This window comes from Pholis gunnellus (assembly GCF_910591455.1).
Source record: "Pholis gunnellus genome assembly, chromosome: 8".
Lineage (NCBI taxonomy): Eukaryota > Metazoa > Chordata > Actinopteri > Perciformes > Pholidae > Pholis > Pholis gunnellus.
This window is the reverse complement of record NC_136534.1, coordinates 11,682,636-11,754,724: the sequence shown is the minus strand read 5'-3', so window position 1 is coordinate 11,754,724 and position 72,089 is coordinate 11,682,636. Positions and strand designations below refer to the sequence as shown.

At 39.4% G+C, this 72,089-nt stretch overlaps 3 protein-coding genes across 3 annotated transcripts in view; all 3 read left to right on the top strand.

The window, feature by feature from the left end:
* Positions 1–23,040: 23,040 nt before the first annotated feature.
* LOC306700246 (lysophosphatidylcholine acyltransferase 1) lies at positions 23,041–41,036 on the top strand (the record flags this gene model as incomplete). Its single annotated transcript, XM_079165203.1, has 14 exons — positions 23,041–23,163; positions 29,576–29,715; positions 30,678–30,892; positions 33,336–33,448; positions 33,674–33,734; positions 34,293–34,351; positions 36,244–36,278; positions 37,254–37,308; positions 37,654–37,736; positions 38,361–38,486; positions 39,178–39,331; positions 39,841–39,939; positions 40,424–40,565; positions 40,804–41,036. 14 exons carry the CDS (start codon positions 23,041–23,043, stop codon positions 41,034–41,036), a joined length of 1,638 nt encoding a protein of 545 aa, XP_079021329.1.
* Positions 41,037–48,980: 7,944 nt separating this feature from the next.
* slc6a3 (solute carrier family 6 member 3) lies at positions 48,981–63,988 on the top strand (the record flags this gene model as incomplete). Its single annotated transcript, XM_079165419.1, has 15 exons — positions 48,981–49,067; positions 49,515–49,725; positions 50,352–50,483; positions 53,087–53,303; positions 54,779–54,917; positions 55,780–55,914; positions 57,223–57,326; positions 57,990–58,114; positions 58,271–58,383; positions 58,639–58,767; positions 58,983–59,082; positions 60,568–60,668; positions 60,802–60,969; positions 61,131–61,202; positions 63,902–63,988. The coding sequence occupies 15 exons, from the start codon at positions 48,981–48,983 to the stop codon at positions 63,986–63,988; spliced, it is 1,920 nt and encodes a 639-aa protein (XP_079021545.1).
* A 4,893-nt stretch (positions 63,989–68,881) lies between these two features.
* LOC306700405 (uncharacterized protein) overlaps positions 68,882–72,089 on the top strand; it is a gene marked incomplete at both ends in the record, with an annotated part of 20,883 nt that continues 17,675 nt past the window's right edge. The window contains 2 exons of the mRNA XM_079165416.1: positions 68,882–69,168; positions 69,951–70,005. Of these exons, the coding sequence (XP_079021542.1) occupies positions 68,882–69,168; positions 69,951–70,005 (342 nt within the window). The remainder of the gene's footprint in view (positions 69,169–69,950; positions 70,006–72,089) is intronic.

The window sequence follows — 72,089 nt, the reverse complement described above, 5'->3', positions numbered from 1 at the left end:
ACAGACATACTTTAACAGTTTCAAAAACATAAGTAAGTGTTCAGATTTGTGAAATTAAACATTTCTCCAGGTGCGCTAAAGCCTAATCAAGTCAAATATCTGTATATATATATGTGTACATACATATATATATATATATATATATATATATATATATATATATATATATACACACACACATTTGGATGGACAAAAAAACATGCAATCTTGTAAAACAGCGCCACTTTGATGATAACTAAACTCAGCTCTGATGCAAATAGACTTGACAAACGTTTATTATAGAGCTACTGTATTGATAGGATTGTATTGTGCAGGTGTTTCTGTTATGTGTGCTGCTGTGTACTGACATCTTCAGCTTGAATAAAACTGACAATCATCACACTTAGTGTGATAGTTTACGACCTGCACATTGCAATCGAGATACAAATGAAAGGCAGCCTTGTTTGTGGTTGATTAGTTCTTTAGAGTTTGGTGACTTTCCGGATAACTTTGAAGATAAGGTTGGCAGGGGCTCCTGATGAAGTGTGGGCAAAACTGCATACATAATTCCTCTGTCTCTTTACCGCTCACTTATTTGCCCTCTTTCCCTGCACCACAGGTTCTGGCCTTCCTGCAGCTTTGAACATCTCAGCTTGTGGTTCCAGATTAATAAAACAGGAAATTAATGAATTTTGGATGAAATCCTCCCAGTTGGGGGCAGGTTGCGCCTCATTAAGGCCTGTATTATTGATCAGATTGAAAACCTCCAGTACCTCTGGAACCAAACTGTTATAACCAGGCACCCACCTCCCCCTCCCCCATAAAGAATGCTAATTGCATGGAGGTAAAGGATTAATAGCTAATTGAGCATATTTTCAGACAAATCATCATCATGACTTGACACTAAAACGAATGTCTTTAATATGCATGGGCCCTGTCACACACAGTTAGCTTGGTAATATTATGGGCAAGATTTAGAGATCTAGACAAATAAATATACCTCTCGCATTACTGCTGAATAAGGCATGTAAATGTATACTGGAATGAGTCATATATTCAGCAATGTTTCCATTCTTATCTGAGAAGCAATCAGCTGATGTGAAAAGAATGAAAAGAATACAGGAAATCTAAAAGTGTGAAATCTCCAATTGAGTCTCCCCAAAGTTGTTGTTCTAATTTAGTTAATTAAAAAATGAATATGAAAAATATCAACTGGGTTTAAATACAGAATTCCTTCACTTCAATAACAATGCTAGCAGGGCTACAAAGGTCTTCCTCTGTGTGACAACTGCGCTGCATCATGCGGTTCCATTTGTTTTCTCTTTGGTGACCACATTTCTTTTCTCTTCAGCAGCTTGCCATGAAAAATTAAATGGATGCTAAGTGACTAATGCATTTTCTCAGTCATGTGTTGAAACAATAAAAAATTAACAATAGAAATAATTAATTTTGATTGGTGCCTACGGTACTAAAAAACTTGTGTTGTCGCCTTATAAGTAATTCATATCTCATGCAAATTCTCCTCCTGACTTACATGCAAAATAATGTTGCTTCCATGTTATATAAATTCTGAAAGACTTTTAACTTATGTTCCGGCATGTTGTGATTACAATATGCCCCCATGCACCTCAGCCTGCCTGCAAATTTTATTTGCTTTTATTTTGAAGTTCCACCCGCTCATCTAATATGCATTTAACCAGAGGTAAACATGCAGCCCAAGCAAGATTTCATTTTGTAACTATTAATTCTTACCTTTCTCCGTGGCATGGCTCATTGTCACAACTATTGTAAACATCTCTCCTTTTGTTTTGTTGTCTGCTACTTGGCATATCGCTACTAGCGCTGCATGCCTCAGATTTAACTGTCATTTAGGCTAATGCAGCATCCAGTTCTACTTGTTTACATGATGTAAGCCTGACTACTACCACTGTGGCAACATTAGTTTATTTGTTTCCGCAAGTGATTCAACAAATAGATCCGATGTTACCGCGATACCTACTGTACAGTACAAGTTTGAGTAAGCGTCTTTACAAGAGCAACAGAGATCCTAATTACATCGAGTCAAAGTGATTGGTTTGCTATTACAGTTGACTGAAAGTTAATATGGTCACGATTTGAGCTGCAGACCAAGCTTTTAAGGTGTGTTCTTTCACTGCTGGGTATAACACTAGAATTGGATGAAATTGACCATTTTTGCATTCACGACTTGAGTTTAATACACTGGCCACAGAGGAATTCCCCAAGTAAATGAAGCTATAGTATGCTATCGCCACAAGAACGGCATGTTCTGTTCTTGCTGTTTTATGCACTGTATGTTTCATGTCACAGGTTCCAGGTGTTCAGAGCAGTCACATTGTATTCATGTATTAACCGTATTTGTACAGAAACAATGAATTCCACACCACATATAAATGATTGTGAACATATTTAAGTGTGTATAAATAATCGATGATTTGGTTAACCCTCTTTAACTTATCTCTCCTGGACAGGTAAACAAAGGACAATACAAAGAACATTCCGTTACAACATAACAATTACATACATATCCCCTCAGCCCTGCCTCCGCCCAACCAACACTCACAAGTAAAGTTCTTCCTGTAAACACTGTTGAGTACACACACACTCACACGCACACACACACTCCTCTCTGCCCCTTACAAACCCCTTGTTGTCCCCGCATGGCATCTTGCTGAATGAGTGAATCCATCCTGACAACAAATGGGATATAAGACAAAGAATATGTTTCCCTTCACTCCCCGTATTACTAATAGATAGACTGTTGGGTTGCATAGCATAAATACTTTAACCACGTCGCCTCCATTTGTAACTGTGTGGCCCAAACAGATTCAAACAGGAACATATGAAATATAAATTGCCATTTTATAATGGCCCTTTGGGTGTGTGTGTGTGTGTGTGTGTGTGTGTGTTGCATTGTCGTGATGCTCTGCAGGGACTCCCCAGCCTTTGTAGACAAAGTAAATTGAAGAGGAAGAGAGACCAAGCTTTTCTGTGGGGATTTGAGATGCGTTGCATGCAGCTGTAGTAGGTCAATGCAGGGAATTTAAATTGAATCCAGTAACTTTTCTGCCCTAATTACCCCCCCAAATACACAGACACACACACTTAACCCTTTAAAACAAAATGTACATCCTAAAATGTGGTTAATCCATCTTTTTATTTATAAATTATAGAAACAACAAACAGTGAAAGTCAATGAGAATCTACTACAATTGAAGTGAATGTGACTATTGTGCTGTCATTATCTTAATATTTTTTTTATTTATTATTGTTGAGACGATGGTTTTAAGTATTATTGTCTTAAATTGCATGATATTGTAAGATATCCCTGTTATTTTGTGCACACCCTATATTAATTTGTGCATGACATTCAAATCTGTACATCAGAAAGCAATACAAAGGCAAAATAATAAAAACTAAAGTAAAAAAAAAAGAAAAAACACAAGAGGAAACCTAGTTAGCTGAGCAAATGCACAGAGCACGTTGACCAGAAGCAACATGGTTTCTTGGAGCTTGTACTACACTCCTGTTGGACATCATGTCAATCCTGGGATGATCCATCACTCTGAGGAACACACACACACTAGCATCTCCGGCTCCAGATCTGTCATTGCGCCGGCTGTAAAACATCTTGTCCGTCTAACACATACACCAGAGCTAAATTGCTGTACTACATCTTAAATCAAGAGTCCATCATTGTACTTGGTGAAGTACATCTACTCTCTCTTGTTACAAAGCTACGGCTGCAAACTGAGGCAATTATAGCTGCATGGATTTTACACATAAACCCACACACACTCAAAGAAAATGTTATACGACTTGATTATATGGACATAATGCATCTACACACACCGTTACACGGTGACTTAAATACACAAACATATATAGCACAAGTGAATATATTTGTACTGACATTTTGATCATTTTTTTCATGATTATGTATTTAAAGAAACCAACATTGGTGGTCTGAGATGGGACACAAACCCTTGTCTACAGTGTCAAAGTCAAAGACATTGTACATAATTCTGCTCTCTCAATGATGGAGTTGCATGTAAATGTTGGCCTTCAGAATCATCCTGTTGTTTGCTCTGCATATGTTGTGTAAAAGAGTAAGGTGGAATTCCTCTACTGTCTTAATGCTTTCATCACCTTATAACTTGTTGTTTTTTTTCCCATAATTTATTTCCACTGCGTTTTGAAAACAAGATGTCACCGCTGAAACCTTACCCAACACAGCCATGCAATCCAAATCCCAACTTTTCACCAACTCCCAGATGGAACCAGCTTGAGCTCCTTCTTCAGTGAGGAAACTCAGGGTGAGACAACTGAACAGCAGCCCATCTGAAAACTGAAGGTTTCTGAATAACACTGGTGTTGAAAACATTCAGAACATTGGGTTAATACAAGGGACACAAATAATTAAGTGAGGGGAAGTGGTAAAGAGACGAGGAGTCAAAAAGACCTCAGCAAGAAAGAAGGAGAAATCGGGCAGCGAGGAAGAGAAAGAGATGGAGAAAACAAGAGGCAGTAGGAGTAAAGCCTGTCCATCCAGCTCATGATTACCAGTTCAGATAGCACTGGCAACCTTTGATTTAGAGATAATCTCCTTATCCTCTCCTTTGTGATAAGTGGACATTGGATCTATCTGGAGTGACTCACTGCTGCTCTATGTCTGTCTGCCTGATTGCCTTGTCTGACACACACACATCCATCCACTCATGCACGCAAAGTCTGGACACGCATATACATATTGGTGAGGGTCAATATCAGGTTTTCAGCAAAGACACACAGTTTGCACTGTTTCTCTCGTTCCCTGCTCTCTCTCTTTCTCTCTCTCTCTCTCTCACACACACACATACAGCTACACACTCACACACAGACAAACACACAGGTCTGGTTGAGCACCTAGGGGATGGATAGCACCACATTTAAACACTTAACAGACCAACTTGCTGTCTTAATGTATCTCAGACTCTTCCTCTCCACCCTGCAGCTGCTGTGAGAGATAGACAGATACTGCAGCTGTTTCTACTAATGGATCAAAAGACAAATGGCTCTTTAAAAGGGATAGCTACCCCCACATGGGTGGTGTGTCTTGAGGAGATAATTATATGACATATTCTTTGTCTGGTGATCTCTATCATATGCTATTTTTTTTTTACTAGCTCAGCTGAAAATGTATCCTGCAACTGCAGCAGTGCAATGTATCACATTGTGTACTACATGTTTTATGATTTTCTGTGCCCAGTGATTTTGTCATAGTCAGCTGTCACCATGAACAGCTAAGAAAGATGACGCCGATTTCAGATTGGTACAAGTGACATTTTTTATTACCACAAAAGCAGCTTTACTTCCCAGACAGGTTTAGTTAAATCATGAACTTCTTTTCTAATGATTGGAACTGTCATTTCACAGCGGAGCGAGATGAAGTATGAAGGAGCGAGAGGTAGTAAGTCTCTTCCTCCTTTCTCACAGGTGCTCAAAAATGCACACTTTAGTATATAATATTGACTATGGCCTGCTTTTACAGCTGTTGACTGTCCTGTGCCATGCTGGCATCTTAGTCAAATGTATTTGAAAATGCATGATGGTGAATCAGCCCCAAACATCTGATTAACAAATATTAAACACTGGCCTAAACACAGTGACTCATGTAGAGAGAGGGTCTGGGGTATGCAGACATGGCTTTGTATGAGTAAACTGAGAAGTGAGAAGTGTTCAAAGTTTCCATTGTTGTGAGTGTAAGCCTTATTTACTGTGACTGTGACTGTCTCACCAGCTAAGGTGAATTCATACAATATAGAAACACCAGTACTGTTGTTTCATCTATTTAGAGTGGGGAAATGAGGGGGGGGGGGGGGAGAGAGAGCGAGCGAAAGAGAGAGAAAAAGAGAGAGCGAGAGAATTAAACCATTCGTCAAATGTTATTAATGACTCGACCATATGCATGTGCTGGATAATTAACCATTCACAGGTGAATGTAACCGATAGGCGCCTTGCTTTCTCTGCAGCGAATCGAATGAACTTCGATAACATCAATGGCATCCCTCCTTTTTTACTGCACTCATTCATTCTGCTCTTTTTTTTCCATTGTGTTGTCCGCAGGATGCTGGTGTCCCCTTGGTTATCAAACTATCGCCAAAATTTGCCCATCTATCGAGGCAAAGAGAGCAAAGGAGGGCAGAAAGAAGCAGAGAGGGAAGAGCCTAATTACTTTAGCCTGTTCCACTGTCAGGTCATTAATAAAACCTAGTTATCTTCCAGTGACGCCCAGCAAGCAGCCCCCCTCAGCCATATCTTAGTCTTATCTACTATAAAAAATATTTGGGATTTTTTGTCTGTGAAAATAATTCAAGATTTTTGTCTGGGTTGGATATTAAGAAAGAGAAAAAAAACATACCAGCCATGCCAGAGATATTCTTGGAATAATGGAAAAGTCCCTCTAAATGTGTGTGCTAGTGTCTGTATGTTTCCGTGTGCATGTCTACACGCACGTGTGTGTTCCAGTTGGATAAATGTGCAAGAATTACACGAGCTTCGGCTTCATAAACATTGATGGATCTGGGCAACCTGCAAATGCAGATAAGGGCTGTGGAAAAATCACTGGGGCAGGTTTTTACTTCTTGGCCAATGTATATTTAAAAAGAGTATGCTATAGGTTACATTTGCATTACTTATTCCTTTGCCCACATACATCAATGACAAGCAGAGAAAAATGAATAGTCAATAACAGCGTGGCGGGGTTGTCCCACGGAGTCCTGACGTGCATATTTTACACCCACCTCTATCAAATAGAAATAGTTAGGTGATATTGAATTCATTTCCTGTAGTGTAACCTCTTTGGCCTGGTTGCTCGGGAGTCTGGTAGATAGAAAACAGAGCGCAGAGTTTGTAAATCAGGTTGCAAACATGGAGCAACACAGTTTTTTACCTGCTATCATCCGTCTAGCTACAAAACTGGGACTAAGTCCACATTTTTTACATCCTCGGACAGCTGTATACAATCTGGCAAACTGCTCCCTGGAGTAGCAAGGACTGGGTTTGGGCGCGTTAGAAACAGCCTTCAGTATGGTATTAGTATTGTGATAAAACATTGAAATTGAAAGTTTAGTTTAATTATGTTGAGTTCATTGAGGCACATTTTTTGGGTGTGTGTCAACAAAATAAGATTGTTCCAACTCATCTATCTGGCTTGAGTTTCCCATACCCTGTTCTTCAGGTATCACATTTAGACACACAAAATGTGTGTCCGCATATGTTACAGTATGTTCCTATGCTTTCAGATACAACCCATAATACCCATCCATTATCTTTGTCTCCCCCCTCTGATGACAGGTTGTTTCCAGCTGCTTTGAAACAGTAGTGCCCTCAGCTGTGCACAGGTCTCTGATCACACAAGAGATGTATTCAGGAAGGAAATTGAATGGATAACTGGATATGGATTATAAAAGATGCTGCCCACTCAAAATATCCCATCCAAAGCATTCCACTGTAACTCAACTCAGCACGGCAGGGAGGGGGAGTGGAGAGTTCAAATAAAGTGTCAGCAGGAAACATGAGCAGGTGTCTCCTGATGTTCACTGGGGAAGGATAAACTATATTCAGTCTAAGCCAAGTCATTAAACTGTTTATATGTAGTATTTAGAAGCAGCAAATAAACCCTATTTGTTAGCAAAAAATGTAAATGTAATGTAGTCATGAATGGAAGATAATCACATAATCACTGGTGATACTGTATTTTTTTTTTATCTGCTTCCCTGTGTAACCTTTGTATGTTTCCGGAATCAGTATTTTAACTGTTTTGATATGTTTTGACAAATGTGGTGTACTTTGTGTTGTTATACTTACATTTTGGTCACTTTATAATTGCCCTTGATGACTAGAGTAGACTTTAAAGGATTTTATCTTTTAGGTTTACTGAAAGAATGGTACCAGTGGCTCAGCAGCCCATTACATCTTCATTGAAATGTGTTTTCTTTACATTACCTAATACATTTCCTTTGGAACAAAGGAAAGTTGTCATCATTATAACTATTCACTGGCCCTGCTAACAAATGAATAATACATTAAATATAATTCATAACAATGGCAGCCCGTATGGCAGATTGATTCAGCAAAAGAAAGTATTCTGCAAATGTCAATTGGATTATGGAAAGTAAAATACAAGTAACGCTTCATGTTAAGGACCTTAAGTATAAGTTGATAGGTAACAAGTCCTTTATAAGTCCTAATAAGATGCTTATTATTATTATTATTATTATTATTATTATGTATTCACAAGACTATAAAACAAGAAACATGTTAATACATTAATAGAATCCTTTTTTAAAGTTAGTTAGAAGTGTTTTATAATTTAATAATAGCAATACAAACATTTATTGAGTTTGAATAACTTTGTGTTAAACCTCTTCTGGGCTTTTTGTTGCTTTATTAAGATTATTGCATACTTTATCAGCATTTACTTTCAGTTAACAATGCACTTATTAACAGCTCACTATGTTATTGCTGGTACATAATCTAGAGCTAGAATAGACCCTTATTAAGATTTAAAAAATAACTTTATTATGCAATTTGAACGAGGACGCAGTCTTAGTACATCTTATAAGGACTTATAATGGCAGTATCATAAACTAACACTTATTACAAGAAGCGTTACTAAAGTAAGCTGTTAAGGTGAGCAAACATACCTAGGAACTGCATGCATAAGGAACAATCTTGCACCTCATCATTTATATTCAGTGCCAATGAGGGAAACAGCGTGCCCTGTAGCGAAGCGGAGAACAAAATAAAATAAAGAAAAGGTGCGGTGGCTATATTTCATTTTTGAGGATGGAGAATTGATTTGACTTTAGTAGTTTACATACTTTCTCATTGAATTACACATTCTTCATTCATTAATACTAACGTTGTCAGATTCCAGTTCCAGACCAGTACCCTCACATCAATCAGTATCAACAGCACTGTATTGTAAGTATTGGGCTAACAAATGTAAAACCACCATTTTCCCACAAATGCATGTCAATTAACAGTGTATCCAGAGCACTAATGAAATTGAATGTATCCTTAAAGAACCCAGAGACAACACATACTCCAAACTCTGTGTTTGGGCATGACAAAAGAACATGTTTTAGAAATAAAGATTGCATATGCTCTTTGTTTATCTTATGGCCCACTAGATAAAGTCAACATCACAGCTGGCGCACTGAGCTGGATTCAATCACACTGCTTTCACCTAATATCCCCCACCACACACACACACACACACGTAACCCACCCCCTATGATTCAGGGTCAGCCATGCCCATCTCCTCTGCTCTGCATTTAGGACTCATGAATAAGTAATGACATCTCTCATCACCTCAGAGCACTGACAGTCAGGCCAAGAGCTTTCATCTGCTCAAGCCCGTGTTCAATGTTAATGTTTTTCTTCCTTCCTGATCATGTGACAGACAAGCAGCTGACCCGAAACCACCATAAACAGTAGCAACCTGTAAGTGCATGACGGTGAGGAAATGGAAATATCAAGCGACATTACTTGAGTTTGATTTTAAAGTCATTACTCAGGCAGGGTCAGCACTCAAGTTTGCAAACTGTTTCCAGTACTAACATTTACTTCTTAAATATTCTACTATATTTTTTAAGCAATTCTACAGTTATATGTAGTTTGGTAATTTAAATACAGGCTGTTTCTGCCATGAACTAGAATGAAAAGAGAGTCAATAAAGAAAAATGCCTTAAGTGAGGAGAAGAATGAGGTTGCTCTCAGGCCACTGGAAACAAACACAGATACAGTTAATTCAATAAAAACACAAAGGCAACAACACCTTTCTCCTATGTTCATTGACAGTTAAGACCAGCCTGGCAGTCAGTCCCAGAATGATCAATTAGATAAACAGATGTTCAAATCACTATCAACAGGGCTTGGGGAAAACACCACAGCAATGACCATTAATAACCGAAGGAGAAATCACCAGAAATAAAGATTTTGCAGAGTTTGAAAAAAAAAAAAAAGACAGAAATAGGTAAATGGTCTATCAGATGTCTTATAGAACTTTCTTGTAAACGGTGTCAACACATGTCTGCCGTGAGAAAGGTCTATTGGTGAGTGCCATCATCAGCTCATTGCTCATGACTCAGATCACTATAAATCTTAAAATTAGTAAGCAGTCCATGCAGTAGTTTCCTTGGTTTTCTCTATGAATTTTTGTATCAAGTAAACATTTCATCTTATGGCAGAAACAACAAGTGTCTGTTTACATTTAGTGTTACTCACTGAAATACATCGAGTGTGTCCTTGAAGGCCATCAAATGCGTTGAATGCATTTCCTTCTCTTTGCAAAACAGATTTTTCTCAAGTTTGAAACTTATGTTTACTTATTAGTCGTCCTCTTCTTCCCTGCTTTTTGCTAACACATTTCTGCGTGTCTTGGTGCATTATCCCCACCTGTAGATGAGTGGAACTGTGTAAAACTATTAGCTAGAATGTGTATCGTGTCCACTGCATGCATCCTCAATCAAACAAAACAGGGACCTACCTAAAGAAAAAAGTGCTCAATAGCTGCTAATGGGGAGAAACTCGACACGGTACCGTTTGGTTATGGCTCAGGAAAGATTGTGGTTTTGGTTAAACACCAAAAAAAGTCAATGCCTCCTGTGTCTACACCACAATCTTCACCATATCTCCCACCAGACCTGGACCTATTTTGTAGTAGCCTACAATGCACTGTGAGTATTTCCACTACTGGTCTGTTGATTCATCTTAAATGTTACAGCGGTGATGTATTTTCACCAGTAGATTTATTGATGTGTGCAACAACTAATTTTTTATTGTGGTTTGGCTCCAGTACATGTTTTTTGTCCTTTTGAAATATGGTTAAACATGTAGTGATGGATTTGCCTTGAAGATATGTTTTAGGCAGTAGTAACTAATAATATCAATGACACCTCATCCATTCTCTCTCTCTCTCTCTCTCTCTCTCTCTCTCTCTCTCTCTCTCTCTCTCTTTCTCTTTCTCTCTCTCTTTCTCTCTCTCTCTCTCTCACTCTCTCCCCCCTTTCGTTTAAATGTCCTCCTCTTTTGTCATTTTTTAAGAGGTTGGCCGGTGCCCTTCCCTCCCCACCCTCCCCCCTCACTTTTGCATATTCATTTCATGTTAAATTGATGGATTAAGTTATCCCTGGCTCAAAATCAATCGTGGCTTGCTATGCCTTATTCCTTTACACTGGACCGCTACCCAGAGAGAGAGAGAGAGAGAGAGAGAGACTGGGAGAGAGAGAATGCATTGAGACACTGATAAGACTCAGTCCCATTATATGTCATTTTAAACAAAGAAGCAAAGCAGCCTGTGGAGACTCCCTATCAGCTATTAAACAGAGACGTAGCATGCAGCCTGAGATTGATGATTAGCATTTTCTCCTGGTAGAATAAAGATGCCGGCCTGGACCAGCGATAACTGGAGAGAGTAACAGGAAATGCTTCCCCTTTTCTCCCCTCTTTTCCTCCTTTTTCTTTTAGTATTGTCTTGATACCATGAATATCCATATCCATAAATGAATAGTTCTGTCTCTTTTTTCGTCCAGTCTCTTCTTCCAACTTACTCTCATTTTCTCCCTCTCCCATCACTCTCTTGACACCCTTGCTTCTCTCTCTCCCTCTCTCTTTACCAAGGCAAATAAATGCACAGGCAGTGTTGCTGTTCCTTTGTCTTTGCGTCCTTGTGTAATCTGTTAGGAGTGGACAACATGGAATCCCTCATGTCACAGCCGGAGACTTGTAAGTTCTGGCCAGATACAAGGCAGAATGACACAGAATGAAAGCGGGGTAAAAGGGGGGATTTAAGTAACAGTTTGATAGGAGCGTGTAAGGCCATTGTTTTCTTTGCTGCAAGACCAGTGTCAACCATTGTGCTGGGACAGTTTAAACACCATGTAAGGGCTGCGAGACAGCTGGGTTTTAGATATAGAGAAAGGATGTTTCTGCTTGATAATCTGTCCGCTGTTGAATGCCGTTGAATGCCGCCACATTGGAAAATTACATTCACTCTTCAAAACTGCATAAAATCCTCCCATACATTTTTTTTTTATTTTTATCCTTTACAAAACTCTTTTGAGAGGTTTTTCAAGAATAATCTTTTTCTTTCTCGTAATTACAAGTTGTGGAACGTGTCATCTCAAGTCACCAGAGTCAAATGCGCATTGACCTTCACATCTTTGCTTTCCTCTGCAGTCTGCTTTGAGTTTTGTCTCCATTTAATTCTTTCTATGATGGACAAATGCATTTTTTCTCAATTATGCAAGGCAAACATTATTTGGGCTTTAATTAAACCACTATGTCTATTACTTTATGACACTCAATAAGATTTAGTTTGTATGTTTTAATTCTGTTCCTGGAATTAGTTTTTATGTTATTTATTTCATGTTTTTTTATGCTATTATTCCACTGAATTCTGCTCTCTTCAGGAGTCAACTCCGAGAGTCAGAAAATAATATGGTACAAGCAGATACCTATTGAATTCATGTAAAAAGTGAAACTGTTGGAAAATCTCTATTGAGGTGTAAAAGTAAACAGATAAAAGCTGTAGGTTGGTGTAGTTGTGTGGTCTACAGGTTAGGAAAGTTTATCAGGCTTGTGATGTCTCTCCAACATTCCAATCTGATTTCTTCTCGACCCCTAATGTTTTACTAAAAACAACCAAACTTTGCTGATAGTCTCAAAAACCTTCTGACTTGTGCATTTTCATAACCCTCCAGATGGTGACATCTCAGTCAATTTCACTTATTGACCAATATTTGAATTCCTTTTTCAATCCCACTGTTATCCATAATAGATTCATATTGATTTCTAACCTTTTTTAAAGTCCCCCAATATCTGCAGTCACCTCCACATTTGCAATGCATGCTTGTTCACCTATCAAGCACTCCACGTTTCATGTTTTAAACTTCATGGCAAATTTCAAACTACATATATAACTATATGATTGTTTCTTTATTTTTCTGAATGCAGCAGCCTATACAGATCTGTAAAGTAACATTACAAACATGGTCAGTATATGGTACTGCAGTTCTGAGATAGTCCAGATTAATCCTTGGTTCTTTGAAGCTACAAATTGCTGCTTGTGGCCATGTACTGCTCTGTATGTCATTGTTACCCATATGTGACCTTCTGAAATCAAGAGAAATTCTGGAATGAAATTGTTAACACTGCACAAATTCAAACTCAAATTAAGTGTAGCCAATCACACAATACTTTGAGTCAGGATAGCTAATCACGTGATTCTGCAAAACTGTCATAACCAACCAAACTGTATGCCATAAGGGGAAACATTTCACCTGCCATACCAGTATTTATTTTAACCACATTGTTTTAGTTGATATCAGATTTCACATTGTCACAACACACAAAATACATGAAGGGCACATATACTGTAAATATACATAAACACACTTATAAAACCCTGCTTGTTCGCCATGCAGGGACATAGAAAAATTAAATAATGTCCACAAATTTATTGTGTATATTTGTGCAGTACACATGCAGTAGTAACACATATACATACACACGTTTATGCAGATGTAGATGTCAACACACACTGAGAGACACAATGTTTGTCTTGTGGTCCTCCCAGTGGTCTTCCCAAGTGGTCAAAAGAACATCACTAGAGCTCCTCCACTTGCTCATAGCTATGTACTGCAACAAACAAAATCATGTGTGACACATCCCACATTGTAGCAGCTGACAACCCATACATACATGTGTCTATTAAGAAATAACTATTTAAAAATAGGTAAAGAAAAACTATACTACTATACTATGTAGTTTAAAAGAAGATTCTAAGCTACCTTGTACACAAATATATTGCTTTAGAAAATATATATATATGCACCTCAATATAGATACAAAACATGAAGACGTCACTAAACAAAACAACTCCAATGGTCATCTTTGGATGTTGCATTAAATCAAGATAATTTGGCAGAAATTAACATTTCTACAAAAAAACGTTGATGTGTTTTCCAGGCAATATTACCAATTATGTTTTACTGAGTAGCTCTATTGGGTTAATTAATTGTTTAAGGTTCTTCTTCTTGTTCATTCCCATTCTAAACCCACAAACTAAGTGCCTACCCTAGAATCATAATCTCTAACCTCTGGGCTGTCACCACCACCTCAAAGATTCGAACTGCCCTGGAGAAGATGAGGAAATGGTAGAGGGAAAGGAAACAGGAAAAAAGAGCAGGAAATGAAAGTCCCACGGTTTTGATACCTTTGTCATCACCCTAGATGGTCAATTAGACTAAACAGTATCTGCCTTAAAGAACAGGATGTGACAAGAGAGTCAGAGAGAGAGAAAGAGATGGAAAAAAAGGACACATTTGTTGCGGTGTTGACAGATGTGTAGACACGGAATGACATTTCCCCAAAAAACGTGTGGCATCAGCCTTTCAGCAATCTGACTGTGAAGTCATCCTCCCATGCCGCCTTCTTCCATTCCAGCATTCCCTGACTAATTGTTCTTATAAATGGAGGATCATTTTGTTTTTGTCTACAGCTTTTCAATGTGCTTGTCAAGAAAATAATTCCGCCTCTGTTTCTCTCTCTGAATCTCTCTCTTCTTCCCTACCCAGCCTCGTCCACCTTCAAAATGTCTGAGGATTTTTTAAATGCAAAGTTGTTCTTGGAACGGCAGCAAGAACGGGCGCTAACGAACCAAGTCTAAAGTATAGTCGTCTATGTCTCAGTGGAGAGACACCCAGGAGGCCGCCATAGATTCTAGAGGAATAAAACCTGCAACCACAACTCTCTTTCTGGAGCCATTTAGTGGCGGGAGGATAATCCGGGACTGTTTTGATTTTTTTTTAATACTTTGAACAGCAGCAGCAGTAAATGAGAAGTCCGTGTGTGTTTGTTAGCATGTTAGCAGTGCAGCTGTAGCAACAGCAGTTCTGTGCATCTGTTTCTGCTACCACAGTGTTTACAAGGACAACACTTCTACATGTCACAGCTCCGTTATAAAGGGGCTGATTGGGACCTTAAGACTTTGGATTGGTTCTGGTACTCAGGTTTTAGCAATGAAACTATGGGAGACTGTCAGCCTCTAGTTGAGCAAAGTGTTTAGAGACTGACTTGAGTGAGTCTAGCAAGAAAGTGGATTGTGTTACCTTTTAAATGAGCCAGGTTAGCTGTTTCCACCCGTTTCCAGTTGTTGTGCTCAGCTGACTGGCTGCCGACTGTGGCTTCATGATTATCTTACACCCTTGATAGTGGTATCAATCTTCTCATGTAACTCTTAGCAAGAAAGTTCCTATTCCTTTAATTAACTATTTTCTACTTTTCATTTGCTTCATTTACCATGAATTAAAAAAAGACATTCACACATAAAATAAACCTGGGTAAAAACATGAAATCTACCATAAAATATAAAGCCACGATTCCATCTTAAACCCGGGGGCTTCAATTCCTTTACGTTTTAACTGGCAAATGAGAGACAGAAACTACTTTTTGGCAAACATAAACTAAGTATGAAAATAAATTTCAAAAGCGAAGCCTGTCTTATGGTCTTCATTTGAAAGAACCTCACACATAACAGGAGATGTGAACCAGTGAAGTGATGGGTGTGCCTTTTAGTGAGTATCATTTAAGCCAAATCATATACATAATGGATTATTCCTACTAAATTATGAAGCATAACACCTGCCACACTGTGATGTTGGCAGTGTTTTCAGGAACCAGAGTGATGCTTGTTGAAAGACCTGGTTCTTAACCAGTGTATCATGATAGTCTGGTGGAACATCTAGTGAGCATTGTGAACTTGTTCCAATTATATTATTAATAAAATAAATACGAGGAATTAACTTAAACTACATAAATGATCAGCTTGTAGCCTCTGTATTCCCTTCTAAAGCAAGGCTTTGGGTTTTATGTGCATCCCTCATACATACAAACACACACTCACACACAGACACAGGTCACCGATGTCCTAGTGCCTTATCATGGTATTAGCACTCAGGCAGATCAGTGGTTTCTGTCAACTAACACTCGACCCTTGATGATAGCACAACAGGGCTTGGGTATCTGGATTGTGCGTGTGTGTGCATGCCAGGCTTTATCTTTTTCCTCTTCCTGCTCTCTATCATCCAGTCACATTCCAAAGCCATGACCTCCCCTTTCATTTCCAAACGGGCTGACATCTCTATTTGTTGTCTCTCCTCTGTCTTATTCAGCGCGTCAAACTTTGTATCTTTCTCTCATTTACTTTGTTTCAAGAACACCATTGAAAGTGAAACGAATACAACAAAGCAAAATCCCAAATTCTGTGTCATTTGGTCACTCAGTGCCAGAGGCTTTCTCTCAAGGTCAAAGTCCATCTCTTCACTATTCCAGCAAAAATTGTGAAAAAGTGTCATTAACATGTTTAGTATGACAGTCTCACCTCCTGAAAAGCTGACTCTTTTGAGATGGATGGTAATGATGTTCCCCATCAAACACTAACCTTCAGAAGAAGGCACTCAGCACCACTTATGGAATTCTTTACAAAGAAAACACACATACCTGTTCAATCCCTCTTTACACGCCCCCCTGTGTCGCATGTCTTTGTTTTTGCCTGTGTAAAATTACAGTTGTACAGGTGTCCAGCCGGCAAAGCAATGCTGATAGACAGGCATGCGAGAGGACAGCCAAGCACTTGTGTTCGCCACAAAGATCTTTCTTGTCTTACAACTGGCTGTCCTGCCCAGCATGTGGCTTTGGTTACAAAACCCGCTCTTCTTGCGGGAGCCCCCTTCATCTCCCTGAAGAACACAGAGGACGATGGAAGGTGCTTTCCAAGATGAGCGGCAAAGTGGCTTCCTCTTTCAAAGGGCCGTGGATGTACATGGCTCATGGATTCCTGTGTTAGCTGTGAGATAGTGCAGCACCTGGAGAGGCCATACAGGAAGATAGGACAAGAGACCAGAGGAGAGAGATGAGAAAAAAAAACCCAAAGAGAAGCCGCTTAGATTCGATGCCAGAGAAGGGACAGCAGCTCTCTCGGATTTCAAATGTCCGTTGTGTGAAATTGTGGTTTCAAACGCTTACAACCCCCCCCCCCGCCTGCTCTCATCATCAGCATATCATGAAATGCGTAGATTAGCTCTTTCACAAAAGCATGCTGCACAGAGCCGAGTATTGTGAATTCCACTTTTACCTGTTTGACAAAGTCCGCTCTCTAGGATGAATCAACACTATTATACTTTTGGTTTGAGTTTTTTTATCTTAAAACAATGTGTTTTCTCCTGGAGCCAAATGTAATACACAAAATGCAAGTGTTTATATTGCATACAAAGACAAATGAGACAAAAGGAAAAGTCTTTGTTATTGAAGCTCGGGACAGCAGTAAAACAAAGGGCCTTTTGATGATTGACACATCCAGAGAGTCCCCTGCCAATCTTGCGCACAATCCATTTCCTCAAGCCAAAGTGTTCTCTTTGTGTGTTGAATATGTTTTGGAACATGCCGGCCATTGATTGACATGGGCGCAGGGGCTGGTAAAACATTACTGTGGTGTGAAGCAAACAGCAGTCCGTCTGTCACACTGCCTCAGATGTTTGGCCTGAGGGGGTGTACTGGTATAATAGTGGTGCAAAAATCTGGACATTCTCTCTCTCTCTCTCTTGTTCTCAGTCTCACTCCTCCCTTTTCCTTGTACTCATTCTTGATGCGTTCCCAATTGAATTCTTGCCCTTAAATTATCTTTCAACTATATCGACCTGGTCTTCTGTCTGTCTGCACAGATCTGCTGTGTGTCTTTCACTTACGCTCTGCCTCCACTCGCTTTTGTTTCTTTAAGACACATTCTGTCTTCAAATTTCCTTCATGGACAATCTTCATGAGCTGATTTGGTCAAGTGCAAGAGGCTGTTTCAGCTTTGGATCTGGGTTTAAAGGCACATTGACAGTGATGGAAGGCGCCCAAAGTGCTAGCCATCTTTCACATGCCCATTGGGAATTGGAAGTACACATAATTCTTCCCTTACTTTTCCTAAAGCAATACATCTTAGGCCACTTTTGATGATGATCAATACAGTAATGTTGACAAAACTACATAAATACATTCATAATCATCCCATTATTGGTTTTCCAATACATCCTACATCTGGCTTTAAATACTATGTACAACAATAATAGTGACGTATTTGTACTTCTTCAGGATATTGAAACTTCCTTTTTTTTTTTACCTACAAACAGTTGGAAGGCATAGTATTGACACCCAGTTCGAGTCACCACCTTGCACCTTTCTCTCTCCAAATGAAAACAATAGAAAAAATGCTGTATATATAAAATGACCTGATACTTGTGTATTTCCAAAATGTCATATGGATTGATTCAACACTGGCATTACAATTTTAATCAGCAGTGTAGAACCAGGTGTTAAAGCACATGCGGCAGCCCTCCGGGCCATAAGAAATTGGACAAGGCACCAGGAAATTGTGTCTCCTCCAGAAACAAGTGTTTTGTGATTGTTTACCCCATGTCTTTAAATTGCATTTCTTCCTTTTTAATTTAAGCACCTTAGCTATGGGATTGAGGGAGGGAAAGAGAGAGGGAAGGGGATGTAGGAGGAATGGGGGAACCTTTTCCACTATTTGTTTTTCCCTTTTCTATCCCTCCATCTTCTCCAGTATTAACCCTGTCTGATGTGGTTCCTGTCAAATGCAAATGTCACGACCTGATATGGTCAGCCCACAGGGCACTTTGACTACACGTTCCACACCCAAATTAAAATATGAGGTTGAATGTTCTGTGCACGTGTTTGTGTGTGTGTGTGTGTGTGTGTGTGTTGAGTGTCTTTGCCTGTAAAATGTGCATGCCTTGTGTTTGCGCACATGTGTACGATTGACTGGCTGATCTTGACATACTTGCAATTACAAAAACCGTAAGCAAAAACATGATTGCTGAGAGGACAGGGAGAAATCAAGTGTGATGAATAAAATACAGCTTCCAAAATACAGCACCTTTGTTCTCACCACATGCTTGAGTACCTGTATGAACACGTAGTCCAATCGATAGGTTTGTGAATGAGGAACTTAAGAAACTGCTGTGCATGCAAAATTCAGCTTATAAACAATAGAGTAAAGCGCTGTGGTCAAGATACATTCTGCTCTTAGTTTTTCTTTAGCTTCCAAAAACTTTTATTCACAAAACAAATTGGCTAGGATTTCAAGTTGTCCTTCTAAACTAAAGTACTTCAGTATAATTAACACCTCATCACAGTGGACAAATAAAAATAGCCAAATAAAACGTGAAAGCTAAGGTACGTTCAAAATTGGCCAATCCACAACTTTACTTGTTTTTTTGTCTAAACACAAAGAAAATGTATTTAGTTTTCCATTTTATTTTTCATCTTCTGATCATATCTTCACAGTCACACATTCACACCTTCAAAACGTCTTCTTCTCACATAATTCAATGAGAATTGAACTTTGCATGGTGTGAAAGGGAGTCAATAAAGCAGGATGTTGTGATGAGACCTCAATTCCTTTAGAAGATCGGCAGATAATGATGAAAACGAGGTCACTGGTGACATTCATGTTACATTCCATTCAAAGAAAGGTACATTGTTGCTGGTACCGACACATGTAACGAATGGCAGCTTTTTGGTTGGATATTGTTCTGTAACATCTTTCTCAATATCGTTTCGGCCTACATTAATGTTGGGGGTGGAAATCACCCAACACCATGTTCCATAAACACAATGTTTATTAGCAAGTCACATACAAGCCATCTCTATATACTAAAATGTGTGGTTTCATCTCTTATAAAGTTTTGTCTCACTGTATTGTAAGTATTATTCTTATCCCTTTAAAAGATTGTGGATTTTTTTTTCTGGCTGCATTCTTTAAAACCATATCTATTTTTCAGTGTTTACTCTGATGGCTATAAAGACCAGTAAAGTGGCAGAATTCCCTTGCTTGATTGGAACAAAAGGAAAAGTTGTTACCAGCGGACTAAAATTGTGAAAGTGGATTTGTATGGTCCACAAGAGCTGTATCTGTAACTCTGTCTGTGTATTATATGTGCTTCTGAGAGAACATATGGTTGGGTGTAGTCAGAAATACGCCCCTGACTGTGCTGTGAAGTAATCACCAGTAGAGGGAAGCATACAATCAGCTATGAAGAGCCATTGCATTGAAACAAGACACAATACTAAAGTAAATCATATGTCAAGAGGTATTAGGCCTCAGTTAAAGATAAATAAAACATTGCCAAATGCCCTATCTATAGAATACTAGCTAATAAATCTCCTGTAGGTTTTTAAACCATGGTGCTGAGTGTGTCCATATTTCAAAATACATGCACATTTGCTGTGACTACGTGCAATAGATCTAACTAAAATGCATATTTGTCTTCTCTTCTATTCTCTTTTATAAGTTTGTGGTATTCATTCAATCATAAAAAATAATGAGGTTGGAATTAGGTGAATGCCATAACACCACTCGGAGTGCCCATACTGTAAAAATGTGTGTATTTGAATTAAAGTGATGCATATTTGTATTCATAGAGATACGAACAAGCTAAATATTTGAGCTTCAGGAGCTGCTGATATCTTTGGACAAATATTGCCTTTTGTGACTAAAATCATATGCTCTTGACTTGTAGCATCAGTATGCAATTCATAGTTCTCAACAATTATGCTATGATAACACATTAACCATCTATTAATATAGATATACTCACAACAGCCATATATATATATATATGGCTGTTGTGAGTCATCTCACAGAATAATGACTGCACCCAGAGCGTCACCTACTTAGGTACTTATGCGTATGCAAGCATGCATTGATGCACGTACACACACAAGTACACACACACGTACACACACACTAAGGGCAGATATAGCTCTTGTCACCTAGCCGTCCAATAATAAACACCACCAACTTTTATGACACCACTCTTCTGAAGAGTCTTCAATTCTGACAGCAATTCTAGTCTGCTAATTTCATTGGTTAGATTCGATAGATAGATGGATGGATGGATGGATGGATATATAGATGGATGGATAGATAGATAGATAGATAGATGGATAGATAGATGGGATGGATAGATAGATAGATGGATGGATAGATAGATAGATAGATAGATAGATGGATAGATAGATAGGATGGATAGATAGATGGATGGATGGATAGATAGATAGATAGATAGATAGATAGATAGATAGATGGATAGATAGATAGATGGATAGATAGATGGATAGATAGATAGATAGATGGATAGATAGATAGATGGATAGATAGATGGATAGATAGATAGATGGATGGATGGATAGATAGATAGATAGATAAGATAGATAGACGCAAGGACGAGGTGAGCTGCTGGTCATGTCTAGTTGTATTTATTGTGCATTTGTGTGCAAACACATAACACTTTAGTTGTAGCAATGGTTACCAACTGCAACAGCGTGTGGCTGATGTTGTTTTCACCTTGCGAGTTTGTGTGTGTCATCATTGTGAAATGTGGTTCTGGACACTGTTATGGGAACTCCCACAGAAGTGGTTCTGAGTACTTGGCTAGATGTTTATATCTCTGTGTGTCTGTGGACATCTTTTGTCACAATGAAAGCGTCACAACTGTGCAAGATGCAGTCATGAAACTTTACAGGTGTGTAGCTGACATAAAAATGAAGGCCGAAATTGAAAGTTTCGCTTTCGATTGACTTCCAGCTTGTATTATTTCCTGTGAGCACAAAACAGTTAAGCACAATACTTTGTATTATATTACCTGCCAAAATGGTTACCAGTTAGAGTAGTTTGTAGGGTATACTATAAAGTATTAGTAAACGGTGTGCCATTGGGACACAGCTGTGTGGTATTTTCAGTAAAAGAGTTCAGTCCAAGGTTAGACCCTCAGTTTTATGAATGGCACTAAGCTGGCATAGCAGGCATAAGCGAGTATCTTGTAACAAGTAAGAATAGTGACTTAGGGAGGTTCACACACATTTTTTTTCTTGAAGATGGGTGTGATCCGAGCAAGGGTATCCAAAGTTGGCCCCCTAATTTGATTTTATTGGCCTAATTTGGCGCCATGGCTGATGTGATCCCATCGCAAGATGGCCTCTAGTTAGTTCATGTTTTCAATTTCTGAGAGGAATTATGCTTGGAATGACAGTATGTTTGTTTGTTGTTTTATTATAGGAATGAATGGCAGAGATACAGTACTCTACACATGCTGTATTGCAGTAACATACAATTTGTTTCCCAGTAGTCTGTTGCGTCTTTAATTATAATAGATATTATTTTCTCATAAGTTCCCTCATAAGAATGTGAAACAATGTGGGAACGTGCTGACAGAGAATAAAATAAATGTACATATTATACATGTACATTTACTGTAGCTTTAGGCTTTATGATCCGTTTCCCTTTAAGATTAACATCTCAGAAATTCACAAAAGTATAATTGCAGTTAGTTGCAGCAATGCTTACAGTAAACATTATCAAGAAAAAAGAGTGTGTTTTAATCCAGATGTGTTTATTGTAGGGCTATTGTATTGCATTGTGAGCCTATTTTGAACATGTTTCATATTTTGTCCAGGCCCCTGGCCAATAGTAGAAATGTATCGCAAATATTACAAATCTATGGTGTATTTTACAAATTACGATATTTTGGACAGTTATGAAGGCAGCATCTTCTTGGCACAATGATGTAGATCCGAGGATGTGCTACGCATGCGCACTGTCAAAAGAGCATAATCGTGGCTCCGTTAGCATCCAGAGCTAGCTGACTGGTTGGGGAACACGGTGTGGAGGAAGGCGCTCTGCGCACTGTAGGCAGAAATATATCGGCGACTTCAAATATCCCCAGCTAATCCTTGAGCTAACCATTATCCCTCCATGCTTTGCGGGAGAGGAAGATAACTCTGCACTGCCACCTCAATTAGCCACCGTGCAAGACTGATAAGGGAAACTGCGTGTTTTGCGTGAGGAGACTACCTTTAAGGCAGAATCAGTTTCTGTTTGCAATATTGAGAACTGAGCTTCAACCTCGACCAACGTGACCTCGTCTAATAATGAGGTTACCGAGTAACAGACAGTGTGTGATGGAAGGAGATGGAAAGAAGATGGACCAAGCGCCTCCGTTTAGAAACCCTTTTGTGCACGTCTTGAAATTCACCCCCCTGGAAAAGGCAAAGGTAACGTTAACGGTAAAATGATGTTTGCAGCCAAATGACATTTTCCTCTACAGCTACGTTAACATGTTGCTGTCGTAGTTTGCAGAACATTAACACTTAAGTGCGGCACCGTGGAGAGGCTGTCACCATCATTTAACTTGGCAGTTTTTTCCTAAATTACAGGTAGTCAGCTGAGCTAGTCTTAGCTAGCTTGCTAACAGCAGCCACATACATGTTGCTTTCTATCTCCTGTCTTGTTTGGTTGCTGCCTTGCTTAAATACTGCTGGAAAGGGCTGAGCGTTTTTCTTTTAAAAAAATTGACGTTTAGCTACCGCAACGGCATGCAATGCACACATGAGTATACAACATAAAAATCAACACCTCTCACCCAGGAATCCGCTAACAATCCATTAGGATGTAATAAAGCTATTTTAGTACGGCCGTCTGTCCAGGATGGGCCTAGCTTGTTGCACTGGTATCATAGCTATCAGAAACGAGCATTTTGTGTGATACCCTTTACCGTGATTTCATGATTTCTTTTAAACGTGCCGTTAGTTGTAAACACGGTACCGTTTTTCTGTTCATGCCTTTGGTGGTTATCACGGTGCGTCCCACTGAACCAGCAACCAACACGTGTGGATATGGAGGGCTGGAGAATGGGATGAAAAACTGACAGTCATGTTACATCTCCCCCTTATTTATAAGATATATTGTTTTGCAATTGGACGCCTGATTAAAATGTTACAATTTTGCAACATGGAGCAGATATGCAGGCAGTTCAGCTATCCATCATTCGTGTTGATCATCTGATAGTTATCAGGCTTTCATGCAAAAAGGTGTTCACTTGCAGGCTACTTAAAGCTTCCAGACACAGGTTTGATATATGTTTGTGTTCTTGTGAGCATCACATTATCTTGCTCTTTCAAACTGCGGCTGTTTAGAAATTGGAAGGCACATGTGGGACCTTTTGCTCACCTCATATGATCTCTTGTGACGGCAACATAGGGATTCAGATGAGGTTTTAGAGACATTTTTAGTTGTTGTCCATGTCCATTGTCTTAAGAAGCTCTGTTTCCTTCCTGCACACTATATACTACTTCTCATCATGTTTGAGTATGTAGTACATTAACATCAGAGAAAGTAAAAGAAAAAAAGTATAACTATAGATGCCAGCATGCATTTTAAAAGTGTTTGATACGAGTGCATTGTTCGTGTACTCTTATCACCCGGAGCTCTAAGGGAAAGAAATACATACATGTATTAAATATTGGCCAAACCAGTTTCCTTCTCTTCGTAAAGCTTCCAAATTTGAAATTGGCAGCAGCTTTCCAAAGTTCTGCTTTTGATTGACGTCCAGCAGTACATAACAGTTAAGCACAATCATTTATATTATATTACCTGCCAAAATAGTTACCATATAGAGTTGGTTGTAGGGTATACTATAAAGTGTTAGTAAACGGTGTGACATTGGGACACAGCTGTGTGGTATTTTCAGTAACAGAGTTCAGTCCAAGGTTAGACCCTCAGTTTTATGAATGGCACTAAACTGGCATAGCAGGCATAAGCGAGTATCTTGTTACAAGTAAGAATAGTGACTTAGGGAGGTTGACACACGTTTTTTTTCTTGCTCCTTTGACACAACTATTTACCTGCCAGTGTGGTGGATAGCCATCCGATTTACTCCTCAAAGGGACAATCTACCCACATTTTTGCGCTTGGCGGATGTCAATATAATTACTGTAATAAAACGTGTTCGCGGTTTTGTTTCGTATGTATTTCATGATTGGCCAGAGATGGATAATACTGTATTGTCTCCAATTTATTTTGAGAAGTAAATCAGTTTTGGCTATATTATGTTTGCAATATCCTCGATATTTCCCACTAGAAAGGATTACAGAAACAGATGAATTTTGTTTGATTAACCCGTTCAATGAGAGTATGCTTGGAGTTGCATCATAAAGCTACGTTACTGCCTGTAAGAACAGGCTAAAGTCCCGAAAGCTTTGAGGCTGTAGATAAATTACAAACAATCCTGTTTCTAATAAGCCAAATTGGCGTTGTTGCTCACAGTGCAAGAGTCTGTGCAGTAGAGGCTACGATTGCTGGAGACTTTTTTTGCTAATGTTTGACTTGAAGTTGACCCAAATCTTGGAGCAACTGTGGAGACTTGCAGATTCTCATTAGTAGGCTCTATTATAATTCAGTTGCCTGACCTTTCAATCCATATAAAGATGCTCTTGCAGTTTTGCACCTTGATGAGCTAATTAGTTGATCACAGAGTTGATTAGCATGGACCTAACATGAGAACATATTTCAGGGTTTTAGTTGCCGATTTAGGTGCATCAGCAAATATTCCTGTCCTAATCAAGCCTTAAAGCCTACAAGTTGGTAATGTGTCAGAGTGCAAGTTGCTAATGTTTAAGTTGATTTAATTCCCATCTTAGGTTAGACGAGCCTAATTTACAATCTTTGTGTGATTTATTGGGGAACCCCAAAAATACCTAAATCTGTTTAGATCCTGCCAAAGCAGCAATGAGTCAATAGCTTATTCCCACACTGTAAATAACAGTATTTAACTGTTACAGTAACGGTAACAAACAAACAAAAAGGTTTCGGGATTCCGAGGTGGAGAGAAGACTGTTACCATTGGAGTAATGTTGTATATTGATTTATCTGGTTATGCAACAGTCTCAGTGTAAAACTGATTCCTCGAAAGATCTGACTTCCCTGCAGTCAAATCTCCGGCGGGAGGTGGAGAGCTCAGCGCCCGGCAGCAGCGGCTCCTCCTCCTCCGGCCAGGAGCAGCGCTACGCCTCGCTGCTCCGCAGGTCCCAGCTGGGCGCACTGACCCCACGCTGCTGGAGGCCCAGGTTGTATTGCTGGGTCCCTTGGAGGAAAGGGAGGCATAGGAGAGCCAAAACCAGGACTTCTCAGGGCAGAATGTCAGACCTTGCTGCAGTAAAATACAAGCTTTTCTAAAGGGAATGTGGTGCTCGGAAACACTGCAGCTTTTGTCCACAGGGACCGCCAAAATACACACCAAATGAAAGTTCCTCTTTTTAACTTTAAAGATTATACCTTTTTGAAATTGACTCATGACTTCAATACACCACGGGAATCACACTGCATTCAATTTTGACATTTCACACAGAGCAGCAATTGCAACCTTCCTACAAGTACAATTAACAAACAACTCAACAACTGCAAAGCAAGCCAGCGAAATATAGACCCATAAACACAAAACACTCGTACATAAACACTCGTACAACTCATAACGCATACAAACTCTCAAGAGCGTTTTACACAAGACTGATCCTTTCAAGCCATAACCACAAAACAGACAACTGTCCCCAGTATGTCTGTCCGGATGAGTTAGCCGCCACTACGTTGCGTGCATTGTCGTAGACACAGGGAAGTTCATACACATGTCTCTACTACCAATACAAAGGTTACAGTTTGATTATTTTTCTTTTTTATTCACTGTTCCAGTATCCATTTAGTCAAAAGTATAAGAAAAGTAGGATAAAGGGCTATCGGCTACATGAACGGCATTATGCTTAGAAAAAGCAGGATACACTTTTAGTTTACACAGTCTCTAAACTTTGGTTGCATATTAATAGTTAAAATATAGACTGGTCTTAACCGTTCAGGGTCTTCTACTTCAGTGCAGAGATAATATCAGCAGACCGATAACATCTGGTTCACGATTGACTGCAATTGCTGCTTTGCATTTCGTCAGTAATACCGACATAAAGCTACACTGTCAACAAAGAGTAGACCTCTGCTGTTTTTTTTAGATTTACAGTATTGTTATGATATAGGCTCTTCTTGGCAGCTATTGTACAATTCCCAAGTTGCATAATTCAAGATGAGTGTTTATTTTGTTTTCACTCTCACTCTTAAGACTGTGACAAGCCTTATTGCATTAATTGAAATATGCTCTGTAGAACAATGGCTGAATTCACTCCAGCTCCTAAAAAGCCTCTCTGCTTTTGTTGCATTGCCTTTATTTTAAATCTTAGTGACATTCATGCATTCTCATGCTTTGGGTCTGAATAAATCTTTTAACAAATGCATTATACAGTGGCTCTCAAGCATTCCTGGCAAGGCCCATTTTATCATCGGAAGAAAGTGCCAGTTGTTTTTTCTTTCTTGTGCAAAACTGTATACTTCACATTTGTATAAAAAGAGAGCTTGGCTATGTATGTTAGACATATATAATTAATTCATGTCTTAAGAGGATCTTTGGGAAAATAAACAGTTTGGAGTACTATGAAAAGAAAGAGAATCTAGGGTGGTGTGTCACTGCAATAACCGATAAGATTAGTGTTTAATTTAAATTTGCGACTCCCTCGTACAACAAAACAAATCTATAATGTAGATAAAACCATAATGATGTAGGACAGGGTTATTTCACAGACCAGGGTTATGTTTTGGGCAAGGAAAATATGTTCAAAAGGTGTTCCTGTAAGACTACATCCACACTAATATGTTTTCGTTTTAAAACAAAAAAGATCTCCGTCCACACTGGCGTTTCGGCATCGTGCAAAAATGATTTCAGTCCATACTAGCAAGCCTGAAAACGGGTATCACATGACTATTCACGTACACTGGGCATGCGGGTGTAAGCAGGAAGTACATTGGAGTGTTATAGTAGTCTTTGTTAATAAAGGTTGTGCTTGGTACCCAAGATCTTCCTCTAAAATCTTCCTCTATAAACTTAAACAGACAAATTTCGTGGAAACTTATTTTTAAAACTTAGTTACAACGCTGCAGGTCTTGCTCTATCGCTCTCTCTCACACACACACACACATCAAAAATACTTCAAAATGAACACTTACAAATCTAAATCTTACTAGTTTATGGGTCAACACATGTCTCTCAGTCATTTCCTATTCATTTCCTTGTTGTCTGCTCTTACACTCGTAGCTCTGCTGGTGGCTGACGTCCCTGTCGCACTAGAGAACATTTATGCTTTTGTTCCTTTACAGTTTCTGTGTGGACTTCACAATAGTTGTGGCGAACAAAATTAGCATTAATTAGAAAAGGGTGGACCCTTTGGTTTTGTGTCCATCACCCTCCTCATAGCCACAAACCGTGACTTCACATGTGATGTAGGGTTGATAATGTTGCTGGACACAATCGCTCCAATAACAGCTTACTTCCTTCGCATGTCGGCAGTAGTAGAATTAGAAAAATGATGAATTGAATTGCACAACAGCTGCTAGTATAGACAACAGGGTCAGCAACGACTGTAATTAGTTATCCATGTTGAATTAACCATTGGTAGTCGATCGATAATCAAGGCTATTTGTTTTCTTCCGTAAAAAGGGTCATGTGATAGGGACGTGACAAATCAGGGAAGGACACGTCGTGACTGCTAAGTCCTAATCAAGTAGCCAACACCTGTCTGTCATCATTTTCAAACTTCTTCGGTTGCGCCGTCCACAATAGGAGGTAACCCAGGACTTTTCAAAGGTATCGGTCCTCGGGAGCATTTTTAACTTATCCGTTTTCAGTGCTCTAAAACTCCGGCCTAGTGTGGATGCTCAGTGTAAACATAGCAAAAGATATGCGTTTCAAAATGGAAATGTAGTAGTGTGGACATGGCCTAAATCTAATCTCCAATTGATCTCCAAAATGTGCTGCTTATTGTCAGTAGTTAAACAAGCAGGCTTTAAATGTATTGATTTAAATTGACAATACTGTCAGACAAGAACTCTCCCCGGATAAGACAGTGCAGATAGACTTCATGCTGCCCAGTAGTGGTTGCTACTAAGACAAATATTGACAGAAGATAAGCGCTGCAATCAGGGAGTTATAAAAAAGCTGTAAACGGTCACCAGTAGACCAATCAAGAATGAAGAACAAATGTTTATATGTAACATTTGCATGCTTAGGTGGTATACAGGCTATATTGTGACCCAAGACACACCATATGGTCTAAATTGTCTAGTACAGGCCATGCTGCAGGCCTGCTGCCCTCTGTACTGGGTAGGACAGAGAGCTTCTTTACATGATGCTAGTTAAACTACTTGCACTGTTCTGTTTTTCTCTTTACACCAGATGCTTATAATTAATTGCTTCTCATAAGACAAAGCCATCATTGTTGTCTGATGGGCTTTCTGTTATTGTGCTTTGTTAGATATGTAATAAAATCAGCTCTGTTCTCTCATCTTTTCTTCCTAGAAAAAGTGTAAACACGCCGGTGTATTTTTAGAGATCGATTGATGCTTTTTGGGTACACAGTTAAAACTTAGCATTTATTGTGAGGCAAATGAAAAAGCCATCGAGTTGGAGTCAACGACAACTTAATGCTGCAAAGACTAATGTCAAAGTGTGACTGTAACAGCGCCAAGATGACTGATAAGACATGTGTATTGTTGAATTTGTTTCTTTAACCCTGTTCTCGTTTTCTCAATCTCTTACAGATTGCATTTATGACAGTCACACTGTTCCCCATCCGTCTACTCATAGCTGCATTCATGATGCTGCTGGCCTGGCCTTTTGCCTTCCTGGCCTCAGTAGGGGGCTCAGAGACCACCGTGGAACCCCAGTGCCTCTGGAGGAGGTGGGTGCTTTGTTATGGATTTGTGTCTGTTTGTTTGGTGATTTTGATTTTTGTTTTGTTTTATGTTGTGCAATGGGCCCCACATATTAATTGCACTGTAACAATATGTCTCTAGGTGTCCTTCACACTTTGATTGTAGGAATGCAACTGTGACAAGGGGGCAGAGTTTTTTGTTACAATGTAATGTTGCCCATCTCAGTTTATTCTGAATAATTCCGTTGTTTGACCCCTCTGTCTCAGTCTTGTGCTCCAGATTGCCTGATTGTGTAATAGTCTGTCTGAGAAACTCCCACAGCTATAGGTCTCTTCTTGCATGCAGTTGAAACATGTCATATTTTCATAGGATACTTGGGTGTAGATGATGCTTATAATTTAAGAGTGTGTGTGGGTTGGTGAGAGAGGTTTAAGGAGAAGAAATTGATTTTTTTTTTTAAACACATTTTTATAATATGTCTAGTTGGGCTTGAGCATGCAAACCAGTCCTACGTTGTTGTTTTTTCTTTTGCAGTTTTGCACATTTTTAACTTACCATTCCCACCCGGTTCTTTTAAAACGTTCATATGACAATGGCTATTATCTGGCCTATTTTAGTGCTAATGCCAGCTACTTAATGGCATTCTTAGCAAATCCTCGACCTTGGCCAGGATGTCAATTGGTCTGGTGTGATGACAGTTTAGCTTATGACTTAAGTTGGCCTCAAAGAAGGAGGCGCGTCCAGTGGGGAAGAGGCAGAACAGAGTCAATGGGGTACAGAATGTTAAAAGTGTTATTTCTTACTGTCTTACAGACTCACTGAGCCTATTTATTTGATACCACAAATGAATAATAACCCCAGCTCGAATCTTCTATTCCAAAGATATCATGACATTGGACGTATGCATCTAGAATACTATACATGTTGGAGATGTTATCCCCATCTGCAGATGAAAAGTGCCCCTCACACATGCATTATCTTGTTCCAGACTGGTGGACATAATTCTGAAGATCATCATGCGGGTCATGTGGTTTGCGGGGGGTTTCCATTGGATGACTGTGAAAGGGCGAAGGGCAATGCCTGCAGAAGCCCCCATCCTCACCCTGGCACCCCACTCGTCTTACTTTGATGCCATCCCAGTCACGATGACAATGGCTTCCATCGTCATGAAGGCCGAGAGCAAGGATATACCTCTCTGGGGCAGTAAGTAACAAACACATACAAGTCTAATATTACTGTCATTGTTACTTCTATGAATATGACCTATGTTGTGAGAGAATAATAAAGTTATCCAATCTGAAAAAAGAAGATCTGACTTTCATGACAGCATCACAACATTTGAGAATCTCTATGCATATACACAGGTATAACTGAAACTTGTTCAGCCACATATGGGTTCCAGGGAAGGTTAAGTATATACAGTATGCGCCCTGTTAATTCTGGAAATCATTCTGACTATTCAACCTTCTACAGTGTTGTTACATAGTCCTAATGGTATTGTTAAAACCATCCATAGCATGAGGAAGCAGAAATCAAATTCTCCGGGTTATCACAAGAAAATGACTCCTTCTAACTCATAACATTGTTAAAATGCTATGGATCTAATAATCATAGACATAATAAGACATCATTGGCAATTCATACCTTTATTTGACATTATTGACAGAATTGGTAGCTGGCCCACTTTTAAACCTGAACCAGAAATGGCCTTGCTCAGTTCCAGATCCTATTAACTAGATTGCAAGTTCAGTTACCTTTTGTAGTTGCCAGGTAAGGCATTTGTTCTTATGCCCCTGGCAGCTGGACATGCAGTGAAAGGCCTAGCTGTGTGTTATTTGAGCCTTCCTTTCTCCTCCTGCTCTCCCTACTAAGTCTAATTGGCCACCTATTTATCTCCAGGCTGAGTGAACCTTGCCAAGTTACCGCAGCCTTACTTGCTTGCATTACAGGATTAAAACCATATTTGGACATATTTGCTTATAGGCTTGTCTATTTTGTCAACATGATGTTTTGAAGAAACCAAAGTTGCATAAACAATGATTACATCTTACATCTTCAGGACTCAACAGTAGTATTTTTGGTTGAAAGGTGTAGTTTGACTCACACTGGCCTTGCAGTAGGAACCAGGCCCCAATGATTGGTCAAGCAAGTGGAATCCAGAATAAGCATTAAGGCCTGATCAGCCACAGTGACGTATGGAGTGTCTCTCAGGGTACCAGCTAGAGCCCTAATCCCTTCCTTTTGGCAGACAGCTCACAGTTGGAATCGATTTCTTCTTTCCATGGCCTAACTCTCTTTCTTTCTTCATTTTTATGTTTTACTCTCAATAACTTGTTGTGGATCTCCCTTTCTATTTGACTCTCTGCCTCAGGGCTACCAGAAACATTGCTTTTCTAATTGTATGTATTGTTAAAGATGGAATGTACGAGAAAATGCTTCCTGAATCAAAATAAAACTTTTGCAAATCTACCTTGAATATTCAAACCCAGTCTTTGTCAGATTAGTTCCTCTTTTATTTCCTTGTAAATGATGCCTTAGTACTTTATCGATGCTTAACAGACGCCCTCGATCTTTGCCCTGCAAATTGTACACTATGCGAATATTTTACACCAGGAGTTTTCCTCTTATAGTGCATGGATTTTGTGTTCGTTGCATTACTCTGTCTGACCTTTTTAAGAAGGTGTTCTTGCTCCAATACAGTCATGTGGCTGTGCTATGGGAAGTGGAATTAACAGTAGTGGTGTCACTCCAATGAGAAAATGTGTCAGGCTGACGCATTGCATGGCAGTGGTATAGTGGTGAGTGTTTCACTCAGAACAGTCATAGTTAGAAATCAGGTTATTGCAATGGTGTCTTTGTTGTAAAATAGTCTGATTCGACCTTCTGAGGCAAATACAGTTTGGCAATAGATGCAACAAAATACATCACTTCATACAGCGCATTAACAAGGGAAGTAAGTCAATTGAAGAAACTGCAGTAAGCACTGACCATTACTTTTTTTCAAAGTTTGAAATCATTTAAAGAGATAAGAGTCTTAACTTCAATCTTGGCCTGCGGATTGTTCAGGACCAAGGGCGGAAGGTGGAACAGGCTTGTTTTACCAACTTCTGTACTCATAGAAGGCCGTTTAAACTGAAGCCATTTGTGCAACCTAAGAGTATGACTGCTTTGCAAAAGTAATAACTTCCATCTGAAGAAAGTGGGAAATTTGTCTGCGATGCTCTTATGGATATAAGATATAGACTGTACCAGCGATTTAACCTATGCAAAGTGAGGGATGACCATCCTGCAATGTCCTATAAGGTACAATGATGGGTCCTGAAGCTAGAATTACAGTGAAGTGTTTGCGCTACTGAATCAGACTGATATATGTGGATTTAAAAAATATTTACCATTTAAGGCAATACAGATCATATAGCCTGTATCACCAGGTTACATCAAAAGGTCTGGCTGAGGTTTTGCAAATTTAGCAAATTCCAGTTAAAACCAGATTTAAGAGCTCCCCCTTCTCCCTCAACTAAAACACTAAATGCATATAATGCAGAGAAGCTGTAGTTGCTTAGCTGTCAAAACAAATAAAAAAAAAGAATTAAGGTTTCTGTATTCATTTGCATTTTCTCTACTCTGTCTGCTTTCTTGCTTCTAGCTTTGATTAAGTACATCAGGCCAGTGTTTGTTTCACGGTCAGACCAGGACTCCAGAAAGAAGACTGTGGAGGAGATCAAACGCAGAGCCCACTCTGGAGGGGAATGGCCTCAGGTAAAGAGATGGACATTCTTCTGCACACATGTGAATGTGGCTGTGGACACACGTACACATAACAGGAACTGATTTTAGCATCAATAGACTTTATTTCAAATCTTTACCGAACTGCAGATAATAATACAAAAAATGATCCATTATGATTTACTGATACATTGGGTTTGTTGTAAAAAACATTGTCTTTTTTTTTGTAATTTGCAAACCATTCCTTCTTTCCTACAGATAATGATTTTTCCAGAGGGAACGTGCACTAATAGATCCTGCCTAATCACCTTTAAGCCAGGTAAAGCTCTCCCATCATAATGTTTCTTCTTATTCAGCTTTCTTCTCTTTTTCTTTCTTTGAAGTCATGCTTCCAGCTCGCTAGCATGCACTGACATTTCATACTCAACCTAGTGGGAATATTGATTTATTGTTTGAATTACATTACACATTAACTTAACGTCAAATGTAGCTTTAAGTGCGATGTGTGGTCGTATAATCGAGCAATAAGAACTAAAATCCTAGTCTGCCTTCCAAAGGTTTGAAATATGATGAAAAAGTTTTAAGTTAACCTCACGTTTACCTTTTGATAGATTTTCTGTAAAGAAGAACTCGCATAAGATGAACACATTTGTAATGGGAAAGAAATAGGGTTGGGTGATTGGCTGTAGCTAAAGCTGATGGACTTTATTCGGTAGATGTTTGAATAACCAAATAAGTGCATTGGTTCCACTGGTGTTTTCAGTGAGTCCACCTTTTCAAATGTGCAAATTCTAATTTGTGTGCTCTTGTTTGTAATTTGTTGTTCATGCTGGTATGTCAAATTGAAATAAATTGTTTGTCTTTTTTACTCTTGCAGGGGCCTTCATCCCAGCTGTACCAGTGCAGCCTGTGGTGATTCGTTACCCTAATAAACTGGTGAGATTGTTAATGGATATGTTAGTAACACAGCTAAAAAATCTGAAACTTAATATCGAAAAGATAGTGGGCGGATTGTGAGTGACTCCCGACCTTTCTCTTTATTCACAGCTTAACTGTGTGATAAAATGCAAACTTTATTGGTGTAACCTCGGTTTCCCTAAAGATGAATCGGTAGCCCAACACCTACTCACTGACTCCCATCAACCACCTTCTATTGTCTGTTCTCTGATTTATTTGGCAGATAGTTGCCTATTATACAAACTATACACTTAAGGGTATGTATCAGGTACCCCAACTAAATCAACATACGAGAAGTGCATGTTATGCAAAATATCACATTGAATCCTAATTGTGGTAGTGCTAGGAGATTGGATTACATCAAGGACCTGCAATACTAAAACGTTAGCGCTCTTTGTTAGTTCTGTGAGGAATTTGCACGAGCCATATTGTGTGTGTGTCTGTATGCATGCTATGCATGCCCCGTAGCCCGCTTGGCACCCTATCAGAGTCTCACGCAGTGGGTAGGTAAAACTCTTGCCGGTCACATGGTGGGAAGCAAGGATATTTCAGTTATATATAGTATCCACGAAGGAGAACATGTTCTGCATAATGGAGAAAGATCAGCGAAGTCAGCAGACTCACACAGGGTACTTTGAGATCCACCTTCAGTCAACACTTGGTGTCATGGTCATACTTTGTCATTTTGTGTAGCTTTAGGTTCGGGTTAGAGAGCGATATTGTTCTAATATGGGGAAAGCGGTGCACACTTTTAGACTTTGTCTCTCCTGGAAGGTGTTCATAGTGTTGCACTTGGTTGTTCATGTGAAAAGTGACAAATAAACAACAGCTAGTGAAATAAGTTCAAACCCTGACTCCTTCCTCAGCTTCACACAGCATGATTTGGTTATTAATGTCTGTTTTAGAGATCGCCTGACACAGACTGTGGCTATTGGTAATTATGCTGAATTTGCCCTGTTAAAGTTCTGGATGCTCACTTGAGGCTGAGTTTGTCCTGACATTCCGTGTCCAATGATGGACTCTTGGTTACAAAATGTCTGGCAGGCCGAAGAGGCTGATTCAGTTGCAGTCATTTAAGTCAGAATGCAGTGAAGTGTACAGAGTCACTTTCTGATAGCCTCACTGGGAATCTGGTTAATCATGATATGACTTTGAAGGCAAGTCCAATGCATTGCTCAGGCTTGTTAGTGAGGCTGTGGAAACCCAACTGAGGACATTGTGAGAAGGACATTGTTTGGGGATCTCCTTTTTTACTGAAAGAGGAAGTGCGTTGTTGTTCTGCTTTTGAGGTCAGTTGCAGAAATCACAAATGTGGTTGCAAACCTTCAGTTTAGGCTATTGAAATCAATAGTTAAATAATTAACACATATATTTAAGTATAAAAGTGCTAAGTCACTGTTAGCATGCACTACAATAAATCCAGTATTCCCCACTTTTTGCTTTAACCTGGTTTCAAAAACATCAATGGAAATTGGAAAGTAGGTCTTTTAACACAAGTACATTTCTGTAAAGGAAACCTGAACATGTAGCAATGTCAACCCAGAGCTGTGATTTGAAATGTCCAAATTTGTATTTAAAATAATTTCTACATTTTATACCCTTACAAATATGCTAAAACTGGTGTACATGTTCTATAGGAGGTGGCTGAGGAATTGAAACCACTGTATTTGAGCAAGTGCATGTATTTCCTGTCTTACACTGTTCTCTGGCTTTTGATGTGCAAATAAGAATGCAAGCTTTGTCCTCCTATTTAGTGCAAGAAAAGCTACAGCAAGGAAATTAACAATTGATCCAAAAAATGCATCTGGGAAATATTTGAATTTCTTTTTTCTTTTTACTAATGATGTCCTTGCTTCATTTACGTATTACAGGACTCAATCACATGGACTTGGCAAGGGCCTGGAGCGTAAGTACACAATTTCTTCATTTCATATGTGGTGTGCGTCAGTTTCTACGAACTCATAGTTATGGCTGGAGGAAAAAGACTGCCCTCATTATCAGTCTCTGTAGCATCCTCAGAATACTATGTCCTGTTCTGGTTTCGCTTCCATAATTATGGTGGCTCTTTGAATGCAGTCGGCTGTGTTCCCGGGTCACCTGAGCAGAGCTATACGTTTGAATAACTCTTTAAAAGACACGCGCGCACCTTAGACATTCTCCGTCACTCACTCTTTCAAAACTGCACTTAAAACTCACCTATTTAAATCTGCTTGATGCTAGTTATGTATGTTTTTGTTTTGTTTATTACTGTACTAAGTCATCTCTCTGCCTTGTTTATAGATTTTACCTTGCCATGTACGGTGCCTTTTGAGTATCTTTTTAAAGTGGGTTAGGGTTATACAAATAAAATGTATTATTATGCCTGTCAGTGCAAATAAGAGGCAGAATAGGGGCGGTGCTTTGCAGAATGCAGGTGGGGGAAGGAAATAAAATCTGCTAAATGTCTGGCGCACTGGTGCAACCAATTAAAATGTTTAGTCGCACATGACAGATTTTCTTATCCAAAAATGTTGAAGGGAAATTTCCTTCTAAACAGTTTAGGAGGAACACCACATTTACATATGTATTGATGCCTAAATTGTCCAGTCTCTGTCCAGATCCAGATATGTGAAAAGCTGTGACAAGCATACTCTATTAATTAAAGATAAGAATAATTATGAAACTGTGTAATCTAAATTTGCTGAACAAAAATATTTCCTTCTTCCTATGATTGGTATGATGGCAAAAACAATGAAATCTCTGGAAAAAGTGAAGAGGTCCATTTGAAACGCACTGTATATTCTCAATGTTACATCATTTGCCTCATGGACATGGGCCCCAATCAAGGCTCTTTGTTTCTGTAGATGTTTATTGTTGATGATGACGTCTTGTTATTATCCAGGTTTGAAATCTTGTGGCTGACTCTCTGCCAGTTGCACAATGAGTTTGTAGTCGAGGTGAGTGTGAAATTCTCTCTTCATACTTTACTTATTATTGTCGCTGTAGATGATGACATATTTGGTCATGATGCAATTGTAGTATTCCAAATATTTCAATGTGTGCTGTGTGAAAGGATGCTCCTGTTAATTCCATCCTGTTCTTTCTTTTTTAAATCTATAGCATATGCAACAGTACAGACACTACAGACTTTTTTTTCTCTTTTCCTTCTTTCATGAATATTGAATTTAATGCAAGTGGGAATACATTGTTTTTTCATTTGTCCACTATAAATAGAATATTTGTTTTAATGATTGTATACATATAATACAATGTCAATTAATCATTCCCATGTCTCTCTGCAGTTCCTTCCCATCTACACACCCTCAGAGGAGGAGAAAAAGAACCCTGCTCTCTTTGCTATCAACGTGAGACGTGTCATGGCTAAGTGAGTTAATTGCTCACTATATTTGGCAGTTCATCCGTCTGAATGTACAAAAAGCAAAGTTGAACCAAAATAAAAGAAGTATCTAGTAATAACTCTTCACTAACTCTATCACTGCTGTTGTGATGGCATTTTTTTAAATCGGGTACTTATCCCACATATTTGTCAGTTGTGTCTAAACAGAGCAAGAGAGACAAGAGCACACTCACACACAGACAAAGTGCAGAGCAGCAGAATCAATTGTTGACCATCACGTTTAAATAGCTTCAAACCAAACATGTGATCAGATTCTGCTTCTAGCCGTCGACGACCGGCCCCATATCCTGATCGGAGGATTTTGCACCAACCAACATTGCCATCCTCATAAACTTGTCTTATACAGTGCTAAGGTTGCACAGGCTTGCTACCTGTGTCATCATTCTCTCCCACGCTCTGTGCTTCACTACTTGAGGCTAGGGACGGGAAATGTAAGTTCTACAGATGGACAAAAAATAAATTATAAACATTACTCTCAACATCTAAGGAACCATATTGGCTCCAACATTGGCCTTCATGAGCCTTCAGCAAAGTCTGTATTGATTTGCACATACTGATGTCCCGTCATTGTCTCCTCTGTGCCATGCTCAGAGCCCTGGGGGTACCCATCACAGATTACTCATTTGAAGACTGCCAGCTGGCCATGGCAGATGGCCAGCTGAGACTGCCAGTCGACACCTGTCTGCTGGAGTTTGCCAAGCTCGTCAGGAGACTGGGGTGAGTCACTCAAACCTTCCAATGCAATGCTCTCATCAAAGAGAACCAAGTAAGGGGTAAAAAGGTGAGACCGTGGCAAAGTACTCATCAAACGCCACAGGGACCCTGATTCAATTTGTGCGGGCATGGTTTGGATTCCAGCAAACGCAACTGGTCGTATGCACAGGTGGTGAAGGCAGTTTGGGATTGTGTCCTTGTTGCTGCGCTATTAACTTCCATTTGTTGGTCACGTGCCTGCACAGTATAAGATCTGGAGAGGGATAGTGGCCATACATGGTTTGGGTTCTTGGCGAAACTCCTCTCTGCCAAGTGAAAAGAAGCATCTGGCAGCACTATGTGTATTAGTGGAGGCACATGACTGTCTACTCCCTCCCCAGTCCAACACTTGGCAGTGACAAGGACCACTGGCAGTGCAGGGGAGAGAATAGGAGCATAAGGATAGAAAACCCGAGAGGACATGTAAATGGTTTGGACAAAATACGGCAAACACTTGAATAGACTGCAGCCCAACAAACAGTTTCAAAAAAGATATGGTACAGTCTTAAAAAAGGACACAGAAAGAGCGTCTCTGCTGTACTGAACGTATTGTTTTGATGTTTCTTCCTTTTGATTGTGGCTTTTCTACATTTCCTTGTTTGCACCATGGTTAAGTTATTCATTTAAATATGGTTTATTCCCCTTGCTATCCCAGGCTTAAACCCCGGAACACTGAGAAGGTTCTGCAGGATTATGGGAACAGAGCCAGGAAGCTGGAAGGTCAGAAGCTGGACTTGGACGACTTTGCTCAGTTCCTCGACGTGCCAGTTTCCGAGATGCTGCGAGACATGTTCGCTCTTTTTGATGAGGTAAAGACTGTGGAGACTTTTCAATCACGACCATGATAGCTCCACAGTCTTCCTAAGTGGCCACCAGCAAATAACTTTCATCATCATGACTCTCACATTATGTCGTACTTGCTTTCACTGCAAATATAGAACTGAAATACCTCAATTTATTTAAAATAGTTAACTAGAGATGTGTTTGTATATGTATGTAGCAGACAATACTTCAATTTAGGGCAGAATGAACTTCAAGCAGTCAGTTGACAAAGTGCATCTATAAAAATACTGTTAAGAATGGAGGCTGAGGTTCATTACCAGATACTTTTTGAAACTAATCACAGCACCTTGTTTTTCACTCGGGAATACATTTGCAGTATAGTACCCAAACAAATAATAGAGGTTTTATTGCAGCAATGTGTTTATGACCTAAACAACAATCACCCGCAGCTACTGTGACATAAATAGATAAGTAGCCTTGCTCACATCCTCGGTCTTGATCTTTTGTAACGCACAGTTTTCTATTGTTCTTCCAGCATGAAGATAACTGCATGGATATCAGAGAGTACGTGATAGCCTTATCCGTCGTATGCAGACCTGCCAAAACTCTGGAAACGATGAAATTGGCCTTCAAGGTATGTTCCGTTTCAAGCTCTAAGCTTATCGAACCACCAGACAGAATGGAGTTCTCTACGCTTGCTTAGGATCAGCATGACATTTGCTATGTTAAAATGCCACTTACTGTAGGTTGTCTTGTGTTTTGCATAATGGAGTAATACAAATGTTTAGCATACTGACAAGTTTACACATATTTTACCCGACGTACATGCTCAGATCTGAATTTGTTTTTGTGACTGCACGAGAACCAAATGGCTCGAGTTTGAGTAATTTTCATGTTTTCACTTGAATTGCTTTTCATAATTCTTAAAGTTGAGGAAGTTCTGTGACCTTATGGCTCATGAAACCCATTGAATACAGATGTATTATTTAGAGCACCCTCAGTTATTTCAGAAAAAGGGAACCCAATTTCACTGGCTCCTATTCTGACAGCCTTTCAGGGTGGTATGCCTATAGGCAAAGAGATGACACCTGCATTTCTCCCCATTGTATCTTCTCCAGATGTTTGAGGCAGAGGAGGATGGTGCCATCACAGAGATGGAGTTGGCAGTTATCCTGAAGACAGCTTTAGGAGTGACTCACCTCAGCGTGTCACGCCTGTTTACTGCCATCGATCCTGAAGACACGGGGAAGATCACATTTGGTAAGAGATATAATAATAATAATAATAATTCTTAGTTGAATCTTTGTTTTGAACTTTGCTTGGTCATTTAAGCAGTAGTCTTTTTTTCCTGGCTATTTTTTTTAACCCTCTTTTGAGGAGCAGTAGCTTGAACAACCAGGCCACTTCAGTTTTAACTGTAGTCTGTCTCCGGGCATTTTTTAGGCCTTTTGTCTCATGTTGACTTTGCCTCTGGCGCCCTCATGTGGTCTTTCCACAGATAAGTTCAGATACTTTGTGGAGCAGCAGCCAGACTTTGCTGAGGCCTACCTGTACACAGAAAACGCAGGCCTCCACAGCAGCCCGTGCCACGGTCACCGAACAAAGCCCAGCCTGTCTTCCCGGAACCTGCAAGGCACTGCCACCCCCAAAACAGCTAATGGTATCTGCCCCAACTTCAGCCCCAAAGACCATGATGGCACAATAGATGGACTCCTCAAGAAACACAACTAAAATGGTTTGAAAATGAAGTGGGAGAAAACAACAGCTCTCCTGGTGAGAGGGTGTTGTTTTGGGGCCAGAGGGTAGTTAATTACTTGTTAGTTAGTAACTTGTTCAAAGAGTAAGGGACTACATTTCAGTCACCACAACTACAAATATGAAGAAAGTTTACCTTACCCCTTTTCTTTTAAGTATTGTGTCCATAAAACTTCTGAGGTTATTTTCAACCTGGTACAGTTTATTTTGTTATGAATTTCTTTTTCTTTCTTTTTTTTTTTTCACAGCAAGAATCGTCAAAATTCCAAACAATAGCTGTTTCAGATATAATGCTTGAATACTTGAAGGGCAAGCACTTATAAAAATGCCGAGGGGAAATGTTTTTCTGTTCCTTCCAACATAGTGCATACTGTGCGTGTTTGGAGCAAGAAAAAACACGAGCCCTGGACAGTAAAGTTAATTTATTTTCTTTGAAAATTTAGTGTTGGATTCTCTTTGATTTGTAACTTTTCTCTCTTGAATGGTAGCTGCCTTTTTTAAGTGAAAGTGCAGAATGCATGGGCTCATAATGTTCTGAGTAGTATTTATCTAATGAAGGGAGGCCTGAGGGCACCAGTGACATTGTATCACTACTTGGAGGTGTGAAGCTACAGTAGACACATTCGAGGTGAACTCCGGTCTCGGTGAGTTGACGGTCATATTTGCTATCGGCCTGTTACATATACAGTGATATATTTGATTTAGCTCAGGGTTCAGTGACAAAAATGAAAAATGTAACTTGTATGATGTCATCATTTTTGACACTAGCTGGGTTATGCGCATGTATTTTTTTCTTACGATATCAGTACTCTTATGCCCAGTCATTTCTCATGCACATGAACTTCACACATTTCTTTCAGGTTGGCAAATTCAAGTGTCTTTTTTTTTTTTTTTTTCTTGTTGAAATTTCACAACGTGGACCAAAAATGCATTGGGTGATTTAATGTCACCTGTCTCATGTGTACTGTCCCTTTTTCTGTCCTGTGGTATTATGGCTGGAACCGGGAGGGTTACACAATGTATGGTCATTGAAATCATAGTTAGGTGGCTTTGATGGTTATTATAAAGGCAAGGTCATACTCTATTTCTGTCTTACACTGCTACATTTTATTCATTCCTACACAGCGTACTCCCAATCTGTCTGAAACTACCGTTCAGGTGTTAAATAATCTAATATATAAATGATGGCCCCTTAGTCACCTGTTCTTATTCACTAATAGATGAATGTTTTAAAATAGATCCCTAGCACCTTAGCATGTAATCACATTCAAGGGACCAGTCTGGAGAAAGAAAATATCCACATGTGGTAACATTTATGCCTTGTTTTTTTTTTTTTTTTTCTAATGGTGATCTAATTGGCATACAGTTATTTGAATCACTGAATGTGATTGTATTACTTCTTAGTGCACGGACATACAGCCTGTGCCCAAAAATGTGTTTATCACTGGGCCTTTGCGTTATTGTTACTATTTAAGATTACACATTGTATCTCCAATTACTGTTGATAGATTGCATTTTTGATGTTTTACGACACGGTAGTTACATTATGACTCATTATCATTTTATAATTTGTCCAGTATTCTATGATCTTTTTTTGTCCGATATGAAATCCAGAAAACTATCTTAAATTTCAATCAACTTTTGGATGTATTGGCAAAAAAACTCTCACACGATGATTCTCATTTCAATCATTTGCCAAATATGAATCGACTGTTTTTAATAATAATCTTTCCCTCTCTGGAAACACAGAAAATGACACAAAACTCAATGAAAACACCTCTTAAAATGTATAGTGCTTTACATGATATCATTTTAAAGCACAACTAATTGTTAAAGGGAACACCTCTTCTGAGCAGATGACATGAAACGCATTAGAATGTTTGGAGCTAGTTATATTTGAAATCCGTGCATTCGTGGTTTGATTCGGTTGACTTTTTGTTTATAGATGTCACATAAGAACTTTTTCTTCTTCTGTAATTTCATTGTGTTGGTGAGCCTCACATTCCCATCACATTCATGACCATGGATACTGTACATACATCCCCATTATGGCTTACGGTGAAGCGATATTTCACATCTCTTCAGCCTCCTCAAGATGTATGCTTTTAAAGAGTTCTGATATGTATTTTGAATATTCCAAATGCAGGACATTTTGTGAATTTTTGATATACGTATATGGATGATTTTTATTTTCACTGCCATGACAAAGATCTGTGATCTTCTCTCCTCTGCAGATTGTATTGATGGTGAAAAATGAGCCACATTTTCATTTTCTTTTGTATAATACTGCAATTGTTTTGTGCTGTATTCCTCCTACACAGTGTAAAGTTTTATTGTCGTTATATTATTACTATTATTGCTGAGTTGACTGCTTCGAGACAAAAATGCAGATTTCTTATGGAAACCGATAGCCTTGAATCTATAGAATTTTTATGCTAAAAAAAGAATGTATAGACAATCTTGTCACAATCAGAAGCTACTCAATGCGCTGATCTCCAGCGGACATTTTCCGAAGAAATCATAGTTTATGAAATGTAAACTTTTTATCCTGGTTTAACCCTCTCTCCATTGACCTGCTGTCTTATGTTTCAGGCATGCGGGTTGAAATAAGCAAAGTGTAAGTGTGTCGGGCCTTGAGGTGAAGTCTGCCACCACATGACAGGCCACATAGCAGAAACACCCAAGACATATAGACTATATGTTAAATCACAATCTTATACTATTCCCCCCTTTCTACTTTGTCCTTTTTTAAATTATACGTTTTTATGCTTGCACTTTAGATTCTTTACTTTATTTTAATTTTTTAAGAAATATCACATTGCTGTAAAGCATGTTAAGTTTGCAGGTTACATTATTGTAGCGCCTTTTTGTTCATTTGTATTGCATTCGTATATTTGCTGCAATAATGGGAGCACAGGGGAAGTTAGGGATCACCCATTGAAGGAAGCTGTACCTCGTCCCACTTTGTTTTTGTACTGTAAGAAAGAGCTCCGTTTGTTTAAACATCTAAAACACTTTTAGAGCCACTTTCCTGCCTCGTCTCAGGATTGTGGACATTTTGTAGCTTGTAAACTTATAGGACTTGGCAACAGCATACTGATTAGAATGGTTTAAAACTGCACCGTGAGTGTTAAATGTAGCCCTAAGTGACGTGATTTTACAGCAGATCGTTAATTATACCATTTACTCTGTACGAGGGGAACCGTACTGTTTTTGTACATAGGAGGGTAAATCTGATTGTAAATGTTAAACTGAAACAAAGTTGATGTTCGAGATCTGAGCCAGAAGGAAATGTATTGCGCCACAGTAACCCCTCTTTGTTTATTTGAAACAGACATTTCCATGTGTAGGTCTAAAGGAGGATATTATATTTCATCAGAAAGTCAAATATATATATATTCAATATTTACATTCAGAACAATGGCATTGGGGATGTATGGAAATACTGAGTCCATCTATATTCACACTTATTTCACTTCCCTTTATTTCAAATACCTCTGTAGAGGCGAATCTCATTTTTGTACTTGCTATCAATCTGATAAAATGTAAACCTGCAAGAGATAAACTTGTATTTATGCTACTGCTGCCTGCTTAGTTTGTCCAGCAGCGAGCCTAAGACGAAAGACTTGTGTACTCTGACGGAGCGATGGTGTCTTTCTGATGGCTTATTGTCTGTGGACCAACAAACTGAACTTTCTGTTTTCTCTGTCGCTTTACTTCCTGTCTTTTTCTATACTCAACAGGTTTTATTTTATTAACGCATTTTGATGATGAAGAGTCATTACTGCAAGCTACTTTGAATTTGTCTGTTCAGGACTGCTATGATATAACTTGTTAATGTGACTCTTGGATTGAATAAAAAACAAAAAATGAAATGTGAACATACAGTTGTCACTTGGACAATGGTAATTTTGTGAGTTTGGTTGCATGATGTAGAGATGGAATGTGTTGTGCAAATGTGTTTTAGCACAAAACGGCAAGAAAGTGTCTCAACTTAGAATGGTACCCAAATTCCCTGCACCACCTATAGATGTCTCCACCTTGAGGTAACATGGTGGCAGTGCTGTCTCGGAGTGCAATTGCATCAGGTGTGTTGAAGTTTTTCGTATAACTTATATCCAAAATATCTTTGTTACGCATAATTCCTATGTCCACCACTTTGGTACAGACTATATTATTACAAAAACATTCCTGGTGCCCAGAGCATGAATCCTAATGATGTTGGAGACCCCCTGACTTTTCCTGTTGTGCCACCAGCAGGTCAAAGTTTGCACTTCTCCAGAGAAATTTCGAGAGATTGTGATTTGTACAGACATTCATGGATGACGACTTTGTCATCACCTGACTTCTTCGCACGCCACAGTGAGTGTTACTATTTGTTGTATTGAGTGAAATGTCGACAACCATTGGCTGGAACCATATCTTTGGTAAAGATATCCATGTCCTCTTCAGGATGAATTGTAGCCTAATAACTTTGATGACTGTGTAACTTTTCCTCAAGTGCCATCATTATCAACACCTGCTAAACTAAAAATATTCCTATCAACCTCAGCTACATTAGTGCTTATTAGCAAATGCTAGCATGCTAAACAACCTTATGCTGGCTAAACATCAGCTGTAGTCCTGACAGGGTTGATCTTTCTCTCAAAGCATTAGCAAAGCATACGGCCCCTTGCATGGCTCCAGACTCTTTACGTCATCAGGGTAGGCTCTGTAAGAATCAATAATATGATCTTGTGTGTGATGGGCCTGTGCTCATATGAAACTTCTCAAAGTAGATTTTCTGCTGGAGATCCAGATCGAACAGTTTGGGCAGAACAGAAACTTACAATAGAAAATAGTTTTCCAGGGCAAGGTGGAGCATTGTTTTCAGGATGTCTGTGTGAGTAAGCTGAGGGAAAGCTTTTGTTATTGACATTATGTTAAACGTTTTGCCTTTGTTTGAAGGAAAGACTATTTTTTTTTTTTTTAAAGACCCAGAGTTACATAATTTGTGTTGTATGATTTCCCCCCTTATACCATTCCTCAGCCCTCTTGAATCCCCTTTTCTCCCCTTCCTCCCCCTTCACCATTCTTCTCTCTGGGTCTCAGCTGTTGCATTCATGAAAACAAGACACTCGATTATGTTCACCTCATCGGAAACCGCATACATCCAGCTCGGCCTACATCGACCTAACAATTTCTAATATGAGGCCCGAGGCTTGATGGATTGTTGTGTGCCTTGTGGTGCTGCGGCGTTGATGTGAGGGATTAGTGACCGATTGATCACTGCGATTGGCTTGCAAACAACAGTCATTTTGGACATGAGGGTCATAAATATGTCCGTGGGTAGCAGGTTGATTGGGTTATTTTAAAGCCCCGGTCCTGTTTAGGTTGAGTTTGAAATGGGAGCGGTCTGGATGTCGGGGCAAAAAAAAAAAAAGGGCACCTGGTTTGATGTGTAGCTAAAAGTAGGGACTTAAATGTTATAGATTGAGGTGAACCGTTGGATTAAACGGGGATTAAAGGCACTGGAAACTCAATTTCTTCATCAGCATCTTACTTCGACTGATGGGGTACTGAGATGCAAAAGTTCTGTTTATTCTATTTCAATTGAGGGATTTCTGTATTTGTGTTTTTTTCTGTGCTTTTTTCATGAGTTTGAAGTGGGCAAGGCTCTGTTGGAAAAAAGATGATGTCACTTACTCCCACGAACCAATCAGGATTCGGCCATGTTTGAATCAGAATCTGATATTTGTTGGGTTGTTTGCTTATTTTGCCAGGACAATGTCAATTAAATCTGAGTTTACCACACCCACACAGTCCTGATGGAGCAGACAGCATTAACTGTTTATGTAGTAATTTAACAATATTAACAATATTCAGCTGTTACGCTGTTGTACCACCCTCAGGATTCATTGTAGAATGGATGCAAAATTCTGATCTCCAAGAAAATGAATTGAATAATGTCTTGAGCAAGAGATCATAATTTCATATCAATTAAGTTATCTTTCAATTGTTTGAATCAAAATCTAGATACACATTTCATTATCAAGGGCCTTTTGCTGATTTGTCAAAAAAAATGTGGGATTAAAATTAGGATTATTTTAGAGTGAAACTAAATGAGAACACTTTTTTTTTATTTTTCCTTAAGGGACGATCTAAGAATTTATTTGTATTTATTTATATATTAGCGGTTCTAACCACTCCCATCTTAATTAAAACATTTCATCCACCATGAGACATGATTTATGAATAAAGAAAACATCTGTTGCATTTTCACACTATCATCATGCTGTGAACACCTTCAACTAACTTGAAGCTTCTGCCACACCGGTGAATCTCGTGCTTCAGAGCCATAATGTACTTAGATTATAATTACATGAACTTACCTTAGAATAAACTTCTGGGTCAGGTGAGTGATAGTGAATACAGAAAGAACTTTTCAAATATTATACTATACAAGAGCTTTAATATTTGTGTTTACTTCACAGATTTACATTCACAAAGAGAGAAAAGTCATTCAGGGAAGATGCTTAAATCAGAAAAAAAATGCAATGATGTGAGAGAGAGGAGGAGGAGGAGGAACAGATCTAGCTCGGGTGAGGAGGAGGGAGGGAGGAGAGAGTGACGGTGATGGGGTGGGGGGTGTTGTTGATTGATTCTCATACAAGAGTGGTATCGCAGTCAGATCTTCATACCAGACCACAGGGTGCTCTGGGATCTGTGTGTCTTGTCACTGGAGCCAGGCAGGTTGGGAGGGCTTTCTATAACTCCCCACAGATTACCAGTTCCTGTCGACTTTTTCTGTCTTGATCCTCATCTCCTGTCCTATTGTGACTATATCTCTCACTGTCTTTTTTTTTTATTCTTTCAGTTTCTATAAACATTTATGCTCCAATCTGGGTTTGAGTCTAAAATATCAAGGACGGGCTCCGTAAATATGGTCAGCATCAGTTTGCAGCGCACTGAAGAACATCAGCACTGGAATTAAATTGTTGAAACTGACAACTGAAGGAGCTTTTACCTGACATATTTCAAAGGTGAGTGTTTTTGGATCATTACAAATGTTTCTTTTGCAGCGTAAAAATTATGTTATTTAATTTTATTATTTTAATAAATGTATTTATTAATACAGGATTTGGCTATAACCAATGGTGTTAACTGTTGTCTCGTGGTGACGGGACATTTACAGAATAAATGATAGAATTTGACAACATAGCAATTCAGTGGAATAACAAAGGTTTAAATAGGATAATGGTCATTAAAGTTTACAATTTGAATCTTGAAAATTATGGATATTTCGTTTTCAACAAGTTTTAGATTTACTGTTTGTATCTATAAATGAAAACAGCAACATGAAAGAGGAAAAGAAAAAAAAATACATTATAGTACAAAATGTGAAAACTTAATTGTATTCATAACTTTCTTATATTTACCTTTTGGGTATAATACTGGTACTTTTTCTACTAATTTAGGTTATTATTTTAGTAAAAAGTTTGAAAGGGAAATCTGAACAAGATTATCTGGACAACACGTTGACGTTAACAGGGTTAGTAGACAAATCTAAACAAAATGGCGATCAACAAGTGTGAAATGAAAGGAGCATGATGTGATGGCCTGGTGGAGACGCCCCCCAGTTACGATCCCACTCTCTGCTGTTCTCCACTCCCCTCTTGCTCTTAATGTATTAATTCAGGTAAAACCTCTAGACGTTGCCATCAATTAATATATTTAATGACATATCCTTACTCTATGTGTTTATCTCCTATACTGTCTGCTTAACATGTTAAGCGATTAAGTCTGATTACATTCGCAATTATAACTCAATTTCCCCAAAAGGGATTAATTGTGTTCTACCTCGTGTTTTTCTCAAGACACTTTCGTCCTTCTCGTCCACAACCGCCGGCATTTTAACTATCGAAGGCTGTGCACCCCTCCATGCTGACAGAGAGAGTCCCAGTCGGCCTGATGTCTTCGGTTGTAGCCCCGGAAAAGCCCACCTCCAACACCATGGGCCCCAAAGAGGTTAGTGCATATATGACGCAAGTGCATCAATAGCATGCAATTCAGTCTGATTAAGAAAACCTTAAATGAATCACAGTATGGGGCAAGCTTCTTAATTATGTTAATTTATCTCTGATTTGGTCCGTCTGACCTAATTTCTACAGCCCTGAAAAGCGTTGGGTGGGGAAAGAATCGTTATTGTAACAAAAGCCACATTTTCTTGAGGCTAAAGTGAACTGAATGACGTCTTGAGTAGAACTCGGAGGACAACATGTAACGCCTTGGCTGATGCATGAAGAATTGATGAAGTAAAGGTGATAGCCACAGTCTGTCATGAGTGGGAATTGAGAGAATAATAGAATCAAGGTGATACTTTGGTGACTAAAAGAGACTTTAAATTACCGTAGTATGTTTTCAACGCCTGTTGAATCGGATTGATTTTGAACTCCTTGACTTCTACCTCTTTAGGTGGAGCTGATCTTGGTGAAGGAGCAGAATGGGGTTCAGTTCACCTCGAGCACCATTGTGGCTCCGACTCCTACTCAGATCAACCAGAGTGGGGAGGAGGAGAGGGAGACCTGGGGGAAGAAGATCGACTTCCTCCTGTCTGTGATCGGATTTGCCGTGGACCTTGCCAACGTCTGGAGATTTCCCTACCTCTGCTATAAGAATGGAGGAGGTGAGATGGATTAAAGGGGTGAGGGGAGGAAGCTGATATTGGCCCATGTCCAAATGGGCCCATCCAGAGATTGTTGTTAGTGGTTGCATGCACTTTACTCACATGAATGCACATGTATGCAGATCTGTGTGTGTGTGTGTGTGTGTGTGTGTGTGTTGGTGTTCCTTGTGCTCGCTGATTGCTGTTTGAGATTTTTTTTTCCCCCTTTTCCAGAGATCAAAATAGGGGAAAAACCACCACAGCTGCTCTGAATAGATTAGCTCTAACAATCACTGCCACTAATTATAGCTGTTTAACATAGAGCTCTCATTACGTTTAGGAGCTATAAATAATACTGTAGCCATAGTCGAGGCTGGCATGCTGTCACACCTGTATTTTGGGGGAAATATTAGTGTTTAATTTGAGTCAATTACCGCCAATATTTTTCTCTTATTATTATTTGTGGTATTTTCTTTGATAGATGACAGTAAATTAGAGAGAGAGAGACTTTGTGGCTGTTGGTCGGCACGTTTCCCCCTGAGCCACCGAGGTGCCCGAACCCAAACTATTTTTTAAGAGTGTTGATAATCATCTATATTCCCTACTCTGTGACTTTACTCACGTTTGACCTGTCTGTGTGTGAGCAGGTGCGTTCCTGGTGCCATACATGTTCTTCATGGTGATAGCAGGCATGCCTCTCTTCTACATGGAGCTGGCTCTGGGACAGTACAACAGAGAGGGGGCAGCAGGCGTCTGGAAGATCTGTCCCATATTTAAAGGTAGGAATTGGCCACATAGGACACATATTTAGATAGAAAGACAGACACGCGCTCACACTGGAAGATGTACACAAGCAAATTCTTGACCACGAATGTATTTTAAATCTGTCTGTCATGGTGCATACATGCCTGCCTGTCTGTCTGATAAAGGACCTTTAATATCTGCATGTCTTTCTGTCTGCTTGCCTGCCCACATGCCAGTCTCCTTTGTCTGCTTGTCTCCTGTGTTGAGCGGGGCGACAGGCATTGTTTATCCTCCCCAGAACATCAGGTTCTGTTGGCACTCAGATGGAAAGCAAATGAAAATTGGGCTTTTAGACTCCTGTCCTGATTGTCCAAATCCTTCTGTCAAATAGTGGCGGTGAACACTCTCGAGTGGTACTTTTCAACACATCGATAAGCAAAGCGCAGCTCAGGAGAATGCCACCCAAACGTGCTCTAATGGAGAAACAAACATTAAGAGCAATTCCTGTTTCTGAGCAAAGTCATTGGTTGGAAATATAATAATACACTTTGCTTTGTTCAACTTTATATTCTCTATACACAGTCTACAAACTGTGACCTGTGTGTATTCATCCATCCCTCTCTTTACACTTTACGTCCTGCTCTGGTAAAGTTATAGTTTCACTCAAGTCCATATTTATCATCTCTATATGAATCTAAAGATGCAACAGAAATACAGCCTCAAATACCATTATTACCAGCAGACCAGCTGTTGCTTCACAGTATGATGCAGCATCGCTGTCTTTTGTTAGATCATGTCCTTGTTGGTCTGGAGGTGGCCCACAGTGTGTACTGTACGTGCTCCTTCATGGCGTACATCTGTTTTTGTGTGTCTCTGAGCGTGTGAACATGTGCCGTCTGTCAGGGACGACACCGAGTAGGTTGACGTTCTAATCACACGCTTCACTCTCTCTCTGTCTCTCAGCAGGAGGATAATAGTAATTATTCAAATACACACATACACATGCCCATATTGACAGTAATTATTCTGATCAACAAGCTGGTTTCCTCTCAGGATCAATGCATTTGAAGAAAAAGGCCGAGGGAGGCAAATGGAGAGAGAGAGAGAGAGAGATGGCATTGCCTCATGTGGCGCTAATAAGAGACATCGCTCCCTGGACAAATATCACATCCACATCACAAAAGGAATCAATAAGGCACACTTGTGGTCATGCCACTTGGCAAAAGATAACAATTAAATTCGGACTTAGAAGAGCACATTGTTTCAGATGTATAGAAAGGGTAGATGCGTTGATAATTAAGGCATGAAGAGGCAATCGTTAGAAGTTGCGGTGCTTTTTGTGAGACCGCAGGCGTGTTTTTAAAGGCGGGTGTTTTAATACTGAGTGAGCGATTGTGCTCCGTGGTGTAATCCATCAGGATCTAGTCATTGTTCAGTACATTTATGCTTAAAGTGGAACCTCGTGTGGAACACATGACTGTTTCTACTGATTCATAATGGCTCTTCATGACCAAATACATTAAAATCATAACTTGGTTAGTTTATAAACATTCCTGCAAAGTAATAGTCTCAAAGTTTTCATTTATATATAATTTATATATAGGTCACACAATGGTGAGTTAGCCAATGACACACTGATGAAAGCCCTTGCATTTGCAGGATTATGAACCGGGTGTCTGTGGCGACAATCGCGGGAAGTGAGATCCAAAAACATGCTTGTTAAGATTAGCACTGTCACTGTTCACTGCATGATAAAAGCATACAGTATGCTAAAGGTGTGCGTTGCATGAAAGTGTGGTCAACATCCAAGATAAGTTAAAGATTTGTTTCCTTGAGCAAGACGGTAAACAATTTCCTGATAAGCTAACATTCATTAGAACAAGGCATACAATAGTATTTGTTATGCTTCTTTGTGTGCTGTAAGTATCCAACTGCAAAGTTAATAATTGTGTTTTTTAGGAGCGTTTTATGCCTTTATTTGATAGCTAACAGCAGAAAGATGCAGAGTGACATGCAACAAAGATTTTATTATCAATTAATGTCCACAACAATGTGAAATCAAATCTCAACTGCTTGAGATTCATCAGCTCTACAGGCATGCGATGATCTCACACCTATCATACTGTGTCACTATCTCACAATCAACTATATCACTGTATAGCCAGAAAATCAAAAATGCGGACAAAAGAGCTTTGAAAGCTTCATAAACTATTCCACCGTAAAGCTTAGTTTTAGATACCTACATGGTCAAAGCTACTTCACTGCTTGGTGAATTCGTTATAAGACACCAGCACATCTGTAGAGTCAACATACATTAACTTAACATTGAACAAAATATAACTGAAAGTTCTGTGGACATGTGTTGCATATTAGCATTAGTTTCATTACAAACACGAAACACAGTTTATCTGGTGCTTGCGCATACATTTATGTTACAATTCTAACGCTACTGTGATGTCCATATCAAATATACTAGACTAAACTAAATAGGTCATAGGCCAGACGTGAAGTGGCTACTTTGCTTTAATGTTTAACTATGAATTGTATTTTATAGGCTAGTCATATGTCCATCTCTTTCTATCAATGCATCCCTGTCTTTGATGCCTATAAATATGATTCATTTGTGTGCCCCGAACAGGTGTAGGCTTTACAGTGATCCTCATTTCCCTCTACGTTGGTTTCTACTATAATGTCATCATCTCCTGGGCGCTGTTCTACCTCTTCTCCTCGTTCACCAGCGAGCTGCCGTGGGTCCACTGCAACAACACCTGGAACAGTCCTAACTGCTCTGACTGGGCTGACAACAGCTCAGTCGGTGACATTTACAAGGCCACCCCTGCCCAGGAGTACTTTGAGTAAGTTGGCCTGAACTCAGGCTATAATATTTGTTCATTAATATTTGTTTGATATAATTTGTTCCGATTCAAGAATGTGCAAATACATAGAAGTAAAGTCAGTTTGGAGCCCCACCTACTCTTGAAAATAGTTGTCATAGTCAAACTTATATGACAACTAAGCAGCTTATTGGAAATAAAAAATGGAAAGACGAACAATAAAAGGCTGAGACGGATATATGTCAGTAAAATGCCTTCATAACAAAATATTCTCTTCCAAAATGAGGCAATACTTTATGTTAGTGCTTTCTCGTTATAACTGTAACTTTCTATTCTAAATGCTATATATCTTATGTTGAGGTCTTTTGACCTACAGCAAATATGAAAACTTCAAAACTTCTGCACTGTAAGGCAAACATATATACTTTATGTATATGTCCAGCTACTAAAACATTGGTGTGAAGCTCAGGCTTTATATTTCCACTGCAGGATGTGCACAGGAAACAAGCACTATGTTGCAATAGCTGTAACTACGTCCGTTTTATGCATCCATGTGTTCATGTGTTCACACGCACACACCCTCGCAAACATTTGACCTCCATGGCAAATTTGAGGCTCATAGGGCGAAAAACCGTGGCCGCCAAAGGGAGAGGACATTTTCATGGACTGATAAACCGACACAGCTCGCTATAGAGCTGTTGATGCAATGCAGAAATAGAGTGAAATAAAACTGAAAAGGCTTATAATTAGTAATGTCTCAGAATATATATAATTCTGAATACTTAAAGAAAAAGAAAAATGTACAACAGGTATGTTTTCCTCAAAATGGATCCAGAGTTTGGATGCATTTAGCTCAGGCAGCCTCCAACGTTGTGAAGCCGAACAGGTGTCCCCACGACAGGTGAGGGGTTGTTCTGTTGTGACAGTTGTGACATTTGATCCGCGCTAGTTGAAATGGCAGTGTGCAATTTACACAGAACCACCTGCAGACAACTTGACTACATCGGTTGAACATTGACTGATCCTATTCAGTTTCATCTGTTCGGCTGTCTCTGAAATGATCCTCAGCGATGTTCAGTCTTTCAGGTGACACATTCAACTTTACAGAATGCAATAAAAAAGCACCTTTTCAAATCTGTTACCTTTTATTGCCAGTGCAGTTTTTCTCTCTTGGCAAACTGTCATGATCTTTTAAGACCTTTGATTTTACTAAAATCCAACATTTTCAAGCAACAGATGCACCGACACTTCATGTAGCATCCATCTGGCCATATTGCCTAGGGTCTTACATGTCACTTGTCACCAATGAACCCCCAGGTACAGAGCTTCCAACGAGGCCAGACTTAGATTGTTAAGGCAATTCTTAATTGCCTCAATGACGACGTATGTGCCATTTAATGTAACTAGTGGACCATATTTGTCGCAGAAACTTTATAAACTATAAATAGGGACTCAGGAGCGGTCGTGGTTCTTACCAGAATACTCTCTTTCCTTAGACGAGGGGTGCTCCACATCCAGGACAGTAATGGTATTGATGATCTGGGCCGTCCACGTTGGCAGTTGACTTCCTGTCTAGGCGTAGTGATTGTTCTGCTCTACTTCAGTCTCTGGAAGGGAGTCAAGACCTCTGGCAAGGTGGGAAATGATACAGTCGCCACGTTTCTTGTATGTGAAAACCACAAAAGTACTATTCTATCCAAGAATATTTTAGTGACTCAATACCTCCAGTAGATTGCGGTCGGCACGCCCCGAGTTTGGATTAGCACACAGCAGTAGCGACGCTAGAGCAAAGCAATACACTGCTGTGGACGGGGGCAGCAGCCAAACATATTTTAGCCGCCTAAAAGAAAGGCTCACTTATTAAAAAGCTTAATATCCGTTTAAGTGTCGCCTACACTATATTTTTCACCACTTTGTTTTCGTCCGCCCTTTCTGATGGGAAACTAAACTGAAAGTGAAACCTATCTATGCTCTCTAAGCATATATTCTTAATTTCGAGTACACTTAAACTGACGTTTTTTTTAAGTGGGCCCTTCTTTTTTGGTGGCTAAAATATATTTGGCTGCGGCCCCCGTCCACAACAGTAGCCTACATTTATTTGCTCTCATGCTGGTACTCTTGTCTGTTTGTTCAAATTGGGGGCGTGGAGACCGCCGTCTCCTGTAGGTAATACTCATACTTTCAAAACACAGGAATCATCCCTTTAAAGGCAGAGTTGGTAATCTCCTTCAAAAACATTTGGGGGATTTTTGTTGAAATTCTCATTACATCCTGACAGCAATCAATGAATCTAATGCTCTGACAAAAAAGAAGAAAACTCTAGTACCTGTGGCTGTTGCAGGACTGCAATAAGCCTGTGAAATCATTTAATTTGGCCCGAATATAATGCGTGTATTCTGCCCGCGCACTCATTGCTCCTCATCGGAGTCCTTCACAAGCAGCTAGCTTGACTGAGTTCTGTGTGTATGTGTGTTTGTACCTCATGCAACCCTTTCAGGTTGTGTGGATCACAGCCACAATGCCCTATTTGGTCTTGACTGTACTGCTGATCCGCGGAGTCACTCTGCCCGGAGCCATCGATGGCATTAAGGCCTACCTCTCTGTGGACTTCCTGAAACTCTGTGATGCCAAGGTGAGTTTTTTAAAAGGAAGGGGGGGGGGGGGGGGGGGGGGGGCACGGGTGAGGTGAGAGTTGTGGGGGTGCTAGATGAGAATAATAGAAGGCCTGGGAAGGTAACTGTGTCCTCTATTCAACAATGGTACTTCAAACAATGTGTAAAGAACATTTTAAAAGTGGGGTTGCTCTAAAAAGACATCCCAATGTGCTAAATTAGACTAAAATGGCTATTGTCCATAATAACAAAAAGGTAATTACTTATGCTCATTAAATACAAGTAGCAACAGCAATAAAATGCAAGCATAGGATGATTCAATCATTTTAAAGTGAGTTTGTTTCTGGATTCACACTTGGAGCTTTGTAACACGGAGTTACTACAATATAGGCAATATTGAAGATATTTTAAATGTTAATTGTGGTGCAAGTGTTTTACTATTGCATGCAAAATAGGATAAGAATGGAGGATTGCAAGTAGATGGGAGGGAATTAAACATAAATATCAACAAGGCAGGGTTGAGAAGGAGTAGAAAACGAGACACACAAACACAGCACATGCACAACAATTCCTTGGCACAATGAATCGTCTTTAATTGTGGCTCTGGAGAGCGGCTTGTCCACCAATCGGATGATCGGCGGTTTGATCGCCAACTCTTTCAGTCCACATGTCAAAGTCTCCTTGGGCAAGATACTGAACCCCAAATTGCTCTCCAGGGTTGTGCCATCGGTGTGAGAACGATTCGATTAGAATCTGAAGAGCAGGTTGGCACCTTGTACGGCAGCCTCTGCCATCAGTGTGTGATTGTGTATGTGAATGGGCGAACATTGACATGCAGAGTAAAGCACCCGTAGTGTTTGGAAGACCAGAAAGGCGCGATATAAATGCAAGCCCATTTGCCATCGATTTACCATGGCAACATTGGTTTATAATGTTACGTACTGTTAGAGAGGCATTTCCCCAAGGCGTAAAAAAAGTGAGAAGATTGTTTGTGTTCCCTGTCTCTAATATGATCCTTATCTGTGAAAGCTGCTATCGCAGCACTAAGGACCTCAATAAGTATGTATGCAGCACTAAAGGACTCAGCTTTGGAGAATGGGAGCGAAAGCAAGAAGAGAGACGGAGAGATGCATGGCAGCAATTGGAGAATTAGATTAGATAGATTCATGGAGCAGTAATTTGCAAAATTACCCCCCGTATTCACGAGCGTCTTTCATCTACTGCCGTTGAATGAGTTTCCTGCAATTATCCCTAATAATGGCTTTTTTCCTCTCCTGTGCCTTTTGTTTGCCGCTTCACACAAGTGTGCTTGTTCTGTCGCTCCCCAGGTTTGGATTGAGGCAGCAACACAGATCTGTTTCTCTCTGGGAGTGGGGTTTGGTGTGCTAATTGCCTTTTCCAGCTACAACAAATTCAGCAACAACTGTTACAGGTACAGACACACACGGAGAAAAAAAGAGGGCATTCACAGAGACAGAGGACTGGGAGTTGCTTAAACACACACACACACACACACAAACACATGCACGCAACATAAGCAGGTGAATTACAATAACCTTTGAAGCTCCTTGAAACCCGCTATGTCTTTGACACCATGCTGTGCCACAGACAGCCGTAACACCAATCAAAACTGATGCACTCTTTGAAAATCATCAGCATCCCACAGGAGCCTTTTATCTGCTTTTTTTATGTTTCTGATAACTGACACATGATGACACTGTCCACCTTGAGGATTCCTCCATGAGCACAACACAAAATCACTGAAAATATATTTCGGCAAAATGTCTCACTTTGAAAGGTAATGAGGAATTGCACATTTTCTGTAGGACACTGTAACGGCATGTTTAGATGTAGTCTCCTTATTTCCCTTTCACACATTATTACACACTTAGTCCTTATTACACAGACCAACTCATTCAACATTACAGCAAGCTGACATTGTTGTCATTTAAAAGCCTTAACAGGCTTTCACCCACCAATGACTGACTGGTCAATTATGTTGATATTGACTGATGACTGATTGATGGTTTTGTTTTGCATTCTCATTCTGTACTGTTTTTTTTTTTTTTCATCTCATTTGGTTTCATTGATCCAGAGACGCCATCATCACCAGCTCCATCAACTCCTTAACCAGTTTCTTCTCCGGCTTTGTGGTCTTCTCCTTCCTTGGGTACATGTCCCACAAGCACAACGTAGCCCTGGATAAAGTTGCCCGAGACGGTATGGTATTATTTGTCATACTCTTGTCGTACGCATTTTTGCTTCTTAACTATCAAATATTTAATGTCTGCTTCAATTGTTCAATTCTCCAAATGCTTATTTGTTTGTTCGCGTTTTCTGCTGTTTTCTACTTTCCTTGGATTTGTTGTTCTGTAGGTGCTGGTTTGGTGTTTGTCATTTACCCAGAAGCCATTGCAACATTACCTGGATCATCCGTGTGGGCGGTTATCTTCTTCATCATGCTGTTGACTCTGGGCATTGACAGTGCTGTGAGTATGCACCCACCATCCCCAAAAGGCATTTCCGGCGATCGGCTAGGCTTAAAACAGGCCTTACCGAGTCCGTCGCTGGCCACAGTTTGGACTTCGTCGTGTCTCAAAAACTGACATCCATTGAAAGATTTGGCCTGGTCATTTCTATGTGTTGGGGCTTCAGTGAAGCAAATATGCAATAACAAGTGGTACGTCTACAGTGACTCACTGACTTTGTGTTTTACTCTAACTCTTCAGTGTCTTCTGTTGTAGATGGGCGGGATGGAATCTGTGATCACAGGTCTGATTGATGAGTTTAAATTCCTCCACAAGCACAGAGAGCTGTTCACCCTCTTCATTGTTGTTTCCACCTTTCTCATATCCCTCTTCTGTGTTACAAATGTAAGTATCATACGGGACAGTCTTACACTTTCATACAAACATTTGATTATTTCCACAAACTCTGGTTGTAAACACTGTCCGACAAACCGAATGACGACAAGTATCTGCAAATGCAATAAAGTCAATCATCAGATTTGTTTTCCTGTCACATACAATGAGGTTTATTTTAACAATGCCATCATTATACAGTCATTACATGTTTCCTGTCTTTCCAGGGTGGGATGTATGTGTTCACTCTGCTGGACCACTTTGCGGCAGGAACATCGATTCTCTTTGGAGTGCTTATTGAAGCCATCGGCATTTCATGGTTTTATGGTGAGAGAGATGGACAGTAGGAATGGAAAAAACAGAGGAATTATGTTTTCATGCCCACCAAAGCTGATGCCCTATTAAGGGTTTGATAAGAAATCACTTGGTATAGGTGTGCTGTGCCACAATGCCCCGTAGTTCTATTAGACGTAAGGATGCTACAGCTACAAAGTCTAGTCCCACGAATGGTTTCGGCCTCCTCAGTCTCTGTGCATGTGTTGTTAAAGTACAAGGATCTTCTGTAGCTGTGCTGCTCATAAGAGCTCAGTGAAGTTAAATGGCCAGTGTTTTGAACCCTGCCAATGCTACCTCTGTGTTCACTCAGCAGTGAGCCACCACACCACATAAAGAGAATTGCAGCTGGGGAACAGGCAATTCCCATTTGTCATGGGAGTCAGCTGTCTAATAGCTAGGTTGTAGATTGTGGTGGGTGGCCAGTGGGGGGGGACCTCAAACTCAATTTCTCTCCAGATGTCTGAATTCTATTGACACTCGATTGTATTTCCAATTTTGCAATCATCTCAACAATGCTCTATGTTTTATATGTATCACTCATCCAACACACAAAATCCCTCTAAATTACTTTTCATCTCTGAATGAGATAAAAGAGTTTTCTTAGAGTGAATGACATGTCTCTATGGTGATTATTATCATTATTATATCAGGCACTCTATCAGTACAACACGTAAGAAATACTTAAGTTGTGTAATAATAAATTTACATGTTACGGCCTCAAAAGATTCAACCCCGTATTTGCTGAATGAGTCAGCCATTTGGGGTTTCCTTCTTTTTTATGTGTAAATGATTAGCTAAAGACCACCTTCTTTATGGCGGACATTCACCTCAACATGCAATTTTATCTACAGCACCTCCAGCTAAAAACTGACTTTTGTTTTGTGTAAAAACTCAACCACATCTGGGGACTCCAGCAGGCACAAAATATTATCAAAACATTTTAAAGGTCAGGGAAAATGGTTTACGTGAACTTCCGTATTGAGTTTCTTGTCTCATGTCTACTGAACCTGGACTGTGGAGGGATCCATAAAGGGCTAACTACTAACCAGGCCCCAGGCGGTGGGGTCAGCATATTGCCCCACTTTGGTGGGTCCTGACCTTGGCAAGTCAGATAAATCAAGCCTAAGGCTTCAGTGGGTCTTTTTTTCCCCATCTTCATAACGGCTAAGAGGAACCCTCGACCCCTGGCCATTGTGGTCTTTCGTTCTGCTGTCCACTACATAAATACACTAAGCTGTGCTGACTACCTGGGCGTCCGTCTGCATCTATTCCTCTTCAGTGAGAGATGCCTTCCAGGCAGAAAAAAAAAGAAGAAATGTACAGCCAGGTTTAGAAGAAAAAGAAAGTCGTGATGAGGAAAAAATGTTGCAGTGGCTTATTACAAATGGTTCTGCAGAGTGACTTTAGTCACCACCTGTCTTGATAATATTTTCATTGCATGTTGTTCAATTTTAGCAAAGTATTTCCATGTTTCAGGAGTGGACCGATTCAGTGACGACATTGAAGAGATGATTGGCCAGCGACCAGGCAGGTACTGGAGGCTGTGCTGGAAGTTTGTCAGCCCCTGCTTCCTCCTGGTGAGTCCGTGCACAGACTCACAGTGCTGTACATTGATATTACAACAATTTAAAAGGACATGCAATTAACAGCGAATTTTTTTGAACTGATGCTTCCTCAGGTCTTTTGCATTTAAATCATTTTCTTCCATAGTTTATGGTGGTTGTGAGCTTTGCCACGTTTAACCCTCCGAACTACGGCACCTACACGTTTCCTCCATGGGCTAACATGGTGGGGTGGGGTCTGGCCATCTCCTCAATGTCCATGGTGCCTCTCTACGCCATCTACAAACTCTGCACACTGCCTGGAAAGTTTTGCGACGTAAGTCGGAACTATGACTCCTCCAAAAATGGACTAAGGGGAAATGAGTGAGGATTACGTAGGATTTGTCTTGCCAGAGACGTTTCATTAAAGGTCAAGTATTCTTTTAAAATGTCTTAACTCTTAAAACTATGTCAATTTCTCCCTTTCTCCTCAAACAGAGACTGGCTTATGCCATCACCCCAGAGACGGAGCACCATTTGGTAGATAACGGGGAGGTTCGGCGGTTTACAGTAAGTGCTGACTTCACTTTTATTGTATGCTTAGAATTGCTTATTGGTGTTGTTGGTGGAAACCTCTGCAGTTTTTGGATCAATATTCACATTAATGATATTACAGATTTTTTGCCCATTTCAATTAAGCAGTAGAATAATGCAGTGTTTTATTTCATGGGCATATTTCATTTCCCCCACAGCTGAATCACTGGTTGGTGGTCTGAAAAGTACAGAGAGAGAGAGAGAGAGAGAGAGAGAGAGAGAGAGAGAGAGAGAGAGAGAGAGAGAGAGAGCGAGATGATGAGAAAATGTACATTGGGTGGATGAATGAATGCACAGCAAAGGTCTGAAGAACTAGGATGAAAAAATAAATCGTCATTTAAATCGATCGCGATGGTGGTTGTGGGGGTGGGAGCAGTCTAAAAGTTCCGACAAAAAAGAAACCATAGACATTGTAGTGTGTTTTAATTTCAAAAGTGGATGTGTGGAACTGTGCATTGACCTTCTCCACCATTGAGTTCACGCTGGTGAATGGGATTCAGTTAAACACGCAACGTGGTGTTCAGACTGCTTCTTCCGTAATACAAAAACTCTTCCTGAATGGATTGCAATGTTTTTCTCTTTCTTTACAATTAGAAAATAGTAAATATTATTTTCATGGTCATGGATGAAGATGTCACAGAGATGCACACAACATCTGGAAGAGTTTATTAGATTGTTTTTGCAAATAAAATTGTTTATAAAGAACGTTTTGATTTTTTCTTTATTTTCTCAGTTTATTATTATCAAGCAGTATCTGACATTTTTTAATTACAATTACAATACATTTAATTTTATTCAATTTTCATTCTGGATCAAAACAATAAAACAATATACATACAAATAATAAAAGAAATGTATCAGTTAGACATGAATGCTACAGGCACAGGTTTCACTGAATCCCAGTCCATGTCTTGTTTATTATATTTATTTATGTACTTGCTCTCATTAAAGACTGTTATAATATACATAATTCCTACAGACTTTGAAAAAAAAAGACACCTACTTTAGTTTGCATCAACACAATGGACAAGAAATACCAGTTGCTACATCAATAGACCCAAATAACATAATCCTAATTACCTAAACACTATGACAGAATAAACATTACCTGAGCTTTCTCACTGAGTGGCTCTCGATTCTTCACAAACAAAAAGGACTCATCGGTAACAAATCAATTGTATTGATTGTCTGAAAATAAAAGTCACTTTCTCTTACCGTGTCCCTGCTTTTGGTCATGCTGGATGAACCATCACATGTATTCTAAAAGCATAAATGAAACAAAGCCTGTCTATAATCAGACTTAAATAGGTTCAAACAGCTGTCCCAACGTCCTATCGGCCTATTAAGCGAACAAGCACACAACTTAAACGATAAAAACTTCATTGCTGCTGATTTAATCAACCAAAGACTAAAACAATGTTATTTCTTTTAATAATAGACCACTTGATTGTTAACTTTATTGTAACAGGTCAATCTCCCGTCCCCTTATCAATAAGTTGGTGCCAATGCACATTTCATTTGAGTTTAATTGAATATTAGTTGAGTATTATTATTATTATCCCCACAGAGTTTTAGGTGGTAAAAACTATCACTGTCACAAATCCAGAAAGCATAAAGCTTTAATTATACCGTTTACAGAATCTTAAGTGTTTCAATACTGTTTAATAAGCTGCTTTTTATTGAACTGCAAATTAATAGTATGTAGTGTAATATATATGAAGTATTTTAAGTTATATATCTGTGTAAGTAAATGTAATGTAGAGGGACTTGTTCGTATTGTACTGTATGATATATAACAAGACCATATATACACATAAATCCATATATATGTACGTGTAATTATATACATGGATTATTGCTTTGTTACTGTGAAGTTGATACATGTTAGCCTTGAGGATCTTAATGATAATCACATAGAAAATCCATATGAACTCTCTTCTTATAAACTCTTTCTTAACCATTGACCATAAAACATTTTTTTTAACTGGTCAGTAATGACTTGTTTTACATTTGTGGTACATGTAACACACTGAAGGGTTAATTAAATGATATGCCTGTGCTGCTGTACTGTGCCTTGTGGTGTTTCTGACTGTATGACTTTGTTTTGTACTGTCAAATAAAGTATAATTAATGAAATTATTTCATTTAAAACGTCCCTCTCTGCTTTGCCCTTTTCTTTGATTTATTTTAGGATTAAATTACAATTATATGTGCCACTTTTTATACTTTTCATGTAGCACTGCAATGGTTTTATATGAGGTCACACACATAAAACTGCATCCAAATGACCATGTGTGTGTTCTCCTTAAGAGTACATTTCATCACCATTCTAACATTTTGCCAATTATGTAAAGCTTGATTCCCAGATGGAGATAAATCTGAGATTTGTTAGTTAAAAATCATTTAACATTTTTCATGATCACAATTCATACATTCATACACATTCTTACACAAGCCTTTTCCCCCATTCACTGAATATTACACATTATTCTACCACTGTACGTACACAACTAACAAGTATCTGGTATAACACACGCTGTTCAGTAGGTTGTCTTCAGAAGCTGTAGAAATAACAAAGTCTGAATACCCCTCTGCTCACTCGTCCCTTTCCAAGACTGCAGTAACGTAAGCCACCAAGTGCAAAACCATGGTGACACTGTTTGCCTTGTTTATAGGCCATCCTTATCAAAATAACACTACTTTTGGAGCAACGGAAGTCAGAAGCCGGCTGGCGGAACCATGGTTTTGCTCCGTACGGCTGACGTTACCACAGTTTCACTAGCATGTTGGCGAACTACAGTGACCTTAATGAAACATAAAAACGCAGTAGGCTCTAGCTAGAGCCAGTGTTTGGTATTTCTGTTCTGGGCTACTGCAGCAACAGGTCAGACTCCTGGAGGTGGACCTGCTCCCTATGTAGATATGAAGGGCTCACTAAGTTAATGAAAACAAGTAAATATACACTGATGGAAACGTAGTTATGAATATCATATTTCCTTTCTGCTCGAAGAGCCCCTGACATGCTGCACACTGGCCCTTTAGTGTTGTTTAACACACTGTGAAGAATAAATAAAGAGCTCCATCATAATATGAATATTGTAGTGAAGAGTACCTACAATGGTTTTGAGCTTTCTCAAGATTGGTCAGCATGACCTTGAATCAACAGTGTTCATTAGTAACCAAGGAGTCAAGACGCACTGTCTCAGGGACAATCCGCACAGACAGAGGACTGCATATCCACAGCAGACTAAATTTGGAGATGATTACTATCTAAAAAGCTTTTGGGTGTATTGACATCTTTACAAATCAGCATGTGGCCTTGCCTAGACGTGTTCAGCAGTGTTTATACACTATTGGCTTTTTGCAAAAGGAACCAGTTTTATTTATTTAAGGGAGGTCAGTCTAACCTCCTGTTGTGCATGTTGGTTTATTGCCCTATAATTATGGTTCTACTCAGCAGTTACTTATTATAGGTTATTTTATCTACTCTTAAAAGAGGAACATACAGAAATAAAAAGGTTGTGGATAGAATGCCCTTATCTTTGTCATTTCACCCTATTTCACTCCTGACCAAGCACAAAATCCCCCTGCACCGTTTGTCCAAGCTGCAGCTGGGAAGAATGAATTCATTACTCCAACAAATACATTTTTTTTTTCATTGTATTTGTCTCCCTGTAATTGAGAGGGTTTTTAAATGTAAATATTCACTTGGTAATTGTTCTCTGTAATCCAAAGTAATTACCCACTCAGCAAGCCTCCAATGTCCATACAGCTTTCATAGAAGAGATCAGATGATCCTAATATGGCACTTTAGCTTTGATATACTGTACATTCATAGAGGACAAATACTGTTGTAACATAGAGACTTGATTAAATGTATACATTTCGCTCTCTCTCCAATTAGAACGTGTAACAGTAAACCAGTTAATGTGAGCCATACTGTTAACTATCAGTCATTCTTTTTACATCTTATATCACATGGAAGGGGCTCCTTAATGAATCTAAATGTGAATGTTTTTTTAATGCCGCCTTTCCTCCATTTGTTGACACTGAATAAGGGCTCCGTCACATGCTCTGCGGTTTTCCAAACGATGTCAGGCTAGGACAATCGCAAAGCAATTTTGACCATGCAAGGATCGGGTTTAAAAGGTGCCATTATCACAACCAGTAAACAACACCAATTATGTACAATTTCATGTCTTGCCTCAAACGTTGAAACTGAAAGGAGATACACAAGGAGAGGTGGTGCACGGCACTATATGATTCGGGGTTTGTCTTAACATATGCCAGGTTTCCATCTACATGTAGCACAAGTTTTAACCGAATTTTCTGAAAATTGGTAAAAGAAAATGCTAATTGTTTAGCATTTTCATGCAAATATGTTATAGTTAGTTCACCATTATAAGCAGTAGATAGCGCTAATTCTGAAGTCAGGTGCCATTTTACTATTGCGGAAGAAGAGGGCGCATCGAGATGACATAATGTACAACAAAATGTAGAAAACGTGATGTAAATATGGCATTCGTGTTTTTTTCATGTCAACCCATTCTCACTCCCATCTCCTCAATTACAGACGCTTGGTCTGTACCCCTTGGTGTCTGAATGCACCGGGTCACCCTTTAGCTTCTGTATGAGATGCAACGGTATGGAAAGGCGATTCTCACAAATAACATCTTAGAAATTGTGTGTCAACACAAAATTAAAATGCGTGTTAACATGTAAACATCGGTCATCAAATATGCAAAATGTTAATGCATTAACACAACAATAAGTGACGCATCAAGAAGTCGGGTAGATTTTTTTTACACCTTAAGACATCAAGTTCTATACTGGATGCTTTCAACTAACTCCCATGTAAACCCGTCATGTAAACCACGTCAGTATTAGACTATCAGAGCAACTGACGTATAGAATATATCCTTGTATGGTGGAAGGGAGGGGAGGATGGACGGCTCAAACAAACACAGGACGTTCACCCAGGAGAACGCTGTTTCGTGTATGGAACACATTTTGCAAGAATAACATATTCATGTTGACTTATTTACCACTTTTTTACGTTGCCTACTTACTCCATTTACGTAACAAACACCTGAACCACAATCTTTTCCAAAGCTTAACCAACTACTTGTGTTGCCGAAACCTATAACCAAGTTTTGTTTCGGAAGTAAACCTAAAAACTAAGTAAAGCTATGTCGGAAGTTTATTTTGAAAGGCCAAGTCTGTTGCCATTGCACTTTCTCACATTTTGCTTTTGTCAATACACCGACTTTTCCTAATTATTTTGTAACTCGCCCCCAGACTCAAGACAATAACAAACCGTGAGGTTGTAGCTAAACCTTAACATTGGAACTCTCCCCTATTGGACTTCAGATCTGTGAACACTGAGGACCCCTTTAATTAAAAAGTAGCTCAAGACCCACTTGTTCAGACTTGATTTTAGTTTCTCATTTAATTATATAATTGTTCTGGTTTTAACATGTTGCTCTATGTCTGCATTTCATGTCTTGTATTTGTTATGCTGTCTTTAATTGTGAAGCACTTTGTGACATCTTGAAACTTACTTACTCTGGAGGTACTGTTGGCTTGAGAGCATGCCATTTGGAGAAAGAGACAGGACAAGAAACTGCATTTGATCTGAGTGTTGCTCAATTTGGAATTGCAGCAGAAAGTGTGTGTGATATTGTAGGTTTAGGTTAAGTTAGGCTACATGTTGGAGTTAGTTGAGATGGTTAAGGTCATAGCAAGGGGCTAGAGAATGGATTTGAGTTTCCTCACATATATAGAAGTACAGAGCTGACCCAGTGTGAACCTTGTTTTGTTTTTTTTGTTAAACACTGCCCTCTACAGACAAAACACATGCACTACACTCCTTAGAATATTTTTGCAGTCAACGTCACATACCATAATGTAAGAGTCAGACAGTTCTTTCAACAGCCCAGAGTCCAAAAAGAGAACACATCGTTGGCTTAATTCCATAATTGTAGCCCCACATAAGTAATCAATCTTAAACCCACAAGAGTTTCAGAATTTCATGTAAAACTCTGCATTCCCATGTTTCTGTTACTCTGTTTAAAAAGAAAAAAAAAAGATAGAAATGATATCCTTAACTTAAATCAAGTAATACATTTCTGGTGGCATTCTCTCTATTAACTTATTTTAGATGCATGTATTTATAGTACATCCCTCTAAAAAGGACGGCAACTTCTTTTCTAAAGTGCCAGTTTGCTGTTGTATATTTTCTAATATTTGAGCAACATTGTTAATATGTTCTCAAGAAACAATTTATCTGCACCACTCCCCTGCTGAACAATTATCTAAATCTAAATATATGAAATAGCATCATCATGTGGCGTCAGGAGAGAATCGCAACTGTGACGTTTACAGTTGAACCACAGTAAATAAGTGGTGCAGCTGCTGGCAGAGCGGTTAGGTTACAACCAGCCAGAAAATGACTGCACATTATCCTATACATTATATATTGTATTTATGCATCTACGGACTGACCTCACCCAACATGTGGAACAGTAATAATTTCGCTGATTGCTGCTGCTGCTGCTGATGAAAGTGGGAGTGAAAGAAGTAAGAAGAGGTTTTGGTGATTTAACTGCTAATCATCCCAACATACAGCAGCTGACAAAACTTAACAGACATTCTGTAGGCTGTGGTATATTTGCCACAGCTAATTAAATATCTGAAATATTATTATGGAATTACACTAAGGGAATTTGATATAAATAACCAAATAACCCACACCTCTTTGTTGAATACATTTGACTTTAAATTGCTGCGACAGGAAACGTGCCATAATGTGGAAAAAGGACATCGAGTTCACATGTCCCTGTTGTTATGCAACACAATTATGGTACACAGGACAAACATGTTTTTTTCTCCCACTTTTGGGTTGTCACAGCTGGGTTTCCAATTGGTCTCTTGGTGCCCAATTAACTTACTCACTTGGCTGTTGGGAGAGTTTTACAGCGTCTTAGTCATGCAAACTAATTATATACACTTTCTCAGAGAGCTCTTCGCATTTTTCATCGTGTTTTCTACACACTGATAGTGTGCATTTTAATAAAGAATCATATTTGTTCTCATCAGTTAACTTAATGATTGACTACCTATTGATTACGGCGTTGTGATGTCCCTGGTAATCGGTGAGAGAACAGCGGCGTGTTCCCATAGATACATCCCAACAGATGAGCTCCCATGATACCCAGCCTACATCGTGGGGACCGGTGTGGCTTTAACCATCGCCTGATGCATAGTTCGGTGCACACACGAAGCGGATAACTCTGCACCTGTTCCTCCGTAGTGGATTGAGCTTCTGCTAAAATGTGTGGATAGTTTACATTTATAACACCAGGACACTGCAATCGTTTAATGCATGTGCTCATAGTTTTTAAATTATATTCAGTTACCTTCTATTTATTAGCCTTTTGCCCCTGAACGCTTCATCTGTGTCCCAACTGCTGTCGTCGTGGAAGATCTGCGTGCCGCTTCAGCCCTACTCAACTCTAAACATTTGGCCAGGATGGAGCAGCTCTAATGTAATTATAATGGCCTATGAGCTTTTGTCTCGCAATTGGGATCAACCTGTTTATTATAACAAAGATCTCTCTCTTCGTCGCGCGCCAGCCTGCTTTTTACGCACAACGATGGGCTCGGAGAAGCCAAACTTTCTATCACAGCCGGTCGTGAAGAACGTTTTCATGTACCGAAACGGCGACCCTTACTACGACGCTCGCCGGATTGTGATAAACGAAAAGAGGGTGGCCAACTTCGAGACTTTGTTGAGAGAGGTGACCGGCGGCATTCAAGCCCCGTTTGGAGCGGTGAGAAACATCTACACACCGAGAGGAGGTCACAAGGTGGACTGCTTGGAGAGCCTGCAGAGCGGGCAGCAGTACGTCGCTGCTGGGAGGGAGCGATTCAAAAGACTTGAGTAAGACTAACTAACGTTTGGGTTAACTATTTTTTGAATGAGTTTCTCACAGTGTCTAATCCTAAATAATATATACACATGCATAAATACTGTTGTTTTGCATACATACAACTGCAGGTGTCGAAAGACTAACTTTAAAACCACGACTCTGGCCCAGTGCTGAGTCACAGCATGGGGCAGATGAGATCAACACTCCAGAGAAGTGTGCTCCGCTCTGGCCTAAAAATAAGTGGACTTATACTGCAGATAATGAGATTTGTGCAGCAAGTTATTTGTAGAATGCAGTGGTGAAGAAGCTAAGTGGGAAGGTATTCTGAAGCCAAGACGTGTGTGTACTGTCACTGTGTCACCATGTCAGGGAAAGTTGTGGGTTTTGTATACATTATCTGCTGCAGAACTGGATGTACAGTGCACCGAGTCACCATCCTGTCGTTCCTCTCACTGCATGGTGTTGCTTCAATACCCAGAGGAATTGTGTGGAAAATCAGATCTCAAGAGATGATGAATTCAACGAACTGTTTCCTTACAGTTAATGTGTTTGTACATATTGGGCACAATGAGGAGCTACAATACTTTTACCTGGCCGCAAAGCTAACAGCAGAGGAAACCCAAGATGATGGATATATCATACTATAAATGAACATGTCAGCATATTTCCATCCCTGATTCATATAATATTTAGAAATAATCTTAGTTTGTGAGTTACAGAATACCCCTGTCGAAAAATCAGATAGCTGTGTATGTTTAATTGAGACACATTTCCCTTTATGTTTTGTCTGTAGTTACCTACAGATTGGTTCCAGAAGGAAGAAGATGATGCAGACTCTTCCAATGCAGGTAAGGCAAAAGTGTTAAATCAAGCATGCCTTCTTTCATTTGATCAGAAAGTCAGTCAAGAAAGGTAATATGTAGTAAACTGCATTAAGTAAAGTAGTGAAGTATAGCTGTAGCAAATTGCAATGTGTTAGCGTGTGTGCATTTGCTTAACTTGGCCCCAGTTTTATACAGATGAATTCATCCAGATCATTTAGGAACGGTTCCTAGTTAAATGTTTAAGTGTCATAAGAGTGAAGTGTAGTACGAGAAAAGTACTTTCTGTATCTGTATGTTCTTTGGCCTCATATAAACACAATCTGCAGAAATGGAACCTGCTTACATAATTTACATTCTCTAGTCAATCACTCAGAGTCTTGTAGTGCAGTAAGTCCCTACATGCACTTGCCAGAGAAGATCCTCAGGTTCCACTCTACCTCCTTTAGTTTTAGCAGTAAGAAGATCTAGAAGCATCATTTGACTGAGTCTGTCAGTCACTTGATAACTCACTCAATCGCTGCGGATTGGACAACATCTACACAGTGAGGCAGTATCCCAGTATCTGTACTAAGTCTTTGCCAGACACAAAAACACAACCCTCATGTTTTTCCCCCAAATATCCAGCTGTGTAAGCTCAGTTAACGTTTAGCCACATGAGAATGAATACCTTAATCATAGACACACTTTCTAAATTGTTACTTTATTCCATTATTATTTATTCATTTATTTTTTGTTTGGAGATTAATGAAACCCTACAATGGCTGTGTTTTTCAAGACAGGGTTTAGTTACTGAATCCTTACATAATCCAACTTTTTGAAATGAAACTGCCACTAAATGCAAGATACATGAGGATTTGTCACAGTGTAACGGTTTTAGAAAGATCATTTCAGCAAGGTGTTATGTTTAGCATTCCTCTCTATTGTTCACTGTGAATAATCACTTTGTTGTTGTCTCAATGGCCATGCATTATTGATTTATGGATCATAATCATCCCTCCTTTCAATGCATCTTTAATCACCAGCTATGAAGTCTCAGCCAGGACAAGAGCAGCTCAAAACCTGGTTCAAGGGTGTATTGTTTCTATTTTGACAGTCAACTGCAGGTCTTCTTCCAAATGTGTATTTTTTTCTCCCCCATAATAAAATCGCATAATGGCGAATGACACAACAAATAAATAAGGGCAAACGTTTTTGATGCTGATTGTAATCAGAGTCATTGAAACACAAGGTCTTTCTCTAGGATACTACAAGTGTGCTGCCCGTATTTCTCTTTGACCACATACAGCATTAGCTGTGTGTGGCCTGCCTCTCTCTACTGTACAAGGTAATCAAACAAATAGAATCAGGAACTGATTGGGAACTGATTTCGTCTTTTCACCGGCTATTTCAATTTAAATAAGCTTTTGTTTTTCAGCTATATAAGCTCATTAATCACAGATATCCTCAAGGGGTTGATGTTGCTGTTGTGATTACGTGGCGAGCATAAAAAGAGTCAAGTTCTTTGACGAGGACCCTGCCCGCCCCCACTACCCCACTTTACCTGCCTGATTGTGTCGATTAATGATGAGAACTCTTAGCCGGCTGGATGGTTGGCAAGTTTGTTTCTTGTCCTTATTGATTTTGAAGCATTATAGGAAGGGCTCATTATAGGAAGGTCACTGCTTCAGATGTAACATTCTGTATGTGGCTCATTATGACCCCAGCTTGTGACAATAGTCCCTGTTATGAAGAAATTCTTCCTTTTTATATTGCACATACAAGATCTTCTATTGTTCTTACGTTCCCTTTTACCTTGAAATGCCTCTCTTTATTGCTCTATGTTTGATTAGGTGGCCTTGAGAGGACCCACTTCAAGCAGTGCTCAAGCCTGCTGGTTGCAGTAAACAGTGATACTGGTAGATTGCTGGAGTGTTTAAGTGAGAGGAGAATCATAGTGATATCCACCTCCAGTCAAGTCCTGGTTATTCACAAAATAATAATAAAATTTGCTTTGAAATTAAATGGTGTTTCCTCTGTCTGGGTTTCCTGTTAATGGTTACTGCTTAGCACTAACAGTACAACAAGCTTTTGGCCAAACCTAATTTGTACATGTACACTAAAATGAGCTG